General features: G+C 39.3%; 2 protein-coding genes across 2 annotated transcripts in view; one reads left to right on the top strand and one right to left on the bottom strand.

Annotated features, from left to right (window-relative positions):
- Window positions 1-1,816, top strand: part of LOC130749589 (aldehyde oxidase GLOX) — a 1,937-nt gene extending 121 nt beyond the window's left edge. Inside the window, exon 1 of the mRNA XM_057602968.1 lies at window positions 1-1,816. This exon is cut by the window's left edge and continues 121 nt beyond it. Within this exon, the coding sequence (XP_057458951.1) occupies window positions 1-1,555 (1,555 nt within the window). The 3' untranslated portion in view covers window positions 1,556-1,816.
- Window positions 1,817-38,270: 36,454 nt separating this feature from the next.
- On the bottom strand, window positions 38,271-44,739 carry LOC130749586 (protein NRT1/ PTR FAMILY 5.6-like). Its single transcript, XM_057602965.1, has 4 exons — window positions 44,455-44,739; window positions 40,915-41,132; window positions 39,813-40,360; window positions 38,271-39,403 (listed from the first exon to the last, which is right to left on the bottom strand). The coding sequence occupies exons 1-4, from the start codon at window positions 44,597-44,599 to the stop codon at window positions 38,527-38,529; spliced, it is 1,788 nt and encodes a 595-aa protein (XP_057458948.1). The 5' UTR covers window positions 44,600-44,739; the 3' UTR covers window positions 38,271-38,526.
- Window positions 44,740-72,089: the final 27,350 nt, after the last annotated feature.

The raw sequence follows: 72,089 nt of genomic DNA, 5'->3' as shown, positions 1-72,089 counted from the left end.
CCCCACACACTCACGTGCCGATCTCCCCGGCACGTGGGAGCTCCTAGTGGCGGACGCCGGTATCGCGTCCATGCACACGGCGGTCACACGCTTCAACACGGTGGTCCTTTTAGACCGGACCAACATCGGCCCATCAAGAAAACTCCTCCCAAAAGGCCACTGCCGGTTCGACCGGAACGACGCTCTTCTGAAACGTGACTGCTACGCCCACTCGGTTCACTTCGACTTAAAAACAAACCAACTCCGCCCCTTGAAAATCCTCACCGACACGTGGTGCTCCTCCGGCCAGTTCCTCCCCGACGGTACGCTCTTGCAAACCGGCGGCGACCTCGACGGGTTTAAAAAGATCCGAAAATTTGACCCGTGTGAGGTAAACGGGTCATGCGACTGGGAGGAGCTAAACGACGTCGAATTGGCAGAGGGACGATGGTACGCCACGAATCAAATCCTCCCCGACGGTTCCGTCATCGTCGTCGGCGGAAGAGGCTCCAACACGGTGGAGTTTTACCCTCGGAAACGAAACGACCCCGTTTCGTTCCCGTTTCTCGCTGAAACAGAGGATACTCAGATGGACAATTTGTACCCTTACGTTCATCTCCTCCCCAACGGTCATCTCTTCGTGTTCGCGAATACAAAGGCGGTGATGTACGATTTCACCGGAAACAAAATCGTGAGGGAGTATCCGCCGTTGGAGGGTGGCCCGAGAAACTACCCGTCGGCGGGGTCGTCGGTGATGCTGGCGCTAGAAGGTGATTACTCCTCCGCGGAGGTGGTTGTTTGCGGCGGAGCTCAGTACGGCGCGTTTCTGCAACGGAGCACAGACACGCCGGCGCATGGAAGCTGTGGTCGGATCATGGCGATGTCACCCGACCCGGTTTGGCAAATGGAAGACATGCCGTTCGGGAGAATCATGGGCGACATGGTGATGCTACCAAGCGGCGAGGTTATCATCATCAATGGCGCAATGTCAGGGACGCAAGGCTTCGAGTTAGCTTCAAATCCATGCTTGAACCCGGTTCTATACCGACCCGACCAGCCAACCGGGTTACGGTTCATGGTGTTGAACCCGGGTACTGTGCCCAGAATGTACCACGCCACGGCGAATTTGCTACCGGACGGAAGGATTTTACTCGCCGGAAGCAACCCACACGTGCTGTACCGATTCGATGCGGAGTTTCCCACCGAGTTGCGGATCGAAGCGTTCTCGCCGGAGTATTTGGCTCCGGATAAGGCGAATATCCGACCCGAGATTGTGGAGGTACCCGAAACGGTGCGTTTTGGGGGGAAGTTTGATGTGGTGGTGACTGTGCCGTTGCCGGTGGTGGGAATCGTGGAAGTGAACTTGGGGAATGCGCCGTTTGCCACGCATTCGTTCTCGCAGGGTCAACGTTTGGTCAAACTAGCAGTAACGTCTGCAATACCCGACGGTGACGGGAGGTATAGGATTGGGGTGACGGCGCCGCCGAGTGGAATGGTGGCGCCGCCGGGTTATTACATGGCGTTTGCGGTGAACCAAGGGGTGCCAAGCGTTGCCCGTTGGATACACGTCTCGTAGCCGTGAAGTTTATTCTGTTGGACATGTTTTAAAAAAAAATATTAATTGTATTTATTTTTATTTACTTGTTGCTTTTTCTTTTCATTTGGCATTAAAATGTGAGATTCTGCAATTGTAATTGTAATTAGGAAAATGGATTGACAGAGAAAAAGGTTGACAGTTGATGGGGACCCCAGTTGACGCCGTTGAAATCCTAAGGGGCTGTTTAACGGCTTAAACATTTGATTCAATATATGGCAAAAATATGTTAAATTATGTGGACTTGTCTGTGGTTGTTGTTTTGCATCTGTCACAAAAGGTGATCAGTTTAGATAATGCAGTTCTTATGGACGTAGTGACATGTAGTCTTGTAAACAGACTTCATTAATCAAGAAGAAAGATTCTAAGACCAATACATTATTATGAATGAAGGATAAAAGACCTGGAGGAACCTCTTTCACCAAATGCAAAAGATTCTTCGAGTTGAACAGAAGATAAAAGAAAGCTGCATAAAATCAAAACCTTTAGAAAGAGCATGAATCATGATAGTCATTAACATACTTTACATCCTCTCAATTTGAGGTTGAAACTTTTGAATGATGATATGTTGTTGGTTTTCAACAAGTTATTTGCTAAGCAGGATTTATCCCCTCTTCGTAGGCGTTTTCCATTATGGACTAGCAGTGGCAGGGGTCTTGATTCGCATATTTACAGCATTGGGTCCCTTGTCACTTCTTCTGAGGTTTGGGCTGATTCGGCTTTTGGAGTTGGGGATTGTTGCTTTTCTAATTATGTGAAGGAGGAGGTCGATCCTTCGTTATCTTGTGGAGAGCTGTGTCAGGAAGTTGTACTTGCTCCTTCATCTGTTGGTCTTGGCAGGCATGCTAGAGGGGTTTTTCCTAGCAGTTGCTTCAATCAGGACGAAGAGGCGGGATTGGCCTAAGAAGACTATGAGCGGTGTTGCTGAGGATTCTAGTTTATCTTTAAAGGCAAAGTGTGGTCGTAAGCCTCAGGCAGCATGCGTTTCTTCTTTTAGGAGCGATTCTTTCGTGTCTTCTTCTTATTGACTTCCAACAGTTGTCTAGGGTATCTACTCATGGGAGGTTAAGACTAGAGCTCGACGTGCTTGGTTACTTGGGAAGGTGGTTGGTTTGGTGTCGCACCGATGAGGAAGCTATCTTTGGTTTGGCGGCTGAGATAGTGGAGAATCTTGCAAGCAAATAGTTTTGCTGGTTGGTTTTAATTTATTTTAGGATTTAATTTATTTTAATTAAGGATTCTATGTTTTGTTTTAGGAACTAATATTGTATTTTAGGATGTTATCTTTTATTTTAGTTATGATATCTTCTTTATTTTTTAGAGGTTAAGTTATCTTATTAGGATTAAGTTATTATAAATAGGAGTACCCTCCTTAGGTTAGAATCACAGATTATGAAGTCGTAAGGGGAACCAGCCCTGTTGAAGAGGAACTAGCCTCTTGGTTTTGAAGAGGACCCAGCCTCTCAGTTCCTGTTTATCCTTTTTATTTTAGTATCAGTCTTATATTCAGAAAATACCAAAACTATTCCCTTTTGTCCTATTTTCTCTATCGAGTGTTTACGTTCGGATCCTAACATTTGGTCTGACCTACCGGATCGAAATTCCGCCAGCCACCGCACGCACCATTACCCTTCCTCTTTGAATCTACCGCACCTGCCACTTCCAGTTGTAACTTCGCTACAAAAAAAAAACCCAGAACTATTCACCCGCTACTGTTCTTCCGCGCACTGTTCACATCATTGTTCATCTGCCGATTTGGGTTTTCACGCACGTGTCCATTTACGCCTTGATCTGTTGTTCTAGGCGTTTAGTGTTTTTTTTGTCCAGAAGTTCTTGCCATCATGGTCCTTTCAATGGAAGAATGACAGACTATTGTCGAGGAGTTTCTCAAGTTTATTGGGGTGGATCCAGTGTCTTGGATTGCTCGGGCTGAGCATATCTTTGAGGTACACCGTTTGCGGGATCTACATAAGTTGCGATTCGCATCCCTTAGCATGGACAGGGAAGCAACCACTCATTGGTTTTCTTGTAGTGTTTTCGTAATCTCAATCTTACTTGGAATGTATTCATCTTACTCTTGCTTCGGCGTTTTGGTGACGATCGTTGTAATACAATTTCCAAGAGGCTGCAATCTCTTAGACAAGGAGGTAGTGTTGACGCTTATGTGTTGGAATTTGAGGCTTTGATGACCCGAATTCCAATTTTGTTGGAACTTCAGTTGTTGTTGGGTTATTTTCTAGATGGTCTCAAGCAACAAATTTGTTGGCGGGTGCGTTCCTTCCACCCTCCCAATGTGTCACGCGCCATATAGAGCTTGCACGAGATATCAATGAGAAATTACACCTTGCTCTAGCACAACCACCGGTTCAAGATGTTTCTTATCATTCTCTTCCTCACACCGAAGAGGGAATCGTTGATAGTATTCTGATTGGAAAAGAAGACATACTCAAGGAAGACGCAAGCATTCACCATATTGCGCTTACTCATGAGATTTACAATGAGTCCAAGCAAGACACTACTTTGTCGTTGTAAGATCAAGTTTTGATCATGTAGTACAACTCTATGTTTTGATGATTACAAGTTAACGTTTTAGTATGAACAATTATGGTACTCTAACGTGTTTTCTGAGTGTGTTCATAACAAGCTCTAACCTTGATATAATCTCACACAAATCAGAAGCATTTTGCTTAATGAATGACCCTAGCAACGCTTTCGCAATCTCTATGTTCAAACTGAACAGTAGAAAAGCTTCAGAAGATCTGAAGATAGTCAAGCTCTGATGTGGACTCAACTCACTTGAAGTTCTGAAGATCCAGACGTTCTGATAACTCAGACACTCTGAAGGTCAGAAGCTCTGATGGTTTAGAAGACTCTGAAGATCCCGAAGCTGAAAAGTGAAGTCTCTGAAATCCAGAAGCAAACTGGCTTTGAAGACCAAGTACTTCTCCTCCGAGTTCAGAATTAGAAGCTACAACGGTTAGAGGATCCATGCTTCCCTCTGACTCTGATCAACAAGCTTCACAAGTTCCAACACGAAGCATTCCTTTGATCATAAGTCAACAAGGTTAAAGGTCAAGTCACTATCCAAAGTACAAAAGCAAATGTACTATCCTGACGACCTAACCTAACATTCTCAGCCACAGCAGAAGCTGGAAATCCCAGATCTGCCCTCCAACGGTAGCATTCCCATGCAATGTTCAAACCCTAATCGTTGGAGTATATATAGAGGCTGAAAACTGAAAGATGCGGTTGGAAGAAACTCATACGCGCAAGCTATATTTAAATCTTCTAAGCATTCTTTCTTCATTGAATTCATTGTGTTTACTACAAGCTTTTCAGAAGCAATTTCTTTGTAAACAATATTTCTTAAACAGTTGTTTAGATTACCTTTAGGAGATCAAGGTTGATCGGATCCTAAAGAAGACTAAGAGAGTGAATCTTAATGTGAGCTAAGTCAGTGTATTGTTAGTCACTTGTAGGTTTCAAGTGCAGTTGTAACAATTCTCTGATTAGTGGATTGCCTTCATTCTAAGAAGGAAGAAATCACCTTCACGGGTGGACTGGACTAGCTTGAGTGATTCATCAAGTGAACCAGGATAAAATCCTTGTGTGCTTTTCTCTTCTCTTATCTTAAGCACTTTACTTGTGTCACGAAAGATTTGTTAAAATCTTAAGGTGGAAGTTTTATTCTGAAAACGCTATTCAAACCCCCCCTTTCTACCGTTTTTCATACCTTCAATTGGTATCAGAGTGCAAGTTCTGATTACCACACCTAACAGTGTTCAGTGATCCGGGCCGGTGTGAAAAACAAATGGCTACCACCAGTGAAATGCAAAAAGATGGCTACAATGCAAAGCCTCCCATGTTCGATGGTCAAAGGTTTGAATATTGGAAGGACAGAATTGAAAGTTTCTTTCTAGGCTTCGACGCAGATCTCTGGGATATCATTGTGGATGGCTATGAGCGTCCAGTTGATGCATATGGCAAGAAGATCTCCAGATCAGAGATGACTGCTGAGCAAAAGAAGCTTTACTCACAGCACCACAAAGCTAGAGCTATTCTTCTTAGTGCTATTTCCTATAAAGAATACCAGAAGATTACAGATCGTGAGTTTGCCAAGGGCATCTTTGAATCCTTGAAAATGTCCCATGAAGGAAACAAGAAGGTGAAAGAATCAAATGCGCTGTCCTTGATCCAGAAGTATGAATCCTTCATCATGGAACCTAACGAGTCCATTGAGGATATGTTTTCCAGATTTCAGTTACTTGTAGCTGGAATAAGACCTCTCAACAAAAGCTACACTACAAAAGATCATGTCATAAGGGTTATCAGAAGTCTTCCTGAAAGCTGGATGCCTTTAGTGACTTCAATAGAGCTTACAAGAGATGTAGAGCGTATGAGTTTAGAAGAACTCATCAGCATACTGAAATGTCATGAGCTGAAGCGCTCAGAGATGCAGGATCTGAGGAAGAAATCTATAGCTTTGAAATCCAAATCTGAGAAGGCTAAATCTGAGAAGTCAAAAGCTCTCCAAGCTGAAGCAGAAGAATCTGAAGAAGCATCAGAAGATTCTGATGAAGATGAGCTAACTCTGATCTCCAAAAGGCTCAACCGCATCTGGAAGCACTGGCAGAGCAAGTACAGAGGCTCTAGAAAGGCCAAAGGAAAGTCTGAATCCTCATCAGGCCAGAAGAAGTCCTTAATCAAGGAAGTCACATGTTTCGAGTGCAAAGAATCAGGGCACTACAAGAGTGACGGTCCAAAGCTGAAAAAGGACAAGAAGCCAAAGAAGCACTTCAAAACTAAGAAAAGTCTGATGGTGACTTTTGACGAATCAGAGTCAGAGGATGTTGACTCTGATGGTGAAGTTCAAGGACTCATGGCTATTGTCAAAGACAAAGAATCGGAGTCAAAAGATGCAACTAACTCTGAATTAGCATCAGAGGAAGATCCTAACTCAGATGATGAAAATGAGGTATTCGCTTCTTTCTCAACCTCTGAATTAAAACATGCTTTGTCTGATATAATGGATAAGTATAACTCTTTATTAACTAAGCATAAAAAGTTGAAAAAGGATTTCTCTGCTGCTTCTAAGACTCCTTCTGAACATGAGAAAATTATTTCTGAATTGAAAAATAATAATCATGCTTTAGTGAATTCTAACTCTGTGCTTAAGAACCAGATTGCTAAGTTAGAAGAAGTAGTTGCTTGTGATGCTTCTGATAGTAAGAATGAATCTAAATATGAAAAATCCTTTCAAAGATTCCTAGCTAAAAGTGTAGATAGAAGCTTAATGGCTTCAATGATCTATGGCATAAGCAGAAATGGAATGCATGGCATTGGCTATTCTAGACCCAATAGAAATGAGCCTCCTATGCCTAAGGCTAAATCCTTGTATGAATGTTTTGTACCCTCTGGTACTATATTGCCTGAACCATTACCTGTTAACGTTGCTAACCCCCTTCTCAAAAAGGGAACCCTCTCCATGTCTAAATATCATGCTAAAATTCCTTTACACTATCATGTTGAGAAACCCAAGGTGATCAGAACCTCTGAGGTAACTAACAAAGAGAGGACCCAGAAAGTGGATACCTAAGGATAAGATTATCTATGTTGCAGATATCCTTGATAGCTCCACTGAAACACCAATCATGGTATCTGGACAGTGGATGCTCGCGTCACATGACGGGAGAAAGGCGTATGTTCCAAGAGCTAAAACTTAAGCCTGGAGGCGAAGTTGGCTTTGGTGGCAACGAGAAGGGTAAAATTGTTGGTACTGGTACTATTTGTGTTGATAGTAGTCCATGCATTGATAATGTTTTATTGGTAGACGGCTTAACTCACAACTTATTGTCTATAAGTCAATTAGCTGACAAGGGTTATGATGTTATTTTCAATCAAAAGTCTTACAGGGCTGTAAGTCAGATCGATGGCTCTATTCTGTTTAACAGCAAGAGGAAGAACAACATTTATAAGATCAGATTATCTGAGTTGGAATCTCAGAATGTGAAGTGCCTTCTTTCTGTTAATGAGGAGCAATGGGTATGGCATAGACGGTTAGGGCATGCCAGCATGAGAAAGATTTCTCAGCTGAGTAAGCTCAACCTTGTCAGGGGCTTACCCACTCTGAAGTTCTCTTCAGATGCTCTTTGTGAAGCATGTCAGAAAGGCAAATTCACAAAAGTCCCTTTCAAGGCAAAAAATGTTGTCTCTACCTCAAGGCCGTTGGAACTTCTGCATATCGACCTGTTTGGACCAGTGAAAACTGAGTCTATAGGTGGCAAGAGATATGGGATGGTCATTGCTGACGACTATAGCCGCTGGACATTGGTAAAATTTCTATCCCGCAAGGATGAGTCTCATTCGGTGTTCTCTACCTTCATAGCCCAAGTGCAAAACGAGAAGGCTTGTAGGATTGTGCGTGTCAGAAGTGACCATGGTGGAGAGTTTGAGAATGACAAGTTTGAGAGTCTGTTTGATTCCTATGGAATTGCACATGATTTCTCTTGTCCCAGAACTCCTCAACAAAATGGGGTTGTTGAGAGGAAGAACAGAACTCTTCAGGAGATGGCTAGAACCATGCTCCAAGAAACTGGCATGGCTAAGCACTTTTGGGCAGAGGCAGTAAACACAACATGTTACATTCAGAACAGAATCTCTGTGAGACCAATTCTGAATAAGACTCCTTATGAGTTGTGGAAGAAAATAAAACCCAACATTTCTTATTTTCATCCTTTTGGTTGTCTTTGCTATGTTTTAAACACTAAGGATAGATTGCATAAGTTTGTTGCTAAGTCTTCTAAATGTCTATTACTTGGTTACTCTGATCGATCTAAAGGTTTCAGATTTTATAATACTGATGCTAAAACTATTGAAGAATCTATTCATGTTAGATTTGATGATAAGTGTAACACCCCGATTTCGGTGGCGTCACTTTAGTAACCAAAAATCAAATAAAGCGAAAAAGCAGGTATATTTTTTTCGTTTGGTTTAAATAAAAAGACTTGTCGAAAATAAAGACTCAACCCAATCGCGATTAACAGCGACTAACATACGATATAAGTACAGCCCTCGCTGCAACTAAAAACATCGTCACGAGTGTCCTCAAGTGACGGGAAGTAACATCAAGTAACTAAAAGTATTGCCCAACGGCAAACAAGTGCGACCCATAGCCAGAGTCATAAGTTTTATAAATACAGTCCTCCAAGAAAGTAAGTCAGCCCAAAATGGCCTCCAAAGGACCTCCTACATCCGACAAACTCCCTGTGATCCTCATGGAAGAGAACCATACAAAAAGCTAATAGTCGGGGACCTACCCTGCCCCAAAATAAGAAATGAAATCAGAGCTATGACAACGAAACCCGATATACTACACCCCTAACATCGACCCTCATCCGATTCTGCATGAAGTCCGGGTCCACGTCGAAGGCTCAGTAGTAGTCATTTCACTCCGGGTCTTCCCCGAACGACGAAGCATCACGAAACAATCCGTCAACGACATCTGACAAAAAGGGCATACATAGCCCCCCAAACACAGGTAGCACGCGCAAGGGTCAACTTACAGAATATAGTATAGAGAATACAAGACAACCGGTAAAGTATAAGGGGTATATATATATATATATATGTTGTATATATATGTATAAGTTCTGCATTGTCTACCCTAAGGTTTATACATAGCATGTTATCAAATCTCTAATACAATTTAATCATCAAAACACATAACGATGTTTATCAACATCAAATCATCAAGATCTCAACAAATATAGTTAGAGTGCATGATATGTCAATGCAACGTCAATTCAAAAGGTTCCGGAAGAAGTAGGCTGGGCATGATCGAGTCGGTCCTAACACTGGCATTGTGTCGACCATAACCCTCGGGTGTCACTTACAACCTTGACATAGCCGGATCAGTCCTAACCCTGTGGGTCGACTTTTCCCTCTGCTATGCCTGACATCAACAGGTAGATCCTAACCTTACGGTCGATCATATCCCCCATCGAATTCCCGAGTTACCCGAAGGCATATACTGTACCCGAAGGCATATATTGTACCCGAAGGCATATACTGTACCCGAAGGTATATACTGTACCCGAAGGTATATATTGTACCCGAAGGCATATACTGTACCCGAAGGTATATACTGTACCCGAAGGTAAATGTCGATTCTGCGACAAAAGACATATAACTATAAAAAGAGTGCAATCACCCTTGATGACTTCTTGAGTCATCTGACTCATCAAATTTCGATGGTCAAAAACTGCGCAGCGAGCGGAAGAGTATAAGCATACTCAGAAACTTATGAGCTTCCCTAAAACTTCGATTCGGCGACACTTCTCATTTTCCAAAACTAATATCCAAATCCTAGAAGTTCATTTGAGATCATTAACATTTAATTAAAAGAGTTTGAATGTTGTTTAAAGCATTATGGAATTTCTCATGAAAATATTTTCTTTCCAAAACTATAAGTTCATAAGATCCCGATATCCCCAAAATCCCATGAGAAGGTCTTGAAACCACAAAAGAAGACAAGAGTCTGAACCTCAGTTCGTCTTGTCGAGATAAGCAAAACTTCTTTTTGCAATTGATGTCGGATGAGAAAACTTCCTTCTGAAGAAATGTTAGAAACATCGAAAGAAATGGGTGTTCGAGTATGGAATCTTCGTTTGAAGCTCCAAATAGAAAAAGTCTTCATCAACAGTTTATTTTAAGGTTCTTGAGCTATCAGAGATTTAGTTTCGGCAAACTTCCGAGAATTGGAATCGGACGTTCGTACATTCCAGGGTTTCGGATCGAAACGCTTGTAATAGAAAGGATTAAGAGAAATTTTAACATTTCTCTGAAGATTTTGGGAATTAGTTTCTATAGTGCTCTTAAGGGTAAATTAATCGTTTACTAACGCTCTTGCCCTAGGCGTAAGCGAATAAGACTCGCGCTATAACTTATATCGACTTTAACACTATTCTTAGTCTTTCCCTGAACTTTTTCCTTCATAAATTTATTCCATTCAGTAAACACTTGTTCAGGTTTCCTTCACGATACATCGAAACGTAATCATGGATAGGGATTTAATTAATTAATTCTATAACTGAAATTTTGGGTCTCACAATAAGCTTGACTCTAATCAGTCAAAGCTATTTGAGAAGTTTGCAGATTTAAGCATAAATGTACCTGACAAAGGCAAAGCTCCAGAGGAAGCTGAGCCAGAGGAAGATGAACCAGAAGAAGCTGGTCCATCTGATTCACAACCTCAGAAGAAGAGCAGAATCACTGCATCTCATCCTAAGGAATTGATTATGGGTAACAAAGATGAACCAGTCAGAACCAGATCAGCCTTCAGACCCTCTGAAGAGACCTTGCTCAGTCTGAAAGGATTAGTGTCCTTAATTGAACCTAAGTCAATTGATGAAGCTCTCCAAGACAAGGACTGGATTCTGGCTATGGAAGAAGAACTGAATCAATTTTCCAAGAATGATGTTTGGAACCTAGTGAAGAAACCTCAAAGCGTTCATGTGATTGGAACCAAATGGGTTTTCAGAAACAAGCTGAATGAGAAAGGAGATGTAGTGAGAAAAAAGGCAAGGCTAGTTGCTCAAGGCTACAGTCAGCAGGAAGGAATAGACTATACTGAAACGTTTGCTCCGGTAGCAAGATTGGAAGCTATCAGACTGCTGATCTCATTCTCAGTGAATCACAACATAATTCTTCATCAGATGGATGTTAAGAGTGCCTTCCTAAATAGTTACATCTCAGAGGAAGTCTATGTTCATCAACCCCCAAGTTTTGAAGATGAGAAGAACCCTGACCATGTTTTCAAATTGAAGAAATCTCTCTATGGTCTGAAGCAAGCTCCCAGAGCATGGTATGAGAGACTCAACTCATTCCTTATGGAAAATGAGTTTGTAAGGGGGTAAAGTAGATACAACTCTCTTTTGCAAAACTTACAAAGATGATATATTAATTGTGCAAATTTATGTTGATGATATTATATTTGGATCTGCTAATCCATCTCTATGCAAAGAGTTTTCTGAGATGATGCAGGCTAAATTTGAAATGAGTATGATGGGAGAACTCAAATACTTTCTGGGTATACAAGTTGATCAAACACCAGAAGGAACTTACATCCATCAGAGCAAGTACACTAAAGAACTTCTGAAGAAGTTCAACATGACAGAATCTATAATTGCTAAGACTCCAATGCATCCTAGATGCATTCTGGAGAAAGAAGATGCAAGTGGTAAAGTTTGTCAGAAGCTCTATCGTGGTATGATAAGATCACTTCTATACTTAACTGCATCTAGGCCAGATATTCTGTTTAGTGTTCATCTATGCGCTCGCTTCCAATCAGATCCGAGGGAAACCCACTTAACTTCTGTTAAGAGGATCCTGAGATATCTGAAAGGTACCACTAACCTTGGCTTGATGTATAAGAAAACATCAGAGTATAAGCTTTCAAGTTACTGTGATGCTGATTATGCTGGAGATAGAACAGAGAGAAAAAGCACTTCTAGAAATTGTCAATTTCTGGGAAGTAATCTAGTCTCAGGGGCAAGCAAGAGGCAATCAACCATTGCACTATCCACTACAGAGGCAGAATATATCTCAGCAGCAATTTGCAGCACTCAGATGCTCTGGATGAAACATCAGCTGGAGGATTATCAAATCCTTGAGAGCAACATCCCAATCTTTTGTGATAATACTGCTGCAATCTCACTGAGTAAGAATCCTATCTTACACTCAAGGGCAAAACACATTGAGGTAAAGTATCATTTTATTAGAGATTATGTTCAGAAGGGCGTACTCCTTCTGAAGTTTGTTGATACTGACCATCAATGGGCAGATATCTTTACAAAGCCCTTAGCAGAGGATAGATTTAATTTCATTCTGAAAAATCTGAATATGGACTTTTGTCCAGCATGAAGATGGATCAGAACCTCTGACTATGATGCTTCTTTATCAGAAGATGTCTAGTTCAGAAGGTAACTCCATCAGAGGATAAGTACCCATTGGTGCTCACTCTGAAGCTGAGACAGTAAACGTGTGTCAGTAGCTATGATACTTTGTTCCTTGTGCCCGTGCTGACAGTCTGTCGTAATGAGTGTTGATATGCTTCTCTCCATCGTGTGATATGTGTATTAACTGTTGCTATGATGTCTTTAATTTTTAACCGTTGATTTTACTTTACTTTTTAATCAGCAACGGTTATTTTCAAAAACCCACTATACACACACGTTCTCCATCACTTACTGCTTTACTCTCTCTCTCTTCGGTTTGCAAAACCCTTAATCCCCACGATCTCTTTCTCTCTTCATTCATCCTCTCTCTTTCTACCCAAACCTTCAACCGCTTTAGAGATGGTGAAATCTAACAGAGGTGAAACTGCGGACGGAAGAAGATTTCCTGTCATGGTAGTAGGTCAGATTACCGGTCAATCGGGCTCCACAACTCAGAGAAATCAACCAGAAGCTCAAGCTACAGGGCAAATGATTCCTCTTGCACAAAGGGGTTGTGCTGTTACATGTGTCTACTCTCCTGATGAACTCCAGGTTCTTGCTGAATGGAGATTTGATCTTGACAACATTGCTGCCAACGGGTTTGATCTTCGTCCTGAAGTAGAAGCTCAAGGCTGGGAAGAATACTTCAACAGGCTTCGTGGTCCATTCTACATCAAGTTGGTAAAGGAATTCTGGAAACATGCCGACTGTGATGACAACCAAGTGGTCTCCTACATTGCTGGCAGAAGAATCATCATCACGGAGAAATCAATTGTTGATCTTCTGGGTGAAAACACCGGTACAGGCTACAAATTCCAACTGTCGGAATCAAAGGTGAAACCCAAGACCAAAGAAGGTGTTAACAAAGCTCTCTACACAAACTGGAAGCTAGGCAAGAGTGATTGCAAAGTGGTAGAACTTCATCCTAAGCTGAGGATTTGGCACAAGATTCTTCTACACTGCATCAATCAAAGGCCAAAGGGAAGCTCTCCAGACTACATCAATTTCTGTCAGAAAGTGATGCTTTTCTTCATTCAGGATCGCAGGAAGATCTGCCTTCCCTTCTTTCTGTTCTCTGATCTCAAAGAGTGCATCAAGAAATCTAGAACCACTGCTTCTCCAAAGTATGCAATCAGATACATTCCTTTTGGAAGATTGCTCTCAGACCTCTTCCTGGAAAGCAAATTGATAGAAGATCTGACTAAGGCAGGCTGCACAGAGGATTTGACGACTGTGGTTGGTGATGTCTTCACTTCCACATCCATGAAGAAGATGGGATTGATCAAGACAAAGGTTGCACCTGCTCATGAAGACACCTCTGATGAAATTCGACAGAGAAGAGTCCCTCTGACCAATTACCCTCTGTGGTCCCAAGCTGATGATCCAGTTGCTATCTTGCACTAAATAGATGTGGACGAGTTCTTCAGAACCCTGCCACCAGCTCCAGAATTTGATTCTCCTCCCAAGAAGAAGAAGAAGAGAAGAATAATTATAGAGGAATCCTTTGAAGAGACTGATCCCTTTGATGGTGTTGATCAGAGGAAGAAGAATGAAAAGCCCAAGAGGAAGCATGAGGAACCCTCTCAGCCAGATGCTCCATCTGATGGTGATGATGATGATGCTCCTCCACCAAAGAAGATGAAGAAGCAAGTGAGAATTGTGAAGAAGCCAACTCGTGTGGAACCAGCTGTTGAAGTAACCAGAACTGAAGTTTCTGCCAGGGTTACTCGGTCTACAGTGAAATCATCAAGTAAGCTTGCTGTTTCATTTATTGATGATGATTTAAGCTCATTTGATGCACTCCCAATTTCTGCCCTTCTTAACCGCACTGCTACCCCACTCTCTCCCATCCAAGAGTCTCAACCAGCTGAACAAAACCCCTCTCCAACCACTTCACCTAGATTTTCATTCTTTCAACCCTCTCATGAAGAAGCACCTCTTTGGAATATGCTTCAGACTCCTAGACCCTCTGAACCTACTGTAAGATCAAGTTTTGATCTAGTAGTACAACTCTATGTTTTGATGATTACAAGTTAACCTTTTGATATGAACAATTGTGGTACTCTAACGTGTTTTTCTGAGTGTGCTATTTACAGGCTCTGACCTCAACTCAATCTCACACAAATCAGAAGCACTGTGCATAAAGGGTAACCCAAGCAACGCTTTCGCATTCACCATGTTCAGTATGAACAGTGGAAAAGCTTCAGAAGTTCTGAAGCTATACAAACTCTGATGTGGACTCAGTCGCTAGAAGCTCTGAAGATCCAGAAGTTCTGATAACCAAGAAACACTGAAGGTTCAGATGTTCTGATGGTGTAGAAGACTCTGAAGATCCAGAAGCTGAATAGTGGAAACTCTGAAGTCCAGAAGCAAGAAACTCTGAAGGCCATGTTCTTCCCTCTGAGTTCAGAATCAGAAGATACAATGGTTAGAGGATCTATGCTTTCCCTCTGACTCTGATCAACCGGCTTCACAAGTTCCAATATGAAGTATTCCCCTGATCAGAAGTCTCCTAGGTTAAAAGGTCAAGTCGCTATCCAAGTACAAAAGCAAGTGTACCTTCCTGACGACCTACCTAACGTTCTCAGCCACAGCAGAAGCTGGATTTTCCAGAACTGCCCTCCAACGGTAGCATTTCCCATGCAACGCTCAACCCTAATCCTTGGAGTATATATAGAGGCTGAAGATTGAAAGAAGCGGCTAGAATACTAGAAGCAATACACACGCGCAAGATATTCAAAATATTCTAAGCTTTCTTTCATCTGAAATTCATTGTGTTTACTATCAGCTTTTTAGAAGCAAATCTCTTGTAAACATTTCTTTGATAAACAGTTTGTTTAGTTCCTTTAGGAGATCAAGGTTGATCGGATCCTAGAGAAGACTAAGAGAGTGAATCTTAGTGTGAGCTAAGTCAGTGTAATTGTTAGTCACTTGTAGGTTTCAAGTGCAGTTGTAACTCTTACCTGATTAGTGGATTGCCTTCATTCTAAGAAGGAAGAAATCACCTTAACGGGTGGACTGGAGTAGCTTGAGGGATTTATCAAGTGAACCAGGATAAAATCCTTGTGTGCTTTTCTATCTCTTATCCTTAGCACTTAAGTTCTCGAAAGATTTGTCAAAATCTTTAAGGTGGTAGTTTTGTACTGAAAACGTTATTCAAACCCCCCCTTTCTACCGTTTTTCATACCTTCAATTGGTATCAGAGCGCAAGTTCTGATTACCACACCTAACAGTGTTCAGTGATCCGGGCCGGTGTGAAAAACAATGGCTGCCACCACCAGTGAAACTCAAAGAGATGGTTACAATGCAAAGCCTCCTATGTTCGACGGTCAAAGGTTCGAATATTGGAAAGATAGACTGGAAAGTTTCTTTCTGGGTTTCGATGCAGATCTCTGGGATATTATTGTGGATGGCTATGAGCGTCCAGTTGATGCAGATGGCAAGAAGATCCCAAGGTCAGAGATGACTGCAGATCAAAAGAAGCTGTACTCACAACATCACAAAGCAAGAGCAATTCTTCTAAGTGCTATTTCCTATGAGGAGTACCAGAAGATTACAGATCGTGAGTTTGCTAAAGGCATTTTTGATTCTCTGAAGATGTCTCATGAAGGAAACAAGAAAGTCAAAGAATCAAAGGCATTGTCTTTGATCCAAAAGTATGAATCCTTCATCATGGAGCCAAATGAGTCCATTGAAGAAATGTTCTCCAGATTTCAACTGCTTGTAGCTGGCATACGACCTCTCAACAAGAGCTACACAACAAAAGATCATGTCATAAGGGTCATCAGGTGTCTTCCTGAAAGTTGGATGCCTTTGGTGACTTCAATAGAGCTCACAAGAGACGTTGAGAATATGAGTTTAGAAGAACTCATCAGCATTTTGAAATGCCATGAGCTGAAGCGCTCAGAGATGCAAGATCTGAGGAAAAAGTCCATAGCCTTGAAATCCAAATCTGAAAAGGCTAAGGTTGAGAAGTCAAAGGCTCTTCAAGCTGAAGAAGAAGAATCTGAAGAAGCATCAGAAGATTCTGATGAAGATGAGCTGACTCTGATCTCCAAGAGACTCAACCGCATCTGGAAGCATAGGCAGAGCAAGTTCAAAGGCTCTGGAAAGGCAAGAGGAAAGTCTGAATCCTCAGGTCAGAAGAAGTCTTCAATCAAGGAAGTCACATGTTTTGAGTGCAAAGTTGAAGAAGGACAAGAAGCCAAAGAAGCACTTCAAGACGAAGAAGAGTCTGATGGTGACATTCGATGAATCAGAGTCAGAGGATGTTGACTCTGATGGTGAAGTCCAAGGACTCATGGCAATTGTCAAAGACAAGGAAGCAGAGTCAAAGGAAGCTGTTGACTCTGACTCAGAATCAGAAGGAGATCCTAACTCAGACGATGAAAATGAGGTATTTGCTTCTTTCTCTACCTCTGAACTGAAACATGCTTTGTCTGATATCATGGATAAGTATAACTCTTTATTGTCTAAACATAAAAAGTTGAAAAAGAACTTATCTGCTGTCTCCAAGACTCCTTCTGAACATGAGAAAATTATTTCTGAATTGAAAAATGAAAATCATGCTTTGGTAAATTCTAACTCTGTGCTTAAGAACCAGATTGCTAAGTTAGAAGAAATTGTTGCCTGTGATGCCTCTGATTGTAGAAATGAATCTAAGTATGAAAAGTCTTTTCAAAGATTCCTAGCTAAAAGCGTGGATAGAAGCTTAATGGCTTCAATGATCTATGGCGTAAGCAGAAATGGAATGCATGGCATTGGCTATTCTAAACCAATTAGAAATGAGCCTTCTGTGTCTAAAGCTAAATCCTTGTATGAATGCTTTGTTCCCTCTGGTACCATATTGCCTGATCCTGTACCTGCTAAAGTTGCTAAAACCCTCTTAAAAAGGGATCTTTCTCTATGACTAAATATCATGCAAATATTCCTTTAAAATATTATGTTGAGACACCCAAGGTGATCAGAACCTCTGGGGTAACTAACAAAAGAGGACCCAGAAAGTGGGTACCTAAGGACAAGATTATCTATGTTGCAGATATCCTTGATAGCTCCACTGAAACACCAATCATGGTATCTGGACAGTGGATGCTCGCGTCACATGACGGGAGAAAAGCGTATGTTCCGAGAGCTGAAACTTAAGCCTGGAGGCGAAGTTGGCTTCGGAGGAAATGAAAAGGGTAAAATCATTGGTACTGGCACTATTTGTGTAGATAGTAGTCCATGCATTGATAATGTTTTATTGGTAGATGACTTAACACATAACTTATTGTCTATAAGTCAATTAGCTGACAAGGGTTATGATGTTATATTCAATCAAAAGTCCTGCCGGGCTGTAAGTCAGATCGATGGCTCTGTTCTGTTTAACAGCAAGAGGAAGAACAACATTTATAAGATCAGATTATCTGAGTTGGAGGCTCAGAATGTGAAGTGCCTTCTGTCTGTTAATGAAGAGCAGTGGGTATGGCATAGACGGTTAGGGCATGCCAGTATGAGAAAGATTTCTCAGCTGAGCAAGCTAAACCTTGTCAGGGGCTTACCCAATCTGAAGTTCGCTTCAGACGCTCTTTGTGAAGCATGTCAGAAAGGCAAATTCACAAAAGTCCCTTTCAAGGCAAAGAATGTTGTCTCAACCTCAAGGCCGTTAGAACTTCTGCATATCGACCTGTTTGGACCAGTGAAAACTGAGTCTATAGGTGGCAAGAGATATGGGATGGTTATCGTTGATGACTATAGCCGCTGGATATGGGTAAAGTTTCTAACCCGCAAGGATGAGTCTCATGCTGTGTTCTCTACCTTCATTGCTCAAGTGCAAAACGAGAAGGCTTGTAGGATTGTGCGTGTCAGAAGTGACCATGGTGGAGAGTTTGAGAATGACAAGTTTGAGAGTCTGTTTGATTCCTATGGAATTGCACATGATTTCTCTTGTCCCAGAACTCCTCAACAAAATGGTGTTGTTGAGAGGAAGAACAGAACTCTTCAGGAGATGGCTAGAACCATGCTCCAAGAAACTGGCATGGCTAAGCACTTTTGGGCAGAGGCAGTAAATACAGCATGTTACATTCAGAACAGAATCTCTGTGAGACCAATTCTGAATAAGACTCCTTATGAATTGTGGAAGAACATAAAACCCAACATTTCTTATTTTCATCCTTTTGGCTGTGTTTGTTATGTTCTCAATACTAAGGATAGATTGCATAAATTTGATGATAAGTCTTCTAAGTGTCTATTACTTGGTTATTCTGATAGATCTAAAGGTTTTAGATTTTATAATACTGATGCTAAGACTATTGAAGAATCTATTCATGTTAGATTTGATGATAAGCTTGACTCTGACCAGTCAAAGCTAGTTGAAAAGTTTGCAGATTTAAGCATTAATGTTTCTGACAAAGGCAAAGCTCCAGAGGAAGTTGAGCCAGAGGAAGATGAACCAGAGGAAGAAGCTGGTCCCTCTAACTCACAAACTCTGAAGAAGAGCAGAATCACTGCAGCTCATCCTAAGGAATTGATTCTGGGCAACAAAGATGAACCAGTCAGAACCAGATCTGCCTTCAGACCCTCTGAAGAGACCCTGCTGAGTCTGAAAGGATTGGTGTCCTTAATTGAACCCAAGTCCATAGATGAAGCTCTTCAGGACAAGGATTGGATTCTGGCCATGGAAGAAGAATTGAATCAATTTTCCAAGAACGATGTTTGGAGCTTAGTGAAGAAGCCTGAGAATGTCCATGTTATTGGAACAAAATGGGTATTCAGAAACAAGCTGAATGAGAAAGGAGATGTAGTCAGAAACAAGGCAAGGCTAGTTGCTCAAGGCTACAGCCAGCAGGAAGGAATAGACTACACTGAAACATTTGCTCCGGTAGCAAGATTGGAGGCAATCAGACTGTTGATCTCCTTCTCAGTAAATCACAACATAGTTCTACATCAGATGGACGTAAAGAGTGCCTTCCTAAATGGTTATATCTCAGAGGAAGTCTATGTTCATCAACCCCCAGGTTTTGAAGATGAAAAGAAACCAGACCATGTGTTCAAATTGAAGAAATCACTCTACGGTCTGAAGCAAGCTCCCAGAGCATGGTATGAGAGACTTAGCTCATTCCTTCTGGAGAATGAGTTTGTAAGGGGTAAAGTAGATACAACTCTCTTTTGCAAGACTTATAAAGATGATATCTTAATTGTGCAAATTTATGTTGATGATATTATATTCGGTTCTGCTAATCAATCTCTATGCAAAGAATTTTCTGAGATGATGCAGGCTGAATTTGAGATGAGTATGATGGGAGAATTAAAGTACTTTCTGGGAATACAAGTTAATCAAACACCAGAAGGAACATATATCCATCAGAGCAAGTACACTAAAGAACTTCTGAAGAAGTTCAATATGCTGGAATCTACAGTGGCCAAGACTCCAATGCATCCAACATGCATTCTGGAAAAAGAAGATAAAAGTGGTAAAGTATGTCAGAAGCTCTATCGTGGAATGATAGGTTCACTTCTATACTTAACTACATCTAGGCCAGACATATTATTTAGTGTTCACTTATGTGCTCGTTTCCAATCAGATCCAAGGGAAACCCACTTAACTGCTGTTAAGAGGATCCTAAGGTATCTGAAAGGCACCACTAACCTTGGCTTGATGTATAAGAAAACATCAGAGTATAAGCTTTCAGGTTATTGTGATGCTGATTATGCTAGAGATAGAACAGAGAGAAAAAGTACTTCTGGAAATTGTCAATTTCTGGGAGGCAATCTAGTCTCATGGGCAAGCAAGAGGCAATCAACCATTGCACTATCAACTGCAGAGGCAGAATATATCTCAGCAGCAATATGCAGCACTCAGATGCTCTGGATGAAACATCAGCTGGAGGATTATCAGATCCTTGAGAGCAATATCCCAATATATTGTGATAACACTGCTGCAATCTCATTGAGTAAGAATCCTATCTTGCATTCAAGGGCAAAGCACATTGAGGTAAAGTATCATTTTATTAGAGATTATGTACAGAAGGGCGTACTTCTTCTGAAGTTTGTTGATACTGACCATCAATGGGCAGATATCTTTACAAAGCCCTTAGCTGAAGATAGATTTAATTTTATTATGAAAAATCTAAACATGGACTTTTGTCCAGAGTGAAGATGGATCAGAACCTCTGACTATGATACTTCTTGATCAGAAGATGTCTAGTCCAGAAGGTAACTCAATCAGAGTGTGTGTGCCCACTGGTACTGACTCTGAAGCTGAGACAACAACACGTGCGTCAGAATTTCTGATGCATAGTTCCTTGTGCCCGTGTGACAGTCTGTTATGATTGCGTGTAGATATGCTTATCTCCTGTGTGTGATTGTGTATTTTACTGTTACTATCTATCTTTAATTTTCAACCGTTGATCTTAAAGTGCTTTTTGAATCAACAACGGTTATTTGATAAAACCCACTATACACACACGTTCTCTCTCACTTCCGGTTTTCACTCTCGCACTCTCTGCTTTTCAAAACCGCCTTTTTCTCAATTCTCTCTCGATCTCTCTTCATCCTTCAAACTTCATCTTCTACCTCAAACCTTCAACCTCTTCAAAATGGTGAGACAAACCAGAAGATCTACTGCAGATGCACCTCAGTTCCCTCACATGGTAGTCGGTTTGGCAACGGGTCAACGGGGCTCTGAGAACCCAGCACAAGAACAAGCTCAAGCTCAAGAGGAGATTGTTCCTATTGCAGAACGGGGCTGTGCCGTTCACTGTGTATTTCCTCCTGAGGAACTCCAAGTCCTTGCAGAATGGAGATTCAACCTCGACAACTTGGCTGCAAATGGGTTTGATCTTCGTCCTGAAATCCAAGCTCAAGGTTGGGGAAACTACTTCAATCGACTTCGAGGACCGGTGTATGAGAAGCTGGTAAAGGAATTCTGGAAGCACGCCGACTGTGATGATACTCAGGTGGTCTCTTACATACTGGGCAGGAAGATCATCATCACGGAGAAGTCATTCGTGAATCCGCTAGGTGCAGAAACTGCTTGTGGGTATCGGTTCCAACTGACGGAATCGAAGCTGAAATCCAGAACCAAGGACATCGTCAACAAGGCCCTGTACACCACTTTCAAACCGGGCAAGACGAGTTACAAGGTGATGGACCTTCACCCCAAACTGAGAATCTGGCACAAGATCCTTCTCAATTGCATCAATCAGCGACCGAAGGGGAGTTCTCCAGATTACATCAACTTCAATCAGAAGGCGATGTTGTTTTTCATTCAAGACAAGGAGAAGATCTGCCTTCCCTACTTCCTGTTCTCCTACTTAAAGGAATGCATCCGGAAGTCTCGCACCACCTCCTCCATCAAGTCTGCAATCAAATATATCCCTTTTGGGAGGCTGCTCTCAGACTTTCTCATTGAAAGCAACTTGGTGCAAGATTTGATCGATGCTGGTTGCACAGAGGACTTGAGCACAATTGTCAGTGATGTCTTCACTGCAAATTCTCTGAAGAAGATGGGCTTGGTCCAGAAGAAGATTGCTCCTGCTCATGAAGACACATCTTCTGAGATCAGAGGAAGAAGAATGCCTCTGAATGACTACCCTCTGTGGACTCAAGCAGACCATCCTGACGCCATCAGATGCTATGTTGAAGACCTCAGGGCTCAAGGATTCGAGATTGACCTTGATGATTTTGTCAGCAGACTTCCACCAGCACCAGAGTTTCCTTCTCCTCCCAAGAAGAAAACCAAGAGGAAGATGGTTCTGGAAGAATCCTCAGAGGAATCTGATGTCCCTCTGGTCAAGAAGCCAAAGAGCAAGCCTGATGATGGTGATGGTGATGATAGTGAGGATGGTCCTCCAAAGAAGAAGCAGAAGAAGGTCAGAATCGTGGTGAAGCCTACTCGGGTGGAACCAGCTGCTGCAGTGGTCAGAGGGACTGAACCTCCTGCCAGAGTGACTCGATCATCAGCACATTCAAGTAAGCCTGCACTTGCCTCTGATGATGATTTGAATTTATTTGATGCACTTCCAATTTCTGCCTTACTCCAACACTCCTCAAATCCCCTCACTCCTATTCCTGAATCCCAACCAGCCGCACAAACCACCTCTCCACCACATTCCCCAAGATCTTCCTTCTTTCAACCTTCTCCTACTGAAGCACCTCTCTGGAATCTGCTTCAGACCCAAACCTCTAGGTCAGAAGATCCAACCTCTCTCCTTACCATTCCATACGACCCATTATCTTCTGAACCCATCATCCAAAACCAACCAGAACCCAACCAAACAGAACCACAACCCAGAACGTCTGATCACTCTGCTCCCAGAGCATCAGCACGTCCTGCTGCCAGACCCACGGATACAGACTCTTCAACAGCCTTCACCCCTGTATCCTTCCCAATCAATGTCATTGACTCTCCTCCCTCCAATACCTCTGAATCAATTAGAAAATTCATGGAGGTTAGGAAAGAGAAGGTATCTGCCTTGGAAGAATACTACCTTACCTGTCCAAGCCCTAGGCAATATCCTGGCCCTAGACCTGAACGTCTAGTTGACCCAGATGACCCTATCTTGGTTAATCCTATCCAAGAGGCAGACCCCTTAGTCCAACAAGCTCACCCTGTCCCTGACCAACAAGAGCCAATTTAACCAGACCCTGAACCCGAACAATCAGTGTCTAACCAATCCTCGGTTAGATCACCTCATCCTCTGGTTGAAACTTCAGACCCTCACCGTGGAACCTCTGAACCCAATGCTCCCATAATTAACATTGGTTCTCCACAAGGTGCCTCTGAAGCTCATAGCAGCAATCACCCAGCCTCTCCTGAAACCAACCTCTCCATAATTCCCTATACTCACCTTCAACCCACATCTCTCTCTGAGTGCATCAATATCTTCAATCATGAAGCCTCCTTGAGGCTCCGCAATGTGCACGGTCAGACTGACCTCAGTGAGAATGCTGAAAGTGTGGCTGATGAGTGGAACAATTTGAGCACTTGGCTAGTGGCTCAGTTTCCAGTTATGATGCAGCTCCTGCATGCAGAGGGAAGTCAGAGCGTTGAGGCTGCAAAGCAAAGGTTTGCTAGAAGGGTGGCTCTTCACGAACTAGAACAGAGAAACAAGCTTCTTGAAGCTATTGAAGAAGCCAAGAGAAAGAAGGCTCAAGCAGAAGAAGCTGCACGTCTAGCAGCAGCTCAGGCTGAACAAGCCAAACTTGAGGCAGAGCGACTTGAAGCTGAGGCTGAGGCAGAGCGACTTGCACCAGTTATGTTTACTCCTGCTGCTTCTGCTTCCATTCCAGAACCTCAAGCTGCTCAGAATGTTCCTTCCAGCTCTACTCAGACAAGCTCATCCAGACTCGACATCATGGAACAACGTCTTGACACTCATGAATCCATGCTGATTGAGATGAAGCAAATGATGATGGAACTTCTGCGACGCACTGATAAACCTTAGTCTTAGGATCTCTTCTTTTTCATCTTTCGTTTACTTTGTTTTCCTTTTTGTTAAACTCTGTTTCTTGTTTATTTACTTATATTAACTTGTTCGTTTGTGATTCTATATGCATATATATATATATATATATATATATATCTTTGTGTCACATATGTTTGCAAAACTCGTTTTATTTATAACTTGTTCTATGTTTACATCACATTCTTTACATCATATAACTCTAGAATGGAGGATCCTTCCTCATTCTTCTGCACTCCTGGCGCTGCTCTGACCTATTCTTCTCCAGACGCTCCAGTACATGCTGGATGTCGTTGAGTCTGACCTTTAGCTCATCTTTCTCCAGAATCTCTTCTGAAGTCCTGAGCTTCTCTTCCAATATTTCTTTTTCTTCCAGCAGCTTGAGTTCAAGCCGGCTGAGTTCTTGCACCTCCTCCACGAAGGCAAGAAATTCCTTCAGGTCCCTCTCCAACTCTGGACGCAGGTCCTCTTCCAGCAGTGTCCGTGTCAGCTCCGCGATGGTAGTTTCACCCTCTGGATGCCGGATGTTCAGGAACAAGTCCTCTTCGAAGGCCTTCTTCCTCAGCTCTTCTAGTGCTACGTTGTATGATGCCATTATTTTTTTTCTTTTCTGAATATTATTCGCGGTGTGAAGCTTACCATTCTCTCCAACGCTTTTTATAGGCTTCACTTTCTCTCTGAAAGTTAATGCTCTTACAGTTTCTCGAGGTTAAGTTCTTGGTAACTGACCCTTCTATTTACTCACTTGACCGGTGGTAAACGTTCATCCCTTGCATTAACTCTTCTATTTATTTTCGCCTAACTCTGATTCTTACATCGTTTTCTTTTTCTTTTAAACTTAGACCTTCTCTAAGGGGGAGTACCTTGTACTTCAAGCTAAGTTTTTCACACCCCAAGCTTTTTGCTTATGACAAAAAGGGGGAGTAAACCCAGTTTTTGATGTGTAAGATGTGTTAGTGTGATTTATTTTTCTTTTGGAGATTTTAAGAGTTCCACCTTCATGACCATAGATGTGTCACTGGGCAAATACAAGGAATACATTTCACTTCTTCTGAAGTGATTCTAAGTAGACTCTGATACCCAAGACTCTGATACCTTGTCCATGACTCTGATCACTTATGCGCTCTGATTATTCGTTTTTCATCTATGTCATAAGCTTTTCACTCTGAACTCTTATATTTTTTAGCTCAGAATCTAGACCTTACTAACGTTTTCATCAAGTATTAGATTCAGGGGGAGCTAAGCTCAGAATCAAGCAGTGACTTGAATTCAGAATGAGCAAGATAAACTATTCACATCAGGATAAGTCTTATTCTATATCTCTAAACTCTGAGTGAATTCAGTTTAATGTTTAAGAATTGTTCATCAAAAATCTTAGTTTTGTCATCATCAAAAAGGGGGAGATTGTAAGATCAAGTTTTGATCTAGTAGTACAACTCTATGTTTTGATGATTAGAAGTTAACCTTTGGATATGAACAATTGTGGTACTCTAACGTGTTTTTCTGAGTGTGCTATTTACAGGCTCTGACCTCAACTCAATCTCACACAAATCAGAAGCACTGTGCATAAAGGGTAACCCAAGCAACGCTTTCGCATTCACCATGTTCAGTATGAACAGTGGAAAAGCTTCAGAAGTTCTGAAGCTATACAAACTCTGATGTGGACTCAGTCGCTAGAAGCTCTGAAGATCCAGAAGTTATGACAACCAAGAAACACTGAAGGTTCAGATGTTCTGATGGTGTAGAAGACTCTGAAGATCCAGAAGCTGAATAGTGGAAACTCTGAAGTCCAGAAGCAAGAAACTCTGAAGGCCATGTTCTTCCCTCTGAGTTCAGAATCAGAAGATACAATGGTTAGAGGATCTATGCTTTCCCTCTGACTCTGATCAACCGGCTTCACAAGTTCCAATATGAAGTATTCCCCTGATCAGAAGTCTCCTAGGTTAAAAGGTCAAGTCGCTATCCAAGTACAAAAGCAAGTGTACCTTCCTGACGACCTACCTAACGTTCTCAGCCACAGCAGAAGCTGGATTTTCCAGAACTGCCCTCCAACGGTAGCATTTCCCATGCAACGCTCAACCCTAATCCTTGGAGTATATATAGAGGCTGAAGATTGAAAGAAGCGGCTAGAATACTAGAAGCAATACACACGCGCAAGATATTCAAAATATTCTAAGCTTTCTTTCATCTGAAATTCATTGTGTTTACTATCAGCTTTTTAGAAGCAAATCTCTTGTAAACATTTCTTTGATAAACAGTTTGTTTAGTTCCTTTAGGAGATCAAGGTTGATCGGATCCTAGAGAAGACTAAGAGAGTGAATCTTAGTGTGAGCTAAGTCAGTGTAATTGTTAGTCACTTGTAGGTTTCAAGTGCAGTTGTAACTCTTACTTGATTAGTGGATTGCCTTCATTCTAAGAAGGAAGAAATCACCTTAACGGGTGGACTGGAGTAGCTTGAGGGATTTATCAAGTGAACCAGGATAAAATCCTTGTGTGCTTTTCTATCTCTTATCCTTAGCACTTAAGTTCTCGAAAGATTTGTCAAAATCTTTAGGGTGGTAGTTTTGTACTGAAAACGTTATTCAAACCCCCCCTTTCTACCGTTTTTCATACCTTCACCTACCTCACCTATAACCATTCAATATAACCCACAAACCTCTGAACCCATTATTTCTGACCAATCTCACCATGAACCCAGAACCTCTGATCACTTTGTCCTCAGAGGATCTGATCATCTTGTTCGCAGAACAAATGATACAGACACTACAACTCCTTGTCCCTTTGTATCCTTTCCCATAAATGTTGCTGATTCCTCACCCTCAAATAACTCTGAATCCATTCGCCAATTTGATCAAATTGCGAAACAAAGAGAGTCTGCTATCCCTGAGTACTATCATACCATTCCAAGCCCAAGGAAATATCCTAGACCTAGGTCAGAACGTCTAGTTGATCTAGATCATCCCATTCCAGTAGTACCTTTGAATGCAGCATCTCCTTCATCTCTTTCTGTACAACCAGCACTTCCCTTACAACCAGAACATGTCCAACCAGAAAACTCCGTCTCTAACCATTCCTCGGTTAGATCTCAAAACCCTGAGGTTGAAACCTCTCAACCTAACCTTGAGATCAACACATCAAACGTCCAAACTCTAGATGTTGGTTCTCCTCAAGGTGCTTCTGAAGCAAATAGCAGTAATCACCCCACTTCTCCTGAAACCAATCTCTCCATTGTTCCCTATACATATCTCAAACCCAACTCCCTTCTTGAGTGCATCAGTGTGTTTAATTATGAAGCATCATTAATGGTTCGCAATGTGCAAGGTCACACTGACCTTCATGAGAACCCTGACTCTGTTGCTGAAGAATGGGATCATCTGTGTGATTAGATGATTGCTCAAGTTCCTATTATGATGAGTCATCTCACAGCTGAAAGGGATCAGAGGATTGAAGCTGCCAGACAGCGTTTCAACAGAAGGGTGGCTATGCATGAACAACAACTAAGGGTTGAGTTACTTGAAGCTATTGAGGAAGCAAGAAAGAAGAAAGAACAAGCAGAAGAAGCTGCACGTCTAGAAGCTGAACAAATTGAGAATGCAAAGTTAGAAGCTCTAAAAGAAGCTGAAAGGCTACAGGCTGAAGCTGGTGCTCTCAGAGGTCAAGTACTTGCACCAGTGCCTTTCACAAGTGCTGCTTCACACTCCACTCAAACTCCTCACTCTGCTCAGGATGTTCCATCCACTTCTACTCAGCCAAGTTCTTCCATACTTGCTATTTTGGAACAACGTCTTAACACTCATGAGACTCTCCTGTTCAGCATGAATGAAGCTATTCAAGAGCTCCTTCGCCGCGCTGCAAAACCTTAGTTTTTAGGATCTCTCTCGTTTTCTTCTTTGTTTGATAAACTTTATGTTATTTGTTTTTCTTTGCTTTTAGTTATTTGCTTCTATATACTATGTCTCGTTATTGCTTTTATGTGATTATTTAATTCATGTTTCTTCTTGCATATAACACAACATATTTCTGAAATTTTTTCTTTTATATATATAACCAAGCATTACAAATTACATCATCATATTTCTGCCCTACTCTAGAATGGAGGATCCTTCCTCATTCTCCTACACTCTTGGCGCTGCTCCACTCTCTCTTTCTCCAGACGATCGAGTGTGTACTCTATGTTTCCGAGCCTTTTGCTCAGCTTATCCCTCTCAGACCCTCTTCCATCGTCTCCAGATCCTTCTCCACTGCTTCTTTTTCTTCCAGCAGATTCAGCTCCAGCTTGCACAGCTCCTGAATCTCCTCCACGAAGCAGAGGAACTCCTTCAGATCTTTCTCCAATTCTGGACTAAGATCCTTTTCCAGCAGCGTTTTGGTTAGCTCATGTATGGTTCTCGAACCCTCAGGGTGCCTAACATTCATGAACAAATCTTCATCAAAGGCCTTCTTTCTGAGCTCTTCCAATGCAACGATGTATGATGCCATTTGTGATTCGAAAGTAATCTTGTTGTGAAGCTTACTGTGTTCCTAATCGCTTTATATAAGCATCTTACTCTCTCCGGAAGTTATTGCTCTTGCAGTTTTTCGAGGATAAGTCTTTGGTAACTGAAGCTTCTCTTTACTCCCGTGGCTGGTGGTAAACTTTCAACATATGCATCAATTCCTTTCTTTAATTTCACTAATATATTTTTCATCATTAATTATTTCTCCATCTTTTTGAGCTTAGTCCTTCCTTAAGGGGGAGTTCCTTGTACTTCAAGCTTAGTTTTTCACACCCCAAGCTTTTTGCTTATGACAAAAAGGGGGAGTATAACCCAGTTTTTGATGTATACGCTGATTAGTGTGATTGTTGTTTCTTTGGAGAATTTAAGAGTTCCACTTTTATGACCATAGATGTGTCACTGGGCAAATACAAGGAATACATTTAACTTCTTCTGAAGTGATATTGGTTAACTCTAATACCCTATTCGTGACTCTGAATACTTATGCTCTCTGATTATTTCATTTCATCTATGTCATGCGTTTTCACTCTGAATTCTTATATTATTTAGCTCAGAATCTAGATATCACTAACGTTTTCATTAAGTCTTAGATTCAGGGGGAGCTAAGCTCAGAATCAAGCTGTGACTTGGATTCAGAATGAGCAAAATAAACCATTCACATCAGGATAAGTCTAATTCTATTTCTCTAAACTCTGAGTGAATTCAGTTTATTGTTTAAGAATTGTTCATCAAAATACTTGGTTTTGTCATCATCTAAAAGGGGGAGATTGTAAGATCAAGTTTTGATCTAGTAGTACAACTCTATGTTTTGATGATTACAAGTTAACGTTTTAGTATGAACAACTATGGTACTCTAACGTGTTTTCTGAGTGTGCTCTTAACAGGCTCTGACCTTAACATAATCTCACACAAATCTGAAGCACTTTGCTTAAAGAGTGACCTTAGCAACGCTTTCGCAATATCTATGTTCAATCTGAACAGTAGAAAGGCTTTAGAAGTTCTGAAGTTAATCAAGCTCTGATGTGGACTCAGCTCACTTGAAGTTCTTAAGATCCAGACGTTCTGATAACCCAGACACTCTGAAGGCTCAGAAGTTCTGATGGTGTAGAAGACTCTGAAGATCCAGAAGCTGAAAAGTGAAGACTCTGAAGTCCAGAAGCAAAATGGCTCTGAAGACTAAGTACTTCTCCTCTGAGTTCAGAATCAGAAGGTACAACGGTCAGAGGATCCATGCTTCCCTCTGACTCTGATCAACAAGCTTCACAAGTTCCAACACGAAGCATTCCTCTGATCAGAAGTCTACAAGGTTAAAGGTCAAGTCACTATCCAAAGTACAAAAGCAAATGTACTATCCTGACGACCTATCCTAACATTCTTAGCCACAGCAGAAGCTGATAATCCCAGATCTGCCCTCCAACGGTAGCATTCCCATTCAATGTTCAAACCCTAATCCTTGGAGTATATATAGAGGCTGAAGACTGAAAGATGTGGTTGGAAGAAACTCATACGCGCAAGCTATATTCAAATATTCTAAGCATTCTTTCTTCATTGTGTTTACTACAAGCTTTTCAGAAGCAATTTATTTGTAAACAATATTTCTTAAACAGTTGTTTAGATTACCTTTAGGAGATCAAGGTTGATCGGATCCTAAAGAAGACTAAGAGAGTGAATCTTAGTGTGAGCTAAGTTAGTGTATTGTTAGTCACTTGTAGGTTTCAAGTGCATTTGTAACAATTCTCTGATTAGTGGATTGCCTTCATTCTAAGAAGGAAGAAATCACCTTCACGGGTGGACTGGACTAGCTTGAGTGATTCATCAAGTGAACCAGGATAAAATCCTTGTGTTTTTTTCTCTTCTCTTATCTTAAGCACTTTACTTGTGTCACGAAAGATTTGTTAAAATCTTAAGGTGGAAGTTTTATTCTGAAAATGCTATTCAAACCCCCCTTTCTACCGTTTTTCATACCTTCAAGGGAGGCTTGTCCTCTCCTTGGAAGATCGAGATATTGGGAAATGTTGACCAAATCCTAACTTGATTTTGAGTCCAAAGGAACTTTGTTGTAGGATGCTGGAAGTAAGGACGATGAATTATTGCAACAGTAACATATTCAGCTTGTTCTTCTTTACTTAACTTCCAAGTCTCCATTCTTTCAAGCTCTGAATGGAGATTTTTCTTCCAAAGATCCAGTGGTTGGTACCACTCTAGCAAATTCCAAAGTAATGAGGATTCATTCTCTGGATTTTCTAAAAACTCAATCATCTTCATAGTTGGGAATAAAATAGGATAATTATGGAGTAAAGTAGTACACCATAAATACCATAAGTCTTCCTCAATGAAAGGTTGTCCTGATAAAAGGGCAAAAATATTTAGAAAAGGAGCTGCAGGGTGAAACCAGGTGGCCTTTGGTATAATGCCATGTTTATGTAGGGATCATGCTAAATAATTGAAGTATAGAGACATCCACTCCTTCATCAGTATCAAAAGTATATCCCTTATACTCATGAAAGGCGACCGCCTTCCTCAGTAAAGTATTTAACGCCTCAGCAACAATTATAAATAAAAAGGGGGCGATTGGATCACCTTGACAAATACCTTTACCCATGGCGAACTCCTCTCCCGGGCACCCATTGACAAGAACATAAATTCTAGCAGATTCAATGCAACCTTTGATCCACGCGATCCATTTACCATTGAAGTTCATTCGCCGCATAATGTAGTAAAGGAAATTCCACTGTACCGAGTCGTATGCTTTTTCAAAATCGACTTTAAATGCCATGAAACCCTTCTTCCTACTCTTTGTGTCATGAAACCATTCGTTGGTCACCACAAAACTATCAAGAGCACCCCGATCCTCAAGAAAAGCACTTTGGCAATCATCAATAACCGCTGGCAAAACTTTCTTAATCCGGTTAGTCAAGACCTTTGAGACAATTTTGTAAGCACAACCGATCAAAGAAATAGGTATGTAATCTCCAAGACCCTGTGGACACACCTTCTTGGGGATGAGAACAATAAAATATAAGTTACATCCCTTTGGCCAACAACCACGACGATGGAAGTCATTTAGGAGATTTTGGATATCTGCAGACACTAGATGCCAGAACTGTTTGATGAATCTAAAATTTATACCGTCTGGCCTAGGGCTCCTATCATTACCACATTGCCAAACAGCTTCCCTAATTTCCCCCGGATAGAACTGTGCAATAAGGTTCATGTTATCATTTGCTGAAATCTGTCTGAAGCTCACGCCATCAAGTGATAAGCCCAGCGTGTTCCCACGATTAAATTTGGTTTCGAAAAATTCCTTGACACCTTTCTTGACTAAGGCAGGATCCTCAGTCCAAACCCCATCCACCTCCAGGCCCAACATAGCATTTGAATCTCCTTCCCTAATCCAATTACAACGAGATTTTTGGTGAAGTAATGATTCATTGTACTTAGCCAATCGCCAATATTCTGCTTGCCAGGCTCTCCTCTGATTTTGCTCCTCTACAGATAGTCCAGAGTCCTCCAATTTCACGTCCAGAGTCTGAATGTTGCTCAGAACATCCTTACTTCTCCGCTGGATATTGTAACACCCCCTTTTTCTCATTGTTTTATTTAAAAACGTTTATCAGAGTTTAAAAACATATCAAGGGAGTGTTACACTTCTTCACGAAAACTCATTAAAATTAACACTGATTGTGTTTGAAAATTTATAAACTCATATGGTTTTCAAAGAATGAATCATTCCTGCCAATAAAAATTCTAAACCAGCCAGATAATCCTAAGATGCATAAAATCACTTATTTAAATAGGTTTGTCTTCCATGACATTCCAATAAAATTCATCATACTCAGAACTGAATTTCATAAGCACTTCGGCCATCAACAGTACGACATCGCTATAATTTAGAAAATCATTCAACAACTTTCACAAGGAGAGGTTATAAAATCTTCTCAACAGAAATGTAAAAGTAACGTAATATATCTACCCAGTGTTACATTACAGAGCAAGACACTTATTTTATTATAATAATAATAGCATAAGCTAAGACTCTTCGAAGCTACTCCTCATGAGTCACATCTCTACCTCCAACACCTGAGCGATGTCGCATAGAACATCATTCCAACAGAAGGGTAAGAACTTACATTGTATAAAATATAGCATAACAAAGAGAAAGTAAACAATTCAGATTCTGCTTTATAAAATCTTCACCTTTTCTTTAAAATCTAAGTAATTATAATATTTTCTCTCAAGACAGTTTCACAGTCCTTAATATTGCTTCGGAAAATTATAAGCTTTAAAAAAAAAAAATAACTCAACTTCTTGACTTCACCACAATAGCAAAACAATTCACAAACAATTCACCAAACACATAAAACCACTGTAAAACTGGAAACTTAGTGTGTGAGACTCTAATGTATGCATGTGGTACCAATTGTTAACCTTAGCCGTATCACCGCGTCCACTCCAGACAGTTAACCACCAATGAAGTCCACTCCAGACTTCCAGAACCACTCCAGTTTTGGGACAAGCCCCAGTTTTCCAAGGAAAACCGACACGTTGCCTCTTGACTAAATGAAGTGTATTTCGTGCAAAAACTCATAAATCAAAACATGCAAATTTGAGACCACTCCAGCCCCAAATATATAACATATTTTATCGCCAAATTCCATAATGGAAATCACACCAAAATTGCACAAAATAACACTTCAATATAGTTATCAAATCATTCACTATTTCACCGACAAACTAGTAACACAAAATCACCAAATGTCTCACATCAATTACTAGAACCAATTCCATAATCATTCCTATAAATAAGCAGAAACATAGCAAACTTGCAGATAGTTCTGGTACTAAACGAGCAGTCCAAAAATTATGAAAATTTTACTAAACATAGCCTTATACGTTAGCTTTCATATAAAATTGGTTTCACCCAATTTGGAATTCTGTAGAGAGAGTTATGCTCTCTACAGCACAGGCTGTTAGGTTGTCTGCGAGTAGAAACAGAGTGAACTTGCAGATAATTCTGGTATTGATCCAGCAATCCAAAAATTATGAAATTATTACCCAATATAACCCTATGAGTCAGCTTTCATACGAAATTGGTTTCACTCAATTCGGAATTCTTTAGAGAGGGTTATGATTTCTACAACACAGGCTGTTAGGGTGTCTGCGGGCAGAAACAGAGTGAACTTGCAGATAATTCTAGTACTGAACCAGAAATCCCAAAATTATGAAAATATTACCCAACATAACCTTATAAGTTAGCTTTCATAAAAAATTGGTTTCACTCAATTCGGAATTCTGTAGAGAGAGTTATGCTCTCTACAACATAGACTGTTAGGGTATCTGCGGGCATAACAGAACCCAAATTTCCCCAGAACCTCAATTTCGCCTAAAATCAATTTTGCCCACCACAATTTAACACTCAACACAGTATCTCGGTTCTGAATTTTCAAAGAAGTTGGGGTTCCTTCATGTTAAACTCAACCTCTATTATACTACAATTATACAAGGTAAATTCAAACCCTTACCTTCTATGAAGATCAAAGTCTAGGTTTTTTTCTCTTTTCTCCTCTCCTTGCTTTTCACGTGTTCTTTTTGTCTGCTAACTTCTCCAATTCTCAAATTCTGATTTCTCTCTTTCTAATTCACTCCTAACCCTTAAATAGTCTTACAATGGGCCTCACTCCCAACTACTCACTTAAAACCTAAAACCCTTATTTATCTATATCACATAATCACTTAATTACCTAATAAAATCACTTAATGACCTTATCATCTAATTAAATCACATAATCACATAATCATCTAATTAAATTACATAAATTTTCAAATTACCATATAACATAAGAGTTTAATGAATATGCACTGACAGTGTAAAATAGTTTTACACAGACATCCAATTGAATTCCGCCAAATCAGAAAATATCTTATTCTTTTAATTAAAATTAAAGTCAAATGTTATTATCTCTCCTATGTGGCATGCTTTGATTGGATGACTGTGTAAAACTATTTTACACTATCAGTGCATATCCATTAAACCCATAACATAATAATAATTAGGCTTAATACATCAGAAGACCCCTATAATTGTAAAGGGAATCAAATCCAGGGCCTAGAAAATTTTTGCATCAAATTGGGTCCCTAGAAATTTTTTTTAATTCAATTAAGGCCAAAGTGTGTCTGATGCTGAAGTGACTTCAATTTTATCATAGTCAGCTTTTCCACGTGGCATTTTAATTTTTTTTTAATTGAAAAAATTCTAAAACTTAATTTTTTAAATCCAACTCATATATTAAAGCATAAATAAAAAATAAAAACTTAATAAAATCTCTAATGTAAATAAAAACCTAAATCTAATTAAAAAAAACCTAATCTAATCTTAATCTGTATCTTCTTCACCATACCAAAACCACCAGATACAGATCGCATTCACAAATGCCAATTTCGGGTAATTTCTACCCTTGTTTCCAGATTCTCGGTGCCTCTGGTGAATCTGATTGGTTTTACGTTGGGGACCAAGACTCAGCTTGTTTGATCCCCACCACCGCCAATGTTGCACTTCCCAATTGCTCCAAGAATGTACTCACCCCTGATCTCCAGCAAAAGATTGTCAAACAGGTACTGTGTCTTTTTCTTGAGCAATCTTGGATGATCTTTGTCTCCCTTTGGATCTCGATTTGATGGTCCCTTCATCTTCATCTTGGGGTTTCTTTCTTTCTTCATCTCTACAAGCCACCACCACTCAAAACCCACCCACCACCACCACCCAGAAACCCATAACCAATCCCCAACCCGCCCACCACCATCACAAACCTTTCTCAGTTTCTCCACTCCACCCCTAACCCACCCACCACCTTCACCCAATTATTAATTCCATTTAATCAGAAAAAATAACAAAATAAGAAGGAAGCACAGATATGATTTCTGTGAAATCTTCTCTTTTCCTCTCCACCGCCAGTCTTTCTCGCTACGGATCTGTCTCACCATAACATGTTAGGGTTTCACCGTTTCAGATCTGATTCCTGTGGCTATGGCGGTGCGGCTCCGTTGCTGATCGATGGGTTGGGAGCTTGGGGTTTCTTTCTTTCTTCTGGGTTCCAGTGAATGGGGTTTGAAAATAAAAAGAGAAGAAATAAAGGTTTCCAGTGAAGAATCCTGAGTTGATAATGATTGAATAGAAGGTGGGGGTTACGATGGGTATAGTGGGTGGGGGTTCTGGAGTTTTTGTTTCTTTCTATATTTCTAGGTGTGAGAGTGAGAAGAAGAACTATATTTCTGGGTTTGGGAATTCTTTATGTTTGCAGCTGGTTTCTTCTTGGAAGGAAGAAGAAAAGGTTGAATCACATCATAAGGAAAGGAAGAAGAAGAAGATGAAGGTTGACTAAGAATCTGAGTTGTTTAGTCTTTTTCATTTCTAGTTTCTAGTTTTGTTTTGCTAGGTTAGATTATTAGATTAATTTATTAGTTAGATTATTAGATTGTTTAGTTAAGGATTATTAGATTAGGTAATTATTAAGTTTTTTAAATTTTTTTTCTGATTAAATTATTGAGTTGGAATTAAAAATAATTTTTTATTATTTTTTTAATTAAAAAATAAAAATAAAAGCCACGTGGAATTGATGACTGGGACAAAATTGAGGGCTGGCACACTTTGGCCTTAATTGAATTAAAAAAAAATTTCTAGGGACCTAATTTGATGCAAAAATTTTCTAGGCCCTGGATTTGATTCCCTTTACAATTACAGGGGCCTTCTAGTGTATTAAAATAATAAATAACCTAATAACGAAAAGTGGGGTGTTACATATATCACCAAAAATTTCCTTGTTCCAGGTTTGAAGGCTAGCTTTGGTTCCCTTCATTTTCTCCTTCAACACGAACGCACACGTACCTGCAAAATTAAAATTATCCCATTCTTTTGAAACAAAATTGGTAAATCGGGGATCCAAAAACCAACAATTAAGGATTTTGAATGGTTTAGGACCCCAATTCACAAAGGATGTTTGGAAAAGAATGGGACAGTGGTCAGAAAAATCCCTCACAAGGCAGCGTTGATCTCCGTTTGGCCATTTAGCAGCCCAATCACATTATAATACGTAGGGGAAAGATGATATTTGTCAAGGCTTAATTGCACTTTTGGTCCCCCAACTTTGGCCTTCCTGCGAAAATCGTCCCCAAACTTCAAAATTAGCAAAAAACGTCCCTAACGTTTACACCCGGTTGCAAAATTGGTTTTCCGTCCAACTTCCGTCCAAAATCTAACTGAAAATGGTGACATGGCATTTCTAAATTAATTTTAACTGAAAAAATAATTTATTAATATTCTTTAATTAAAATATTTAGCCATGTACCAAAAAATTAAAATATTAAGCCATAATCCTCTCTCTCCATCCTCTCCCAAAACCCTAACAGACCAGAACCAATCTGAGGAACGCCGCCACCTCTGGCTCCCTCCCCAACCACTCTTACCACTGCGATAACAGTGGCGCTGACCGCGGTGGTCCGAGAAAGGATCGCGAGGGGCGGCGCATGTGATTGCGAAGCTCCAGAAACAGAGAGAGAGAGAGAGAGAGAGAGAGAGAGAGAGAGAGAGATGACGCAGACCTAGAGGAGGTGGCGGCGGCGGCGGCGCACAGATCAAGGGAAACGATGATGGTAACGCGTGATACAGGTCGGGAAGGAGGATATGGAGTGGGTGGTGACGGCGGCCCCTTGGCTTGGTAGTGGAGGATGAGGCCACAATGGAGAAGAAACCAGATGAAGAAACATGGTCTGATTCTGAGATGAAGAAACCCAGAGGAAGATCTGGTCCGATGGGAGATGGTGGTGTTGATGGGATTGGATTTGGATGGCTTGCCTTGCCTCCTTCATCCTTATCTGTTCTGGTTTAGGTGTTGTGAGGGACAAGCAAAAATCGGATCTAGACCCCAAAGTTAGAAGATGAGAGAGAGAGAGAGCTGGGTAAGAAGGAAATTATTTCTTGTCTTTTTTTCCCAGGACCTACCTGCTGTTCATGAACCTGCCCTAGCTTATCTTCATCCTCCTCTGTTCTTGACTTCTTGTATTTTTTTTTTTAATGATTGCAGAAAGCAACATTCTGCAATGGAAGGAGAATTGCAGAAAACATTTATGCACCAAACCAAGAAGATGAATGTTAGGTTGTGGTTGGAGTTGGATGAGAGGGAGCGGTAGGGGGGTTGAGGTTGAATTGTGACGGATTATCTCCGTCACTAGTCCCAAAAATAAAAAATTATATTTCTTAATTAAATTATTAATATTTTTCAATTAAAATATTATTAAATAATACCACGTCAGCAATCTGTTAGATTTTTGACGGAAGTTAGACGGAAAACCAATTTTGCAACCGGGTGTAAACGTTAGGGACGTTTTTTGCTAATTTTGAAGTTTGAGGATGATTTTCACAGGAAGGCCAAAGTTGGGGGACCAAAAGTGCAATTAAGCCATTTGTCAAAGATATTTTCCTTTTCATATTTCAGAGACAATTGATATTTATGTATCTTCCTTAGTAGTTATGTAATAAGTAGGGGAAAGATGAATTTTCTATTAGTCAAACCATCCTCTTGCAAATTATAATCCAAGTAGAGGTATGATTGTTATGTCATTGCATTGCAATTTATTGAGTTATCACACTTCTACAAGAAACAATGCAGAACTTGCTAAAATATGAGATAGTACGAAAAGGTATGCAGCACCTTTTGAAATGATAATATACATAATTTTCTTGTCATATTACAGGTATATGGCATGAACAGAATAAAATCTCTTGGTTTGGATCATAAGCGATCAATAATATACAAAGATTATTCATCAAAACTCAAAGCAAAGTAACAAACACATGATTAACAACAACCTTCATGTGGATGGAAATATAAGGATAAAAGGGCAATAAAAATATAATAGTGACTTTGCTACTGCAAACATAAATTTTCAGTTTTCACAATCACAGCCACAGGAGGAAAATGAAAAATCTTAGTAATTTAAGATACATAGAACTAAACTGAACTAATTTAAACCTTTGTCTCTGCTCCACCACCATCAGTTTTCTCTTCATAACAATCAGCCACTCCAACCTTCTGCACATTCTTATAAGAATACTTCCTAGCAAAGAACACATACATGAACAAGTTCAATGTGGTCATCACCGCGAGTAGCCAATAGAATTTGTCCAATCTGCTACTGTTCAAATCCTTACCAATCCAACTTTTCCCAGTCTTACCAGTCACATGATCAATAACTGTTATCACCAAACTGCTGAGAAAATTTGCAGCCCCAAGCACACTCAAGTAAAGTGCTATTCCTAGGCTTCTCATTGAGTCTGGCACTTGGTCATAGAAATACTCTTGCAACCCCACAAGGGCAAACCCATCACCAACACCAATAATCACAAACTGTGGAGCCAACCAAAACACACTCATTGAAAGTGAACCTTTTAAGGGATTCCTCTCAACCACATCAAGCCTCTTTCTCTCTACCACAGCTGCTACTATCATTGTAATCACTGAGAAAAACATTCCGAAACCGATCCTCTGAAGGATGTTGATTCCTCTTTCGTTTCCGCTTAGCCTTCGGAACAAGGGTACAAGGACCTTGTCATAGATGGCTACAGAAGATATCATACCAATGGCGGCAAGAGTGTAAATTGAAGCTGGAGGAATCTCAAACCCATTGTTCCCTATCTTTCTGTCCATGATGACTCCTTGTTTGATGAAGAAAGTGGATGTTTGTGCAGCACAAATTCCAAATGGTAATGTAAATACCCAAATGGGGATCATGTTGATGATCAGCTTCATTTCTTCAACTCTAGTCAGTGTTGTGAGTCTCCAGGGACTCTGTTTCTCTGCTAAGTTTCCTTCATTTTCAAGAATTGCTGCCTTGTCAAGAAATCTGTAACAAAATATGCTATCAATTAATTTGCATACCTCTAAGCGCCTGTTTGATTCTATAGTGTATATTAAGTGTTTGTAAAATTGATTCTACAGTGCATATTAAGTATTTGTAAAGTTGATTCTATAGCCAAAATCAAAACAGCGGAGAATCTTATGTGAGTAGCTTCTAATGTCAGAATTCAATTGATTGAGAAAACCGAAACTGATCGGAATTCCAAACATGTTATAAATTAACCTTTATTTCACCATGTAATAACTTAATTCTTGTTTTAAATTGAGGTATGCAACTACAATTGTGGCTACAATCCACAACCGCAAGCGCAATTGCAGCCGCATCAACAATATTTTGTCTAAGACTTCATTAATGGAAATGTGTCTAAAATTGCTACCATGGTCTTACTACTTACTTGAGTTTCTCAGTGTGAGCAAGAAACCTTCCATTGGCAACCTCAGATTTGGAAACTTCATGAAATTGAGAAAGGTTGGAAGGGTAGGGAACCTTTCTCTTGGAAATAGCAGCAACAAGAACCTGCAACATTGGAGTGAAGGGGCTCCCAGTTGGTGCCCTATAACGATAAGAAGGCCTTCCTATGACAAAGATGAGCAATGAGAAAGCCATGACCCCTGTGAGGATGAGATCAGCAGCACCCCAGTTAACATGATCTTGCACATAAACAATCAGGGTCACACCTAGAATGAGTCCACTGCAGAGTCCACAGTTCCACCAATTGAAGTAGGACATTTTCTGCCTTCTCTCTTCAACATGATTATCATCAAATTGATCAGCTCCAAAGCTCTCCAAGGAAGGTTTGTGCCCTCCAGTTCCTATGGATATTAAATAGATGGCTAGGAAAAAGAATACTTCATGAATTTTCCTAGGTTCAATACACATATTAGTGTGTTCACATGGCTTTAAACCTGGTAAGAACCATGACAAAGAAAGGAGGACCAAACCCTGCAAAACAAGTGATTTCCAAGTTAATTAGCTATCTTAATGAAGTGCCAAATTAATAGAGGTAATGTTACAAATAACATGTTTGGACTTGTATTTGGTCATACTTAATTCTAGAACTAGAAGCTACTTGGAGAAACTTCCCCTCAAAATTGTTCTGATGTTAAAATCACTACAGTCTGTTTGGCTATCCGTTCGGAAACCTCATAATCAATTATGTTAGAATAAATTCAATTCTAAATGAAAATATAGATGTTGGGAAGTCATTTTAGAGGATTGATTTCAGCCTTAAAATCAATTCAACTCGAAGCTAGAGAGAGTAGCTTATGCGTTAAATATAATAAATTCCGAGATTTTAAAAGTTGAATTTCATAACATTACCCTATAAAATCAGATTTTCTATAAATAAATCAGTACATATATTACATTATTTTAACTGAAATTCACCGCACACAATTTTATTAGAATTACTTTTGCTAATTTCATCCAAACACAAGGTTGAAAGATTTCCCAAATATGACTAAATGTTGTAATAGAATGGTGATTGAGATTATTACCATGAGATAAACAATGCATGATGCAATCACAGTGTTGTAGCGGCCCAAGTATGAATCGGCTAAGAATCCTCCAAATAGAGGCATCAAAGTGGTGACTCCAGCCCAGTAGTTCACATTCTTAACTGCAGTCTTAAGATCTTGATGAAGAACTTTTGTGAGGTAAAGGACCAAGCTAGTTGCTATTCCAAAGTAGCTCAACCTCTCACTGAACTCAATGGCTATAAACAAGAATAAAAAATGTTATTTTTTAACTGATATTAAATGATCATATTTTTTATCTGAAAATATAAAAATTCAAATAGGAGGATAAATTATAACAATGAAAAATCATATATTTTAATTTGTATAACTTAGGATTGAAATTTTATTTAATGAGTAAATATTTGTGGTTACATTAAAATATTAAAAGCGTAAAAAGCTTGGCCAAATCAATTTTGACCAATGTCATTTGGGTTTGAGATCAATAAATTTTAGCTCAATATTTATGTTACTGATTTTTGGATACAAATAAATATTTAATTTATATGTATTTTTTGTATAATTTTTTTGTACACAGATATTTAATGATTTGTCGTCATATAAAAAATAAACATTTAATTTAATTTAAATAAAAAATGTAACCATTTTTCAATTTATGACATTAAATAATTGAATGTCCGTATAAAAAGTTTTACACTGATAATGCATAAAAATTAAATGAGAAAATTGGAGGTGCACTAACCGTGTAAATTTGTTTTACACATGCACCTAATTGATTTCTGCCACATCAACAATTTATTAATTTACTAATTATAATTAAAAAGATTTATAAACAATTAGTCCTATGTGACATAATATTATTGGACGTCAGTGTAAAACTTTTTTACACTCACTCACTGTACATATCCATTAATCTCAAATTAAATTCTAAAAAAGTTTTACACTGAGAATTCATCAAAATGTTTTTGAGGTGTCCCACGCATCACTTCTTACTTTAATTGGACCTGTTGGATTACACCACCTATTGCACCAATTCATCACTCACTATAAATAGCCATGAATAGCCATGTAGAATACGACCATTATGTATTAATTAGTTGTATTAAATAGTTGAATGTGAAGGTCAATTCTCTTCCTATATACTCCATTATAAATAGCCATAAATAGCCATGTAGAATACGACCATTATGTATTAATTAGTTGTATTAAATAGTTGAATGTGAAGGTCAAATCTCTTCCTATATATCTGGTGAAGTTACTTTTTTGTGTGTTCTGGATGTCAATTGTTTGGTCCCTTTGGCTGGTAAGGGGAGTTGGGTTTGGCACCCCACTTATGGGGCTTGGCACCCCACTTTATCAAATACGGAATTTAAAGTTCCGTATTCTCCATATTGAATACGGAACTTAAAATTCCGTACTGTATTTAAGTATGCGTGTCACATTTTCAACAATTCATTATATACTAAAATAGATACGGAATTTTATTTTCCGTATTGATATGGAAATTTAAATTTCGTATCTGTTTTAGTGGGGTGCAAAGCCTAAGGGGTGGGGCTCCAAACCCAACTCACGCTGGTAAGGAATGAGTTAATTTTTAGAGATGGCACTGCTGATGTAGAGACAGATGTTGAATTGGTGCAGCGTCGGTCTTGGCATTGGATCAAAGTTAATGTTGCGGGCTTTCCCTACTCTTTTGCTGCTTGGTCGTTGTCTCCTCTAAATTGTATTATTGGGCTGTAGGTTGTGGGGTGGGATCGGTTTCTTGTTCTGGATTTGTTTTGGGGTTGGCAGTTGTCCAATTGTGAAGGTTTATGCAAATTGATGAGTGTTTCTCTGGCAATGCTGGAACTTTTGGGGTCTTGGCAGAGTTTGCTTTTGTTGCTGATCTGGTTAGTGTCTTGGCTGTGGATTGGAGCGTGGGAGTATTATATCAGTTTGGGGCTCTTCGCTTTTCCTCGAAGTGTAGCCTTGTCTTATAAAGACTTTTCTAGGAATTTTGTAGGAAGAGAGGAGGGAAGAAGAGAGAAATAAATAGAATGGAGGTGGAAGAGAAGTGGAGAGGTGTGTATATATCATAACTCTTTTCTTTCTCTTTGTTATCTTTTTTATAGGGTTGGAGCACCCCTTGTACTTCTTTTCAATATAAGTTTGGCTTAAAAAACAAAAACTTTTTTGTGTGTTTTTTTTGGTAAACAAATTTAATATATAAAAAAGAGAGGAAAAAAGGGCGTTTTCTTGTTATATTTATGTCCCACTGATATCAGTTTCTTTCATTATCCGATAATAAGAGAATGAGGCATATCAGAAAGGAAATTCATTAGTAGCAGTAAATATACATATAAGACTTAATTTGTGTGGCTGATACCATTTGTCACCACTAATGCTTCTAGAATATGTATACTTGGAGGTGACCCACCGCTTTCATGGTCCTACTGCCCTTGACCGTTTCACTATTTGGTCGCGATTCATGAACCACATAATTTATAAATACTTGTAATATTTATAGTTTGTGACGGTATCATATAGATTGTCATAAATTGCAAGAGTTTAATTTTTTATAAGTTTTAAAGTAGGTGGTCTAAACTCTCACAAAATCGTAGGTGTCATTCAATTCACTGAAATTTTGCCATTAATTACTTTTATTTGACACTTGACTATGCATTTAGTGCTAAGTGTATGAAACCTCTAGATAGTTTTTGTGTGGGTCAATTTGAACTTCCAAATGACATGACAGAGGTCTTATAAAACTAAGTGCGCTCCACTTTCGTGAATCAAAAGCAAAGGTATATATTCTACTACCATATAAATCTAGCAAGTTTCTTTTAATTTTCTTTTTGGTAAATAGATAAACCTGGCTCGTTAGTTGGAATGAGGCTAGAAAGGATACTAGCTAATTGTTTTAATTGTGGATTTGTGGTGTTTAGTTAAAAGGTATCAGAAAAGATAAAAAGCATTATCATTTCTTAATCCATATTATTGGCTGGGAATATTCATGTAAGAATAACAACAGATATCAAAAGCTTAGGAATACATTATATTGGTAAATAAAGAAAACAGTAAAAGCAAGGTAAAATTGAAAAGGATAAATAAAACAACATTAAAATAAGGTGAGATAGAACAAACTTGTTTCCGAAATGTTTAGCTGGTATATATGTTATTGATCAGTTTCAGTTGCACTGCCTTAGGTTTAAATAATATTCTTCGATGAAGGATGTTTTTAACTCATAGGTGCGTGTGAGTCTATGGTGGATTGACCCACTCATAAATCATGTTATCACTACTAACATTTAGTATTGTTTGCAATATATTTCTTTTGTGCTGAAGTTTGCAGAAAGAGCCTTTTAAGTTGTGACTCAAAATTTTCTCAATGCACAAAATTGAATAAAATTGATAAAAAAAAAGCCGATGGAGAAAATTTGGATTGCAGGAACTAATAATTGGAAAGATTATTTAAGATTTAGGGTTTAAGGTTAATGTAAACAAAGATCGAAATTGTTCTCAAACCCTTATGAAGGATTATTTAACTTTGGGTTTAGCATGCAGAGGTATAGTATTCCTTACCAATAATGAAAAAAGAAGCTTTCCAGGAACCAGTTGAAGCTCGGAGAGGAACTCTGCCTTTGTGATCCAATGAAGAATCATGAACCCATTTCATCTCATCATTGACCTCCCCGGGTTTCTTTGCATCGAATCTGCTATTCTCCATTGATCTCCTATGGTGGTTGAGCTAGGTAGTAGTTCTAGCTAGCTTGAAGTTGCAAGTAGAATAATAGTAGATTTCTTGACTGAAGTATTCTAATTAAAATGAAGAGATAATATTGAAGCTATTGCATGTTGACAACCTTTACCTTGGGAACTTCCTTATATAGAGGAAGGGGTTTGTCTTTTTGACCCACTATCACCAGAGCCTGTCATCATATGCAATAAATGTTTTTTTTTTTGCAAAGCAATAAATGTTATTTGCAACAAAGTCAATTTTTCTTTCTGCTGATATTTTTTTTTAAACTCGCTGGTACCCTGAATTTTTTTTGGGTGTGGTGTCCAGATTAGGTGATTTAATAGATTATTATCATATTATTCAAGGTAAATACTACATTTTTAGATTTTACTTTACTTGTCAATTGACTTTATCTTATGAAATTCATTTTTAATGAAAAATGGACGAATAATGGAAACAAATAATGATGTTGGAGATGCGCGTAAAATTATCATGGTTAATGGATGAACAAAGCTCAAAAAACACAACTCGCATATTTCATGTCCCTAAGAATGGAACATTGCATTATTATAATATAACAAAATCAAAATTTTAATCGATACATGTATCTTTATTATTGAACCAACACATTTTAGGTACCACACACCCTAATCTGGCTTAAGTACTACAACAAACACCATTTTTTTTAAAGAGCAGTTTTATGATATGAATCATGTTAACAATTGGTTTATTAATAAATCATGTTTTTATAGCTAACATTCAATACATATTATTTTTTAATATATTTATTTGAAAATATTTAATTTAACTTATAAATCATACTTTAGATAAAACCTTTTCTTAAAAAATAATGGACATGTTTTGGTGCAACTCATTAACTAGTTTTTGGTCCTCTTAGATTGGAAAAGACCTGAAAGGGATTGAAACGGATGTAGAGATGCTCTTCACTTGCACTAATGAAATGTCATCGTTGTAATGGAAATGGAATAGCATAATTCGAGCCCATTTTTCTTTGATGGGACTACAGAACTACTACTGCTCCATTTTGGGCACCAAATTACGTGATTAATTCACCTACTAAAAGAAATTATGTATGCTTTTAGTTAACACTTGTTCAATTGTTCAAAAATGATACATACTCCTAGAATTAAGAAGATCAGGCATGGATCTATGTATAAGAGGTAGGTGTGCCCACTAGGGTGGGGAAGTTTTAAAATGGTCCACTGGTGGACCAAAGGTCATTGTAGTAATTTACAAAATAAATAAATAAAAAGTTAAAATGTAAAAGAAAATCCCTCTCTCCTCAGTCCTCACTCACCTCAAACACCACTAGGGATGACAATGGGTAGGGTTTGGATAGGGTACTATAGTACCTATCCCCATACCCGCGTTTTCAAAAATTACCCGTACCCGTCCCCATACGCGTGGGTAACAACTTGAATGCTCGTCCCCGGACCCTCTGGGTACCTATATGCCCGTATCCGTGCCATTACCCGCAATTTAGCTAACCAAAATTTATTTTTTCACTATTTTTGTTAATGGAAAATAAAAATACAACTAACTTTTTAAATAAAAAACACTAATAAAAAAATTATCCAAATACTTAACAAATAAAATCATTCGACTAAGCATTTTTTAGAAGAAATAAGCGAGAAATATATAATTTTAAATTTATAATATAGTCCTAAAGTTGTAGGTTATTAACTTACTAGTATTAAAAATATGTGTGAGTAAATTAGCAATGATTATGAATACCTTAAATACTTACCTATATTTTTTTTAAAAAGTGTAAGTTTGAAAGCTAGAACTTAAGTTAATTGGTTCATATATTAGCAAATAATAATAATAATAATAATAATAATAATAATAATAATAATAATAATATGTGTGCGGGTATGGGGCGGGTTGGGTACTATAGGACCCATACCCGCACCCGTACCCACTACTTTTTCCGGGTAATTACCCATACCCATCTAGCGGGTTTTTACCCTACCCATTGTTGGTATGTTTTGCGGGTACCCTATGGGTCCGAGACCCATTGTCATCCCTATAACACCACCGCACCACCTCTAGGACAAGTTCAGGCTGTTCAACAGTTAACACCAAGCACATAAACAATGAAACACCAACACAATACTGATTCATATCCCCATCTTGGCACCAACACAAGTCAAAACCCAAACCCCAAAATCCAAATTTCCCTGGTTTGCTTGCAATTTCAAACACTTCTTATTAGTTGGCAATCAAACACACCCCGAATTGGAAAACAAAAAAAAAGATCTTAACTTTAATGAAAAGATCTGATTTTTAAAATACCCAGATCAGAAATAGAAAGTGGGGTTATCTGGGTGGTGATGATCAACTTGGACCCCATTTTTTTCAGAATTAGCAAAATCCAACCCGGGCCAAGGAACAAAAAGGACCGAAATAGATTGAGCTAGATTTAGAGATTTTTTAAGAAACAAGAAAATATTATTGAATGATAAAGGTATCATGAGAAAAACTCATGAGGAATTACAAACACAGCACAAGGGGCAAGACAACAAGGTCTGTACCACCAGGGCCAAGGAACAAAAAGGACCGAAATAGATTGAGAAAAATAATAGGCACAAACGCCAACCTGAACTAAAATTCCCTAAAAAGCTGTCCTATAAAGCCAGTTCAGCACCATTAAACAAAGCTCATGCACCACATCACCAGGCAGAGGGAGGCCAGCACTAGGACTAAAGTAGAGGAACCAGCACGAATTAACCAGCAATCAAAGCCCCTCACAACAGGTTGATGAGCCCACCATCTCAACACCTCTGTTTCCCCAAAGGCTACGACGGCTACTCCGTATATCTCAGCTTCGGAACACGATCGTGGCGTCCGTTTCTCCAAAAGCTTTCTCTTTTTCCCGGAAAACCCAGTTGCAGGGCGGCGGGCTCGCCGGAAATCGCCTCCGGCGGCGGCTCACGACGGAGGGTGGCGGAACGGAAAATTGGTTGATGGGTTTTGTTGCGGACGATGAGGGGAGTGCAATGGTTGTGTTGGTTTCTCTAAACGATGAGTGATTCGCCGGAGATCGAGGGTTGAAGGTGGCGGTGGTTAGGGTTCTGTCTTCTCTGTTTTACATCGTCCAGGTGGTGGTGGTGCAGCGGTACTCGCTGGTACCAGACCACGGTGGTTGCTGCCTCGTGTTCGCCGGAAACGGAAGAAGGAGGGGGAAGCCAGAGAAGAGAAGAGAAATAGGATGGACGTAGAAGGGAAGCCACGACTGAAGAAGAGGAGATTTAACAAAATTGGGGGTTTAGGGTTTTCCAGTGGAAGGAAGTTCTGGTCCTGCTGTCGGAGATGTGTTCAGATCGAGCAACTGCGTTTAGGATTTCATCGCCGGCCACCATAGTTCCTTCCAGAAGCTTTGTGAGAGAGGGGTTGGGTGTTGGACTTGGATCTGATTGAATTGTCATTTACGTTTATGCCCTTTTTACTTCTATTTCATCTCCACCGTTAATTTAAGGAATATTCTAAGAATCTTTGATCCAATGGTGTTTGATCACTGGTCCATGGGTGGACCACTTTGAAACTTCCCCACCCTAGTGGGCACCTAAGAGGTATGAGAGATAGAAACTAGTGAAATTCAAATTCTGTCTTGTGATAAAAAATAATATTTAATATACATTGTTTACAAAATATTCTTTCTGTGTTACTTTATTCTGGGTCGATCAATTGACCCTACGACAACTCTATCAATGGTCACTACATATATACACTGCTTAGCATTCGCAGTTGAATACTAGAGTTTGGGCCTATTGTTCTGGTGTCAATTCGATCGGTCTTTCAACGACTACAACTTTGACGACCAGGACCTATATTCTATCGAACATTGTCCCCGATGATGACCATCTCCAAAGGAACCCAAACGATCACCACCTCGCGACTACTACTCACATCAAGGCCTAAGTATTAAAGACGTTTATGTCTTCTCATCACGAGCATTCTACCTAGCTATAGACGTACACTCATATTATCCCAACACTTAGAGAAATTCCTACCCAACTGCTAACATAGGCATGAGTCTGTCTCTACATGAACCCTTCCAAGCATTAGTCTATCTTTACAGGCACACTAATATCATATGATGAGGCTTGACGACGATAGCGCACCTCGAGGCTCCTCATCTTCTTCCTCCAAGTTCCTCCTAAGCACCCTTTCACCACATTTCATTGTTCCTCTTCAATAAACATTGTTGCAGTAATTTGACCTAATTCGTCCGCACGATCAGTTACAAATGTCATTTTTATTTTGTGAAACAAAGTTTTCTTTATCAATAATAAACTAGTGTTTTCTTGCCATGTCTATTGTATTTGATATGTCAATCAATACCTTGATTATTAAAAATATATTAAACAACATATGAAATAGAAGAATCTGAAATGCTAAGCAAAGTGGACAAAAAGATTTCTTTTCTAAGTCTGATTGAGATCAACAGATTGAAATTTGTGCGATTGAATAACTAATAAAAAGATTGGTTAATGAAATCTCAAATACTGCAAAGCATATAAGGGGATGGTTTAATGGTGGCTAATAAACAATAGCTGAGTTAATCTATAGTGAATGTGATTATGCGTGTTCGTTTCCACTCCTAATGCATCAGTTTAAGTATATATTGTATTTGAGACATCAATTTATAGTATTCGAGCAAATTCAAGAAATTTATTAAAAAAATATTTATATTTGAAAATCATTATACTTATATTGTTCTCAAATGATAGTACAAAATTAAGCCAATTAAATTTTCATTATATGAAGAAAAAAAAATACTTGAACTTTAGTAAAAGAAAATTTTCACTAACAATTAAAATTCTAAAGCACTTTTCAGTAATGTAAATTCTTGCATGAATTTAATATGTAAATTTAAATTAAACATATTATATAGAAATATTAATAGTACGTCATTTCGTTCTTGTGCTCCCAAAGTAGTTATAATTTTATAAATTTACCTCTGAATTTTTTTAAACTAATACAAATAAAAGTCATAAAATTGCAATATTATATTAAGAAGATTTTCATGTCTATTTGCACTTTAAAGTTATCAAAAGCATTTATTTATATATATATATATATATATATATTACTAATATCGAATTATTAAAAAATAAAAATTCATATAAAGTGAAATATAAACATGAAATAGTCATGGTCAGTTGCCAAATTAATGAATCTTCATAAAGTGAACAGGATCCTTGCTGGTGCTACTAACATACTCTCTAACATACTTTCCATTCCTCAATTCCCCTTGACTCTTTCAATAACAACTTCCATATGAATGAGGAGTGACCTTAGAAGACCTTCCAATACCCTTTCTTTCTCTTTTAACACATATTCTTTGTTGGATGTAGAGAATTCATAGAAAGGACAAAGAGCTTATGAAATTGAGGAACAAAAAGCTGGAAATCTTAGAGCTAGTAATCGATTAGGGTAAGCAATTGAATAACTTACTTCTTGCACACGATTCAATCCAAAGGAAATATTGTAATGCAGATGTAGAATTTCAATAACAAAATTTGAATGTAGAAGAGAAGAAATTGAAGAAGAAATCGAACAGCTAACTTCTTGCCAATGAGCAATCCAAAGGAAATCAGGCAATGCAGATGAAGAATTACAATAACAATGGACTGCACCTAGATCTTTCTTCAATCTTCTTTCAATCACAAAGATTGAGCAGAAAGAAGGGATAATAAGAGAATTATTCCAAATGATCCTTGGTAGAACAGAAGAACTTGAGAGGGAGAGGGACACGTGTTTCGGGTTGGTGGAAGAAGGTTGATGGAATGTGGTAACAACACGTGGAAAAGGAGCTGTGAGAATTAACCTTGTCTCGACACGTGGAACAAAATGCATTAGGATTTGAAAGGGAGAGGGACACGTGTTTCGGGTTGGTGGAAGAAGGTTAATGGAATGTGGTAACGACACGTGGAAAAGGAGTTGTGAGAATTAACCTTGTCTCGACACGTGGAACATAATGCATTAGGATTTGAGAGGGAGAGGGACACGTGTGTCGGGTTGGTGGAAGAAGGTTAATGGAATGTGGTAACGACACGTGGAAAAGGAACTGTGAGAATTAACCTTGTCTCGACACGTGGAACAGAATGCATTAGGATTTGAGAGGGAGAGGGACACGTGTTTCGGGTTGGTGGAAGAAGGTTAATGGAATGTGGTAACGACATGTGGAAAAGGAGCTGTGAGAATTAACCTTGTCTCGACACGTGGAACAAAATGCATTAGGATTTGTTCTTCTAACCCTTGTTCTTTTCTAATATATATTGATAAAATCAAGAAATATAATAGAGAGAGATAAATATATGATAAATGACATGGGTTCTCTATATCAACCAAGATTTATTTTGAGTAAAATCGCTCTAGCTTAGGTGCTCAATAATGTTTAGACATGTGTCTTTGAAAAATCTAACTCACGATAAATGTCAAAATATTAATAGACCACCTAAAGTTAGGATGATATTATTCAATATTTGCCTTGAGTGATTTAAACAACCCCTTTAAAGATATGATGGAAAAAAAGAGAAACACAAGTGAATGTAAAAAAATCATGGTTAATTATTTGATGGTGTAAAATATACAAAAAAAAAAAAACAACTTCACATTTTTATTGAGTTACAGCTGTGGTACCCTTGTTTTTGGTATATAAATACGAGAAAAAACTACGACCTAAGATCTGAGCAACAAGGTATCCTAAGAGATGCAGATCAGAACGTTTTGGGCTGCTTCTCTAGAGAGGTAACACACCTTTGGGCTTATGAGGCAGATGTCATAGCCATCCTTAGTGCTCTCCCCTTCCGTCAACAATTTAATATCTTAAGAGCAATCATTGAGAACGACTCATTGCTTGCGGTAGGTTAGGTTAATAATAAGGCATATAGACCACAAAAATTTATTGAATTCCTTAAATAGATTTGATCAATTGATGCTAGAAGTTATGTGTCTGGTTGTATATCTTTTTTCAGAGAGTTAAATAGTTTTGCTGATTATCAACCAAGACTAGGGTGTAGGCAAGGTGTTTTATATACAATCATGTGTAAGGTTCAGATGGGTTCTCCCTCTAAGAAGAACATATAAATTGATATGTGTTAATGATGACAAAGACTATGGAAACAATGACACAAAGCTATGAAGATCATAGAAAAGATGTGGAGTCCAAGAGAAGCCGATGGAGACCAGAAGATTGCATTAAAGCAACAAAGGACAGTGAAGAAGCTTCATCTCAAGGACAAAGAGAAGATCTACATGAAGAATATAAAGATCAAAACAAGACCAAGCCAAGACATAGAAAAACTACAGTAAGACAAGGTCAACACAAAGCATATAAGAACTAAGCAAAGTAGACCACAACCAAAGGAAATGCAAAGAGGATCAAGACCAAGAGCACCTTGAAGAATGGATAAGCCAAGGTCAAAGACAAGTTGAAAGAAGAAACATCAAAAGACTTGATGACAAAGGACAAAGCATTAAAAGTATCCAAGACCAACTGGACAAAGTGCATGGTACAACATTGTCCGCGTGTCCAACAAGTCTAAGTCTGCAAGCTTTGTATGAAGATTCAAAGTCATCGTTTGAAGACTCCAGACAACAACCAACAAAGAGCAGTGACCAAGAGAAAGAAGCTATAAAGGGGTAGAACCGAACGCAACAAGGAAATAGTCATGTGCATCCCTAGTATGGAGCAAGACTTGCATCAATATGAGTGCAACAGTTCAATTGAATCAGATGCCATCACTCAATGAAATCAAAGCATCCACCTCACAAAGATAAACATGGTGCAAAAGGAAAGACTATGAGACCACGCTATCCCTACAAGCAGTGAAATCTGGCAAGGTCCATACACTAATAGTCTGATCAGTTGAAGCGCTGAAAGTCAAGGCAGTATGCAAAGGAGTTGCACAAGTCTCTGCCAACATCTGATCTCCCAAGTCCATAAAGACAAAGCTCGGATCGTCCAAAGCTCAAAGTCTCACAAAACAAAAAGATGATATCTAACATTCACCTCTACACAGAGTAAAGCTATTCAACGAGAAATCAAAGTCATGATGACTCAAGCCTTTAGAAGAGGAAAATGTCTCATAAGGAAATAACTAGAATCATGATTAGCTCCCAGAGAAGTAACTAGAAACAAGCAACTAGACGTCATATACTATTCTTGTTCACATTAGACTAGTTAGATCGATTGCGAAAGTACCCAACAAGACACAGACCTGTCACTTCCGCAGAAGCTATGTGGAGTGCCTATTAGTCGAAAGTAGATATGTATTATCAAGCATAAGCATCCATGACATAAGATTCAAACCAAGTCTAAGCATGATGTGAAGGGTTAAAGACCACGGGGACACAATAAGGGGGGTTGGATTTTGTCCATGTAATTTGATCGTGATTGAATAGTTTCTACTAGAATACGTAAATAGAAGGCTTTGGTAAAACCCTTCATCTAGAGACAAGTTGTGCAGATAACAAGTTTAAGCAGCAGACAATGCACACAAGTCTTTTATCCCGGTTCACCCCATATCGGTGGGCTACATCCAATCCTTGGAAACTGCCAAGATTTCCACTATTGAGTATCAAGGACTTCTTCTTACAAGTATTATTGTAGGAGCCTCTTCAGGCACATGGAGTATTCTTTTTCTTGTCTCTCCAAGCATTGTTGAGTATTCTTTGAACCATTGTCTCTGCAGGCAACAAATATTCTTTATCCTGCCTCTTCAGGCATGTGGGGTATTCTTTTATCACTGCCTATCTAGACAAGTATTCTTTCTACTGCCTCTCCAAGCATGTGAAGTATTCTTTTACCACTGCCTCTCTAGGCATAATAAGTATTATTTCTCCTGCCTCTCCAAGCATGCAGAGTATTCTTCGTCCTGCTTCTCCAAGCATTGTTGAGTATTCTTTACCAAGCCTCTTCATGCTCAACAAGTATTATTTTCCATGCCTCTTCACACATATATATATATATATATATATGAATCGATTATAGAGGGGAGTTTTGTTCATACAGAGTTATGAAATGTATGTAGATATACAATAAAATCAATTCATCTCTAGTTGCATAGGATAGAGCGAATAGACAATTGATTGCTCTCAATCCTTGTGTTAAATGGTGTTGGATTCTCTTGATCAAGGTCGACCTTCCATATAGCATAGGCCTAAATGTCTTCATTGAAAGAGCCCTTTGCCTTGCTAACTCTTGAAAGCATATATGTATATGACATTTGAATTCATGCTTTCCTCTTTTTTTTTCATCTCTCCTTTTCTCTAAGTGTTTGACTCTAAAGCTCAAATTTTGACTGAGATGATTCTAATTTCTCCTTATCAATTTCATTTTTCTTTCAAGGTAGTTCGATCTCTAGTGGAGTAGACATCGACAAACTTTTCTCCTTCAAATGAAATGGGTATTTATACTAAACTTTGAAATATAGTCGTTGTGTTTAAAGTATTACTTTGAATATATAGTGAACTATTGGGGAGTAGAAAAGTAGCCGTTCTGATCACAGGTGCATGTTGTTAGCTTCTAAGGTCTGTGTCAGATATATGAATACTTACGTGTTGTTGAAGTGTGCTGGAGTTGGGTCTTCATCGTCTAAGATTCTTGTAGGATAGGCTCGACTGACTCATCGCATCACTCTTATACTTGGTTTGAATCTTGTAGCCTTTAGGTCATATGAGCATGTGCATGATAAGACATCTTCTGCTTTCGGCTAGTAGGCGGTCCTCATAGCTTCGGCGAATGTGACAGGTTTGTGCATTGATTAGTACTTTTTCACTAGCCCCAATTGATCATATATGAACAAGCATATTACTTTCGGTTGCTTGTTTCAAGTTATTTCCTTAGGAGCTACATATGATTCTGGTTGGTTCCTCAAAAGACTAGTTCCTCTTCTGAATACTTGAGTCATTATTGCTTCGAGTAGCTTTCTGATGCACGGAGGTGGAAGTCATACTATGTCTTGGGGTTTTGTAAGACCTTAAGCATCAGACGATCTAAACTTAGTCTTCCTGTAAGACCCGACTTAGGGCCTAATTACTATTATGTAAATTGTTTGTGTTATACGTGAAATAGTGACTTTAAAAGGGAAATTATTTGTTAGAGAAAATATTAAGCCTTAGTAATGTCTAGACATCGATGTATGTGATATTACGAGCGCTTTGACTGTAATATTACTAGGGTTCAGTGACAATGACTTTTTAGGTCAAAACTGCCCCATCGACGATGAGTTAGCAATTCTCGACGACGAGGACATTTTTTGTGGTCCACACCTTATGGAAAGATATTGGGCATGATTGTAAGAATATTCCATGGGGGAATATTCCTCTTTTTTCCTTTCGGGAGGATTCTATTTAAATTAAATGAGTTTTTATTTAAATAAAATGCATTTAAATTATTTTAAAACCTATGATTTAATTAAATAAAGAGCAGTGATATTTGGTACGAAGGCCTAAGGCACGAGAGTGCACGAGGAGCAATTAGTGGCGGTTTTAAACCGCCACTAACTTGCGGTGCCAGGAAAAAATTCAAATTTAATGCATTTATGGCGGTTTAAAACCGCCACTAAAATATGGTGCTTTAATAACCTTATACGTTACACATTTCTGGCGGTTTGAAACCACCAGAAACTGCCTCGTGCTTGGTGCACGAGACCCCACCTCGTGCCCCACAACATTTTCCTTAAATAAATAAATTTTGAAAAAAATATGATAAGGAGATAATGGTGGACGACCAAGGTTTGATGGTGGTGATGGAAGACTTTCTCAAGCTTTAAAGAGGTCAAAATGGTTAATGGTGAAGGGAGGAAATCATGGGGATGTGTCTCCTTGACCCCATTAATACAAGGACTTGTGTTTAAACTTTTGAAAGTTAAGGTTTTAATCACAATTTAATAGAGGATTAAAACATGATTTTAAAGAGATTTTGGAGAAGAAAATAAATTGCAAAAACAGCACTATTGACTTGGTCATGGCCGAGTTTTGAAGAGGAAAAGAGGAGGGAAAATTTGCATTCATTCCCCAATTAAATACATTGTCTTCTATTCTACACTATAAATAGAGTTATATCTTCTCATTTCTTCACACCAAGATCTCTCCTTGCTGAAGTTCGAAGTGTACGAGTTCCTGACATATCCAAAGTCTTAAAGACATTTCTGCTGCAAATTTAGGTAAGGGCACTTTGACCACGACCTAGATACTTGTTTGTGATTTTGTATGACCCTGCTATGGACTATGTTATAGTGTACATGATTTGGTTGCTAGCTTGTACTTATGATATGCATGCAAGTTATACTTCTATAAATATGATGATGTTCGAGGTGCGAACATGTAAGGCTGGGAGCCTTAAGATGTTGACTAACTTGCATGGCATGAGTCTAACATCAAGTGACTCGATGGGCTTGATGGCCTGGATTAGTGACCGCGATGGACCTGAACGAGGGACAAAACATGAAATGACAGTGTGTTAGTGTTGGCTAACCCCGACCGTGGAGCTGCGGAATAGCGATTCTTGTTTGAGAGTCAACCCCGATTATGGAGTCTTGTTTTGTCCTACCTTTATGAGAAGGATTGGCGGTATGGATATCCAAAGTGTTTGCATGCATCTGCACGACATTGACTAACTAAACTTAGAACTATGATATAATTCCCCTTAAATGTGAATGTTAGATTAGGGTTTTACCTTGAATGCTAGGGTAGATACCTTAATTGACTATAGTGCTTGTCTTCTAGAAGTTGACCCATTCTTGCTTGCTTGTGTGTTTTTTGGGGCGCTTATCACCTAGAGGGATCACCGAAAGATGAGCCTCGAGCTGCCTGATGCTAATTTTGACGCTGCGTGGGAGAACGACCACTCCCTCGGTTGGTATGTAGAAAGAGGTCTCACTATGGAGATGACCTTTACCAGAGAAGGACAACGAAAGGAAGTCAAAGGCTTTAGGGTAGAGGTGAGGATGCCCTATCCTCCCCCACGGTTCGACCCGCCCGGAGAGGACGTCGCACTGTCTCCTTCGATGGAGGTGGATTTTTCTTACACTCCAGATTATGCCCCACTGTCGCCCGAGTATACCTCTAAGTCGCGAGGGTATACTCCCAGACCAGATTCTCCATTTTACTCACCGGCTTTACCAGAGCCTGTGACCACCGTTGTAGCTCCTGTGTTGAAGATGCTCATGCTGAGGACCGTGCAGATGAGGTGCTTAGCCTGTTCGATGAGCTATATGAGAGGCATAGGCGTTGGATGAAGACCTTGGTTCAGGATGTCGTTGTAAGACCAAGATTTGGTCAGGTTGTACAACTCTATGTTTTGATGATAACAAGTTTATATTTGTGTATGAACAATTAGGGTACTCTAACATTTTTCTTTTTTAAGTGTTTAACAAACAGGTTCTGACTCTGACCCAAAGACATATTCATCAGAAGTTAAAGACCAAAGAGTAACCAGTGTAACACTTCTGCAATTACTACGTTCTCCTGAATGGTAGTAAATGCTTCAAAGGTTCTGAAGATTAAAGCTCTGATGTGGGCTCTGAAGATTCAAGTGCTAAAGTTCTGAAGACCAGATGTTCTGAGCGAATAGTCCAGAAGCTGAAGATTTGAAGACTTTGAAGTCCAAGAGTAAACTGGCTTTCAAGACAAAAGTACTTCTAATTCTGAAGGCCAGATGTTCAGAGTGAACGGTCCAGAAGCAGAAGTTATGAAGGTCAGAGGATCCAGGCTTCCTTTTGACTCTGATCAATTTCTTCACAAGTTCCAACATGAAGTTTCGCCAAGATCAGAAGTCAACTAGGCTAAGGCAATGTCATTGTCAATAGTACAAAAGCAGTGTACTATTCTGACCGCCTTACCTACGAGGTTCAGCCACAGTAGGTTCTAGAATTTCCAAAATTTCCCTCCAACGGATAGATTCTTTCAACGAATACAACACCTCACCTTGGAGTATAAATAGGCTGAAGAGAGAAGAAATTTACTAAGAAACTATTGTGCAATACAAGTGAAAACCTTCAAGCAAATATCTTAGAAATATTTCTTCATTGTTCTTATTGTGTTTACTCCTGCTTGTTTAGAAGCAACTTATTGTAAGCAAAAACCTTCTACAATCTAATTGTATTTCCTTGAGAGACCAGAGAGGTTAGGATTCTTGAGAAGACTAAGACTCGTGTGTCTTGGTGTTGCTAGTTCTTAGATTTGTTAGTCACTGAGTAAGGTGTGCTAGTGGAGTTGTAACAATCTTTGATTAGTGGATTACCTTCATTCTACGAAGGAAGAAATCACCTTAACGGGTGGACTGGACTAGCTTGAGGGATTTATCAAGTGAACCAGGACAAAATACTTGTGTTCCTTTCTCATCTCTTTATCTTTTGCACTTTGTGTTCTTGAAACCGAGAAGATTTCCTAAAATCTTAGAGGGAAAGTTTTTAAACGTAAAACCCTATTCAAATCCACCCCCCCTTTTCTAGTGTTTTTCATACCTTCATTTGTTGATGCATTGTTCATGACCAGAGGACTGTGAGTCGGGTGGGAGAGTGTGGAGTCTGTACTTCGGGTTTGGTGAGGTCAAGTTCTTTTCCTTTTCTAGGGTCTGATGCCTTCTTGAAGTCATCTTGTGTTGATGGACTCGGGAAATGCTAGGGCATTAGTTTCCTTCATGGTTTAATAATGATGGATGTATCAAACTTATTTCTGAGTTAATAAAATGAGTAATTCAGTATTTATTTTGTTATTATTTATTGTTTATGTTTTGGAAAAAGTTTTTTTATATTTCGGTAAATATTTACTCAGATTTTCGAAAAAGGTTACTGAAGTGACCATCGAGAAACTAGGGCTTTACACACACACACATACAATTAAAGGGGATTATTCGGTTATAAATAGTTATCAATGGTTGGTGGCTTGTGATGATAAATTTCCTGCTACCCTCCTTTCTGGCATGCTTTATGGAAGATTCAGGTTTCGCATAATATTCAGTTCTTCGTTTGAAAAATTGTTCTTAATTCTCTCCCAACCTTAGATTTTTTTTCCATCGCCATATCCCTACTATGGGGATTTTGCGCCTGAGTGATCTGATATGTAAATAAGTAACACAAGAAAGGGGGGGTTTGAATTGTGTTCTTAAAAATTACTTGTTAAAACTTTAGTTTATGAAAAGAAGATAAGTTCTTAAGAAAATTGTTCTGGTGACTTTTCAAAAACTGTTTAGTGCAGCGGAAGTAAGTAAATAAAGCAGAACGATCAGCACACAGGAATTTATACTGGTTCACCCTAAACGATTGGGCTACGTCCAGTACTTGGCCACCACCAAGATTTTTACTAGCAAGTATCAAGGACTTCTCCAATACAAGTATTAGACAGGACTTCTCCAAGTATTATCACGGACTTCTCCAAGTATTGTACAGGACTCCTCCTAGTATTATCACGGACTTCTCCAAGTATTGTACAGGACTCCTCCTAGTATTATCACGGACTTCTCCAAGTATTGTACAGGACTCCTCCTACAATCAACAAGATTGTTTGGCTCTACAAGAAATCTCTTCTCAAAAGAGTTGGTGTAGACAATTTATGGCACTGGAACTCTCAAGTGTTTTGGGTTCTGAAAGGACGTTTGAACACACAAGAGTTCAGAATCTAAGAGAGAAGTAAGAGAAGAGGTTTGACTCTTTTAAGGTTTGGTATTCTCTCTTGATTTAGCAGAGGTATGAGATCGGATTTGACTCTTGGGAAATCTGCTGTGAGCTTTTAATGCTTTGAAGAATGTTTGGAGTAACTGCTCTGAGTTCTTTCTTTTCTTGCAATAAATTTTTCTCTTCTTCTTTTTCAATCTTCAGATATGTCCTTTATATATGATCTTGCTAGTTGTGTAGCCGTTGAGACACAAAATCTGGCCGTTGTTTGTAGCCGTTGTGAGTGTCATCTAACCATTGATTCAAATCTCCGGTTGGTAGCTTCATTAAATGCATGCTGCTGTTCAAAGCTATCCTTTAGCCAAAAAGGTGTACTTTGTCAGCTAGTAGGTGGTGATAGCTTTGGGCTACTTTGCAGAAGAGAGACATTTTGGAAAAGTGATGTTGACGTGTTGTCCTTTTTCCTCTTCATTGGTCATCGAGACTTCTCTCTTCAAAGGTAAATCAGTTTGCACGTGACCAGATTAGTTTCCTTCTGACTAAAGCATGGGGCAAATAGTTGAGATACAATTTTGACTTTCCCGCTCAAAGGCTTCTTCTGAAATTCTGAGGTATGACGTGACATGAAACGATACAGAACAAGTGTCTTCCTTGTTTACTGGACGATGCGGTCATATCTTGCGTAAACTTCTTTTTCCTTATAAGGCTTAGACATATTCGTTGAAGCATGCGACCTTATAATATATATTTCCTGAAAAATGTCATTAACATCTGGAATTAGATTTTAGTAAAGAAAAGTATTTATAAAAATTGTTAGGATCAAAATAAGATTGAAACACGTTGTAACACGTTTGAACTTAACAATCTCCCCCTTTTTGATAATGACAATTTTTATTGAAAAGGATAATGATCAAGAGTAAAAAGAATTTATGCTCCCCCTAAATTGGGTAAGATAAAAGTTTTAAAAAAAACTTATTCAAATCATATTACTCCCCCTGAGTTGTATAAAACTTTGGTGTTAGGTTAAGGAAACAACCTTGAACTTGATCTTAAACTTTTCTATAATTCCTAATTCCTATTTTCTCCCCCTTTGGCATTATTAAAAAGAAAGGGAAAAGAAATTAGTAGAAAGGTATAATATGCATAGTAAACATGGCAAACGTTAGTTATAAAACGATAAGCATGATGGAACGATAAAATATGCATAATCAGTGAACAATTGTCTGAAAACATAAAAGTAAATGCGAATTGTTCAGGATAGAGAGTTAGCCATTAGCCAAAGCGTGTCAGCAGCTGATCGATTTTCTGGGCAAGAGTCATGAACTGCTGGTTGATGTGGTCACGGTGGTCTTCAAAGTCTTCTCTGGTGACAAATTGAGTCGCCAAGACTTGAGCACTTGAGCTTCCACGTTCAGTCTTGAAATCAGCTTGAAGTCCCTCAGATTCATCTTCTTCTTTTCCATCAGCAGAACTGTTCAGTTGTGACTCTGTATCATCTGCTTCTTCAAGCATCTTCTCCTTTCCTTTTTCAGTGTTGGCTTTCTCAGAATGAGAAACAACTTCAGGAATGTGAGTGGGTAGGAGTACAAACACCCACGTTCCAAATTTCAGTGAGAGCGCGGAGGTCCGATTCATGAGAGAATATGGCAGAGTACCAACATATCCCTCAGAGACACTCAATTTCCAGAACTCTGGATCAGGAACTTTGCAAGCGAGAAGTTGGAACAAGTAGTTGTCACCCTCTTGTCGTTTCCATGTAGCGGTGAGCTGATTGCTTGAAGACTTGTCAATCTTTCTTGCCAGAAGGTTCAGGTAGCTTTTGAACGATCCCTTGGTAGTCCTCAAGGTGCGTCTGCGTTGGATAGCGGAGGACACTAGCGTCTGAAGGCGCCTCTTTCTTGCTTGAGAAAAAATAGAGAACAGTACCGGATCTGCTTGCCTTCTTAGTGCTTGCTTTCGTGAACGGTTTGAGAGTAGAAGTCATATGCTCATCGGCAATCAATGACTTAGGCAAAGATTGAACAAGTTGGAATGCAGAGGCATTCTCTTGTGCAACGGCAGTTTGGTCAGTGATGAAAGCAGTGTTCATGGTAGAGTTTGGTTGAGATGTGAGTGGTTCATTTGTTGTTTCAGTCAAGGGTTCATTGAGGTTTGTGTTTGGTGGGAGTTTTGGCAATGGTTCAGTGTGGTGTTGTGAATGTGTTGGAGAGGAGTGTGGTGTTTGAGTATTGTCAACAAACAGTGAATCCAGAAATTCTTTGTTGGACATTTCAGAAGGAATTTCTTGATAAGGTAAGAGAGAGTTTGCTAACCTTGTGTGAAGAGCAATGTCCTCATCAAAGACGGGCTCCTCAGGTTCAGCAGAGAAAATCTTCCTTTTCTGACATGCAGGTTGTGGTTCAACAGTAACTTGAGATTCTTCAAATTGCTTCCTCAATCTCTTTAGCTTTTTGGGTTCAGCATTCTTGACAGGCGGAGAACCTTTTCCTGATCTGGTTCTTGAAGCGATGGGGTTGGATTGAGAATGCAATGGTTCACCACTCTTCACAATCTTGATTCGAACAGACTGTTCTTCCTCGTCCTCGGGGAACGGTGCGATGCGGAGAGCTGCAGGAACGATTCTCTTGGACGGTTCCTTCTTTGACACATCGGACAGTTCTGTCAGATTTTTCTTCCTTGTCTGGACAGTCTGTTCATCAGATACCTTTTCTTTTCCTCTGGTGTTTTTCCTTGTTCTGGGCAAGTATTCTTCAGGAACATCAGAGGCATCAAAGGGAATGTTCATTTTGCTCACATCTCCCAGTCTGATCGGTGAAGGAAAGATCACATCTTCATTCAAGCGATCCTCTGATTCCAGAAACTCTTTGATAACACCTTTCTTTTCGAAAATAACGGTCAGCAGCGAGCCAAAAGGAAGGTATCCTTAGCTTTTCTCCAGATAGTTGATCAAGTAGTTCCACATCAAGTGTGCAGGGTTAATTTTCACTCTTTGCAAGATCTTGTACAATGCGTACCTTGCATGCGCATTTACATAATTTCTTGCACCATCCTTTGGTAAGACAACCTTGCTAATCACAACATTGTTGAACTTTACATCATCAATGAGATTGCCCACTTCCACAGTCAGTGGTTCCTCTTGGTTCTTCCAAATGCACTTCCAGTCATTAACTTTCGCAAACCAATTTGGGGAATATTTTTCACCAACTTCCAACTTCACATTCAATGCTTCAGCCATGTCGTTGAGAGTCACTGAGATGATCTTGTCATTTACTTTGGACTTAATGACTTGTCTGTGATTTATCACAACGGCACAGTCATAGAATTCCTTTACCAAAGGCACATACACTTCGCGCTGAGCCATGGTGTACACCGTCTCCCAGTCCTGATGAAGTAAGTCTGCAAGCCCAGCCATCTTCACGAAGGCAAACACCTTCAGATCAAAGTACCTTGGGGACACAAGAGAGTTGTCACCCAGTTTCTCAGTTTTCACGGCTCCAACCTCCTTGAGTTGAACAGAGCGTTGGCGGTTGATCCTCTCTGATCTCCTCTGGATGATCTCCATTTCTTCAGCAGAGTAGGGTGTTTTACCACCTTTCTTGGATGGGGCCTTAGATTTGGAAGGGGCTTTGGAAGAGGTAGCAAGAACTCCGGCCATTTGGGAATGAGAGGAAGTTTCAGAGAAGGCTTAGGGTTTCTTTACTTGGAAGAGAGAGAGAGAGTAAATGTCAAATGAAGTGAGGTGAAAGAGAGAGAAGGAAATCTTTTGGATATATTTGATTTGGAATAAGGAATGGCAGTTTTAGGTGGTGTGCAGATGGCGGTTTTCTTTTCATGAGAGGGAAACTATTAAACAATTGAGCAGTTGAGACCACGCGCGTTAAAAGTAAGAGAGATAACTGCTTCGCATTTAATGTGATGAGACCTTTCAAAGTTCACTGTTGTAGCACGTGCAAGAGTAATGATGCATTGAACTAAACAATGTCTTTGCCAGCTGTTAACCAAACGATATAGATTTCCTGAGAGCAACTTCATTGAACGGAGAGTTGTTGAACGATTTGATCTACTGGTTGAACAGTGAGGAGACAGAACAGTGCGGATGTTCTTCGAAGAACGAAACCTGCAAAATAGAAACCTTTGTTTCCATACCTTTTATTGAGCAGAGTGCATATTTATCCTTGTTCTTAGATCTGAGAATCTGCCTTCTAAAAGAGGTTTCGTGAGTATGTCAGCAAGTTGGTCTTCTGTGTGTATATGAGATATATCAATGTTTCCCTTTGCCACAAGATCTCTAATGAAATGATGTTTGATCTCAATGTGCTTTGTTCTTGAATGCTGAACTGGATTCTTGGCAATATTGATGGCACTTGTGTTATCACATAAAAGAGGTATCTTGTTTTCATGAATGTTGTAATCCTCAAGTTGATGCTTTATCCATAGGAGTTGTGTACAACAAGAACTTGCTGCCACATATTCAGCTTCAGCAGTGGATAAGGAAATAGTGCTTTGACGTTTACTTGTCCAGGATACTAAACAGTTTCCCAGAAAGTGACATCCTCCACTAGTGCTTTTCCGTTCAACTCGATCACCAGCATAATCCGCATCACAAAATCCTTTCAACCTGAAATCTTCACCTTTTTCATATAATAGACCAAGATTAGCAGTACCAATTAAATATCTAAAGATTCGCTTAACAGCACTAAGATGAGATTGCTGTGGGTTTACCTGAAACCTTGCACATAGACAAACACTAAACATTATGTCTGGTCTGCTGGACGTTAAGTAAAGAAGTGAACCAATCATCCCTCTGTACGATGTTGGGTCAACTGGTGAGCTTTCATCACTTTTGTCCAGAACAGTGTTGGGATACATAGGAGTACTCATCTCATTTGACTTGTGCATGTTGTATTTCTTGAGCATATCCTTTATGTACTTGGACTGATGTATGAAGATCTTGTCTTTCTCTTGCTTGATTTGAAGTCCCAGAAAGAATTTCAGTTCTCCCATCATACTCATTTCAAATTCACTTTGCATGAGAGTAGAAAATTCTTTACACAGTTTATCGCTAGTTGCACCGAAAATGATATCATCAACATACAATTGTACAAGGATGTAGTCGTCCTTCAATTGCTTCCTGAAGAGGGTGTTGTCAATCTTTCCTCTTGAAAAACCATTCTTCATGAGAAAGTTGCTTAGACGATCATACCAAGCCCTTGGGGCTTGTTTTAAACCGTACAGAGCTTTCTTCAACCTGTACACGTAGTCTGGAGTGGATGGTTCTTCAAAGCCTGGAGGTTGCTTCACATAGACTTCCTCTTCAATTACTCCGTTCAGAAAGGCGCTTTTGACATCCATTTGATATAGCTTGATGGAATGTTGACATGCAAAAGCTAGGAGTATCCTTATTGCGTCAATTCTTGCAACTCGTGCGAATGTTTCAGTGTAGTCAATTCCTTCTTGTTGGTTGTAACCTTGTGCTACTAGTCTCGCTTTGTTTCTAGTGACTTTCCCATTTTCATCCATCTTGTTTCTGAAGACCCATTTAGTACCAATGATAGATTTTCCAGTTGGTCTTGGAACTAGGGTCCATACTTGACTTCTTTCAAATTGATTTAGTTCTTCTTGCATAGCCAGAATCCATCCTTCATCTTGTAGAGCCTCTTCAACGTTCTTTGGTTCAATCTCTGAGATGAATGCGCTGTTTGATTCTTCTCTGAATGCTGATCTGGTCTTTACTCTTTCTGATACACTTCCAATGATTTGCTCTGGTGGATGATCACTTCTGTACTTCCACTCCTTTGTAAGTGAGATTCCGCTTGAAGTCATGACTTGGTCGGACTGTTCAGGAATAGTACCAGGAGGTGACGGAGATTGATCTTCATGAACTGATTCTGATGGTTGAGCTCTTGTTGTGTCGTCATCTGCTTCATCATGATCTGATAGGTCTAGATTGAGAAAATCTCTTTCTAAACGATCAACGGCCTTGATTGAACTATCATCGAACTTGACATTGATAGATTCTTCAACAACTTTTGTTCTTGAGTTGTAAACTCTATAGGCTTTGGAGTGAGAAGAATATCCAAGGAGAATTCCTTGATCAGACTTATTGTCAAATTTTCCGATGTTGTCCTTGGTGTTGAGAATGTAACACTTGCATCCAAATGGATGAAAGTACGATACAGTTGGCTTTCTATCTTTCCATAGTTCATATGGAGTCTTTTTCAACATGGGTCGCATAGATATTCTATTCTGAATGTAGCATGCAGTTTCAATAGCTTCAGCCCAGAAATACTTTGGTAGGGAAGTTTCACTGAGCATTGTCCTTGCCATTTCTTGAAGTGATCTGTTCTTCCGTTCAGCTACACCGTTTTGCTGTGGTGTCCTTGGAGCTGAGAACTGATGGCTGATACCTTCTTGTGCACAGAATTTTTCAAAATCTTCATTCACAAACTCTCCTCCTCTGTCACTGCGAATGGCTGTGATGCAGTAGCCCTTTTCATTTTGAACTCTTTTGCTGAAGATCTTGAATGCTTGGAATGTTTCATCCTTGCTTCTTAGGAAGTAGACCCAACAGAATCTTGTGTAGTCATCGATAATGACAAAACAAAATCTTTTTCCAGAAACACTAGCTACCCTAGTGGGACCAAACAAATCCATATGTAAGAGGTCCAGAGGTTTGCTAGTACTGACAAAGTTTTTAGCACGACAGGAGGTACGATGCTGTTTGCTTTGAGTACATGCAGAACATGTAGCATCAGATTTAATAGATAGTTTTGGCAAACCACGTACTAAGTCATTACTTATGATTTTAGTAATGGTCCTTAAGGATGCATGCCCTAGCTTCCTATGCCAAAGCCATGTATTATCCTCTGATGATACTAGACAAGTTACATTTTGATTTGCTAGGTTTTCCAAGTTCGTCTTATATAGATTCCCTTGTCTCTAAGCTTCAAAGATGATTTTGTCATCGGAATCAGTAACACTACACTTCACTTTATTAAAGGAAACAGTGAACCCACTATCACATAATTGACTTATGCTAAGTAGATTATGTTTTAACCCTTCAACTAATAAGACATTATTAATTACTGGAAGAGGTTCCTTACCAACAGTACCTTCTCCAACAATGAATCCTTTTTGATTTCCACCAAAGGTTACAAATCCACCATCAGATCTAACTTGAATCTTGGGGAACATAGACTTTTCTCCCGTCATATGACGCGAGCATCCACTGTCCAGGTACATTGTTGGCGTTTCCTTCGTTCTGTTAAGTAAATCTGCAACAGGAATTATTGATTTCTTAGGTACCCAGATTTTCTTGGGTCCTATAGGGTTAGTTGCACGCTTGGGAGGAATCTTCTTCTCATAGAAGATTTTCTTTCCTTCCCTTTCTATTGAACAGTTCACAACAAATTTAGATTCACTATCAATAGAAGAAGTAAACGATATATCAGACATAGTTTCATTAGACGGTTCACTGCTGTCAAAACCCAGACCACTTTTATCATATAAGTCTCTACTGTTTCCACATAGTTTAACTAAGTTGTCATGCCCTATTGTGAAAGTAGATAAATCATCAATCAAAACTTTGATTCTTTTCTTTAAAGCAGATACTTCCATTGTGGAGTCTTGTTTCTTTAAAAACTCATTTTCATGAATAATGGAATCTTTTTCTTTTAAAACTTTCTCATGTTCTTTTTGCAACTTGGAAAACTGTTTCTTCAGGTTCTTGTATTTTTCAGATAAAGTGTAAGAATGTTCAAGCAGTTCATTAAACTCTTCTTCAAGGTTTTCAGATCTTACCTAATCATCTTCATCATCATCTGATCCATCTACTGAAGCCATGAGAGCGAATAGAGATTCTTCATCTTCTTCTTCCTCGTCATCTTCAGAGTTGTTTTCAGAATCATCCCAGCCAGTTACTAGAGCTTTCTTCTTCTTGTAGAATGGTTTCCTGACAGGCTTTTTAGCTAGTCTAGGACAGTCTGGTTTGATGTGACCTGGCTTTTTGCATTCAAAACATGTAATGTTGCTTTTGTCTGCAGTTGAGGTGCTTTCACCTTTGTGTGGAAAGGATTTCTTTTTCTGACTTGATTCTCTTTTGTTGTCCTTCTTCAGGCCTTTTCCTCTTTGTTGTTTGATCCACATCTTTTTGAACTTTCTGTTGAACAGTGCTTGCTCATCATCGGACAGTTCTTCTGAGGAATCTTCTTCATCAGACATTTCTTTCGTCTGACTGTTTTTGGAGATGTTAGCTTTGAAGGCGATGCTTTTCTGCTTCTTTAGGCTTTCATCTTGAGAAAGTTCAATCTCATGAACCTTCAGAGATCCCAGGAGATCTTCAAGTTTTAGTGTGCTAAGATCTCTTGCTTCTTGGATAGCAGTAACTTTGGGTCTCCATCTTTTAGGAAGGCACCTCAGTATTTTTGTGATTTGATCAATGTGTGCGTATGTGCGATCGAGATTTCGAAGACCATTGATAATGGTTTGAAATCTTGCGAACATTTCATCAATGGTTTCATTTTCCTTCATTTTGAAGGTTTCATATTCAGCCACTAGTAAACTTACTTTGGCTTGACGTACATTTGCTGTACCTTCATAGGCAAGCCCTAGAGCTTCCCATACTTCTTTGGTAGTTGCGAGTCCATCAACTTTGTCCAACTGAGCTTTGCTTAAGGCACATAAGAGAAATAGTTTTGCCTTTGAATTGAGTTGATAGTCTTTGCGTTGAGCTTCTGTCAGCTGATCTTTCTTGATGGGTTCACCAGCGTCATCTTTATAGACGATGTTGCCATTTTCAATGATATCCCACAACTTGTAGCTTGAGGATTCTATGAAAAGTTGCATGTGCGTCTTCCAGTAGGGATATTCGGTTCCATTAAAGAAAGGAGGCTTGTTGGTGGATGAGCCCGTAGCGATAGCTTGATCTTCTGCCATGGATCTTTACTCTACACCTGTTAAGATGTTAGTTCTAGAGCCTAAGCTCTGATGCCAATTGATATGTAAATAAGTAACACAAGAAAGGGGGGGTTTGAATTGTGTTCTTAAAAATTACTTGTTAAAACTTTAGTTTATGAAAAGAAGATAAGTTCTTAAGAAAATTGTTCTGGTGACTTTTCAAAAACTGTTTAGTGCAGCGGAAGTAAGTAAATAAAGCAGAACGATCAGCACACAGGAATTTATACTGGTTCACCCTAAACGATTGGGCTACGTCCAGTACTTGGCCACCACCAAGATTTTCACTAGCAAGTATCAAGGACTTCTCCAATACAAGTATTAGACAGGACTTCTCCAAGTATTATCACCGACTTCTCCAAGTATTGTACAGGACTCCTCCTAGTATTATCACGGACTTCTCCAAGTATTGTACAGGACTCCTCCTAGTATTATCACGGACTTCTCCAAGTATTGTACAGGACTCCTCCTACAATCAACAAGATTGTTTGGCTATACAAGAAATCTCTTCTCAAAAGAGTTGGTGTAGACAATTTATGGCACTGGAACTCTCAAGTGTTTTGGGTTCTGAAAGGACGTTTGAACACACAAGAGTTCAGAATCTAAGAGAGAAGTAAGAGAAGAGGTTTGACTCTTTTAAGGTTTGGTATTCTCTCTTGATTTAGCAGAGGTATGAGATCGGATTTGACTATTGGGAAATCTGCTGTGAGCTTTTAATGCTTTGAAGAATGTTTGGAGTAACTGCTTTGAGTTCTTTCTTTTCTTGCAATAAATTTTTCTCTTCTTCTTTTTCAATCTTCAGATATGTCCTTTATATATGATCTTGCTAGTTGTGTAGCCGTTGAGACACAAAATCTGGCCGTTGTTTGTAGCCGTTGTGAGTGTCATCTAACCATTGATTCAAATCTCCGGTTGGTAGCTTCATTAAATGCATGCTGCTGTTCAAAGCTATCCTTTAGCCAAAAAGGTGTACTTTGTCAGCTAGTAGGTGGTGATAGCTTTGGGCTACTTTGCAGAAGAGAGACATTTTGGAAAAGTGATGTTGACGTGTTGTCCTTTTTCCTCTTCATTGGTCATCGAGACTTCTCTCTTCAAAGGTAAATCAGTTTGCACGTGACCAGATTAGTTTCCTTCTGACTAAAGCATGGGGCAAATAGTTGAGATACAATTTTGACTTTCCCGCTCAAAGGCTTCTTCTGAAATTCTGAGGTATGACGTGGCATGAAACGATACAGAACAAGTGTCTTCCTTGTTTACTGGACGATGCGGTCATATCTTGCGTAAACTTCTTTTTCCTTATAAGGCTTAGACATATTCGTTGAAGCATGCGACCTTATAATATATATTTCCTGAAAAATGTCATTAACATCTGGAATTAGATTTTAGTAAAGAAAAGTATTTATAAAAATTGTTAGGATCAAAATAAGATTGAAACACGTTGTAACACGTTTGAACTTAACATGATCCGGCAATGTTCCAGGTCTGATGCGGGATCAGTTTTGTGCTTCTGACCACCTTCTTCACTCATAAGAACTTTCAGGATGTTCTGCAAAGTTTTGATGGTTTCAGCCAGATTGTGATCTTGTCGATGGCTTGGACTATCTGGAAAGATAGATGTAGAGCCTTGTTTGCTGGTTTGGACCAGCAACCCTTTCAGGTGGTGCGTGAAGCGCAGTACCTTTGGTTGTTCGTGGCTCATGCTCTCCATCGCTTAGCTCCTCTTTTGACAGAGCGTTGAGTGATGTGGATTCCTCCTAGGCCATGCTTTGTTTCGCTCAATACTAACGAGAGTTCAATTGGGAATCTAGGTCCTTCTGGTTTCGAGGGCGTTGTGCGATCAACATAGGGGATTTGGATTTTAAGATTTGCGGGTTATGCGGGTGTGTGTGAAAGCCTTCATGCAGAGCTTTTGACTATTCTCAGCGGCTTCGAGTTGTGTTGGGAGCATGATTTTAGATGTGTGGAGTAATTCACAGACTCTATACTTGCTCTGGGGCTTCTTATTTTGGATTATCCAGGTTTTCCCCAGTATGCTTGCAATATTAGTAACATCAAGTGCCTCCTTCGCCGGAATTGGGTTGTTCACTGCCATCATCTTCTCCGCCAAGGAAATATTTGAGCTGATTATTTGGCTAAGTTTAGAACTTCTACTGCGAGTACTAATTTATTTTGGGATACACCTTTGGCGGGTGTTTTATCCTTGTTGCAGGCGGATGCTCTTAGAGTTGCCTTCTTGAGGCGTTAGTTTCTTTTCATGTTTTTTTTTTTCCTTTTCTTTGCTCTTTGTATAAAAAAAGTGAAAAAGCTAGCTGATCATAAAACTGGACTGAACCAATCAAACCAGTGAAAAATGAGTCATAACCTTTGTTGAGAACCAAATTGAACCGCTAGTAGTTATTTATTTATATTTTATAGAATATTATTCACCATTTATTACTGATTTATCAATAAATTATATAGATGATAAATCTATAATTATTTACAACTTATTTGGTTAAGATTTCTTAATATCTTGTGTAAATATATTATATTTATAATAAACAATAATAAAAATATTATCTAATTACGATTGATTTAATTATGGTTTGACATTGGTTTAATTTTGGCTTAATTGCACTTTTGGTCCCCCAATTTTGGCCTTCCTGCGAAAATCGTCTCCAAACTTCAAAATTAGCAAAAAAAAAAAACGACCTTGAAGTTTACACGCGGCTGTAAAATTGGTTTTTCGTTAAATTCCGTCTAAAATCTAATTGGAAATAATGATATGGCATTTCTAAATAAATTTTAACTGAAAAAATATTTTTTAATTAAATAACATTTAGTTAGTTGCATTTTTAGCCTCTCACTCTATAACCACTCCTCCCCCCTCCTCATTCCTCACTTTCTCCATCTTCATGAATACAAAACCCAGAAAATTTGTAACTACTAAAATTAAAATCGTCCTCATCTCCATTTTCATCAATTATTGTTTATCTTCATCAATACAGGCATTTGATTCAATTTCTAGCTTACAGAAAGTGTTTCACCAGACACTGAAACAGAATTGAAATTGTAGCAAACAAAATCCAAGGAACTATATGTAACTAAAAAAATATAGCAGTGGCCACAGATGATTTTTGCAAAACCAAATTCCAACGGAATCTAAAAATGAGAGTGCAAACCCCCTCTTCTCCTGCGCTGGCCAAACATGAGCCACCACCGCACCAACCCTTCTCCTTCGACCCAATCAAACCGTCACCGCCTCTTCTCCTAACCACCACCGCAGAAGAACCCAGCCGCTGCAAAACCCCTCGACCCAAGCCACCATCGACCAGGAACACTCTTCCCTTCGCTGCTTCTTCTTCGATCTGGGTTCAGGGGACTCTGAATTGGGTTCGGAGACCTCCGATCAGTGACGAGAAGGAAGAGTTATGATGGCAGATCGAGAGAGAAGGAAGAGTGTGGATGGTGGGATAATACTGATGAAGACGAAGACGCCGACGACAACGGCGAGGAGCACGATGGCGCCGCCGTCGTGGAGCAGGTAGATCGATCCAACAACGAGGAAGATGAAGATCTGAGGCAAAGGAGGCGCTAGCTGCTTCGGATTCAGATTAGGAATTCAGCACGATTGTTGCTAGGTTCGGTAGAGAGAGGGGTGGAGGTTGTTGTTGGTGACGAATGTAACACCCCGATTTCGGTGGTGCCACTTTAGTGACTTTAAATCAATAGTGCGGAAAATGCGTAAATATTTTTTTTCGTTTTCTTTTCAAATATAAGACTTAACATAATGAAGACTCAACTCAAAGATAATAAACATAAAGTGATTGGAGATAGTGCCCGCAGGCGAATAAGTTCATCCCATGGTCAGAGCCATGAGTTTTATGAATACAGTTTTC

The sequence above is a fragment of the Lotus japonicus genome, chromosome 3 (assembly GCF_012489685.1).
Source record: "Lotus japonicus ecotype B-129 chromosome 3, LjGifu_v1.2".
NCBI lineage: Eukaryota > Viridiplantae > Streptophyta > Magnoliopsida > Fabales > Fabaceae > Lotus > Lotus japonicus.
This window is presented reverse-complemented; position numbering and strand designations above follow the sequence as displayed.

What these genes read in the sequence shown, in the direction of transcription:
- LOC130749586 (XM_057602965.1), bottom strand. Translation starts at nt 44,599, where the DNA reads ATGGAGAATAGCAGATTCGATGCAAAGAAACCCGGGGAGGTCAATGAT. An exon ending in AGCTTCTTTTTTCATTATTG is followed by an intron (nt 41,133 to 44,454) that starts GTAAGGAATACT and finishes TCTTGTTTATAG; the next exon opens with CCATTGAGTTCAGTGAGAGG. An exon ending in GCTCACACTGAGAAACTCAA is followed by an intron (nt 39,404 to 39,812) that starts GTAAGTAGTAAG and finishes ATTTTGTTACAG; the next exon opens with ATTTCTTGACAAGGCAGCAA.